Source organism: Eucalyptus grandis, chromosome 7 (assembly GCF_016545825.1).
Source record: "Eucalyptus grandis isolate ANBG69807.140 chromosome 7, ASM1654582v1, whole genome shotgun sequence".
In the NCBI taxonomy this organism is placed as follows: domain Eukaryota; kingdom Viridiplantae; phylum Streptophyta; class Magnoliopsida; order Myrtales; family Myrtaceae; genus Eucalyptus; species Eucalyptus grandis.
Window position 1 is genome coordinate 46,729,310 of NC_052618.1, and position 72,089 is coordinate 46,801,398.

General features: G+C 43.2%; 3 protein-coding genes, 1 long non-coding RNA gene and 2 pseudogenes across 4 annotated transcripts in view; 5 read left to right on the top strand and 1 right to left on the bottom strand.

Moving 5' to 3' along the window:
- LOC104453830 (protein CROWDED NUCLEI 2) overlaps window positions 1–79 on the top strand; it is an 8,818-nt gene extending 8,739 nt beyond the window's left edge. Inside the window, exon 8 of the mRNA XM_010068457.3 lies at window positions 1–79. This exon is cut by the window's left edge and continues 467 nt beyond it. The gene's annotated coding sequence lies outside the window, so the exon portion shown is untranslated.
- Window positions 80–4,707: 4,628 nt separating this feature from the next.
- LOC104453831 (piriformospora indica-insensitive protein 2) lies at window positions 4,708–6,828 on the top strand. The gene is made up of 2 exons (XM_010068458.3): window positions 4,708–5,103; window positions 5,558–6,828. The coding sequence occupies exons 1-2, from the start codon at window positions 4,906–4,908 to the stop codon at window positions 6,788–6,790; spliced, it is 1,431 nt and encodes a 476-aa protein (XP_010066760.1). The 5' UTR covers window positions 4,708–4,905; the 3' UTR covers window positions 6,791–6,828.
- Window positions 6,829–20,130: 13,302 nt separating this feature from the next.
- Window positions 20,131–22,398, bottom strand: LOC120296371. The gene is made up of 3 exons (XR_005553306.1): window positions 21,301–22,398; window positions 20,298–20,634; window positions 20,131–20,171 (listed from the first exon to the last, which is right to left on the bottom strand). It is a non-coding gene; the product is annotated as an uncharacterized LOC120296371 (long non-coding RNA).
- A 6,289-nt stretch (window positions 22,399–28,687) lies between these two features.
- Window positions 28,688–30,100, top strand: LOC104455714 (piriformospora indica-insensitive protein 2-like). Its single transcript, XM_039317863.1, has 2 exons — window positions 28,688–28,692; window positions 29,356–30,100. The coding sequence occupies exons 1-2, from the start codon at window positions 28,688–28,690 to the stop codon at window positions 30,098–30,100; spliced, it is 750 nt and encodes a 249-aa protein (XP_039173797.1).
- Window positions 30,101–55,371: 25,271 nt separating this feature from the next.
- Window positions 55,372–56,547, top strand: LOC104455716 (annotated as a pseudogene).
- A 9,763-nt stretch (window positions 56,548–66,310) lies between these two features.
- Window positions 66,311–68,173, top strand: LOC104455717 (annotated as a pseudogene).
- Window positions 68,174–72,089: the final 3,916 nt, after the last annotated feature.

Below are 72,089 nucleotides of genomic sequence, written 5' to 3' on the forward strand. Positions count from 1 at the left end.
ATGAGTTGATTGATGGCAAATAACTCAAATTTGTGTAGTGACGAAGTTGTGGCATGATTTGAAGATTCGTTTGCAGCTCTGTTGTGTGAAAACAGTTGCTTTGAAACCTTTTGAAAACTCATTTAGCAGGTCACAAAGATCGGATGAAAGCAAAGTGGCGTCTCTGAAAAAGCTTAGCTGTTTCATGTTTTCCTCAGATTTAAAGTCTCAAATGCATGCTCTCGTGCCCTTCACCGGGCAAGGGTCGAGAACAGGTTTGTGTTTTCTTAATTTTGGCCTCATCTACTCTTATAGTCCTACAGTTAGAACTCCCACTCCACCATTTAACTTTGGTTAGTAAAATCAGCAGCTTTACGTTCACATATGTATTGGTAAATTCATAATGACGACAAATGTGCCCTTACTTAGTATGCACTAATGAGGAATGGCACTATTTGCGTGATAAAAATGATTTGGAATTTCGCGTATCATTTTTAAGCAATCTGTCAATCGATATAAGTGAACATTTTAGATAGCCTCTGCATTATTAACATCGCAATAACTCTTTGCGTGTTCCTTTTCTCGTCCTTTTCCACTTGCCATCTATACATATTTTCCAGTGTCTTTGCTTATTGTTTTTCTCCTCTCTTTTTTTCGGCTTGATTTCTTCATTTCGGAACCATTACTTGGCTCATGATTTTAGAGGTCAATTTGGTCCTTAAATCTCACCTTTGAAAGGAGAGGTGAAGATGACGTACCATTCCATTCCATCTTATATCCGGAGGCATTCTCAGGGACGGGAGAGGCGAGCATTCAAAGGGCGTCACAAAAGAGTGATTTTGCTCGTGCTGTTCTATACGAATTGATTAGAAGTAGAAGCGACATGAAGAGATGAATTCGGAGACGGGCAAACTGACTTGCTTTGATCTGATCCTGCCACTTCGAGTAAAAATATACTCTCTATACCGTCCCAATCGAAGGTTGACGATATCTATCAAATTATGGACCTGTCTTTCCCGGTAACGAAAAGTGTAAAAGAGAGGGAGAGAAAAAGAAATGGAGGCCGGTCCCAGGAGCTAAAAAGTGGATTGCTTTCCGGATTTTTTCTGGGGTGAAAAGAGCACAAATTTTAAATTCAATAATTGATTTTGTTATGGAATCAAATGAGGCAGCCATTAAATGTCGGCTGGGCTGTCTGAGACGGGAAAAGAGCAAGGCAGAAAGCGACTTGTCAGTCCATAATCAGGGCCTGGCTCCATAAAAATGAAGAAAGGTGAATAGTGTGGGGGCTATTCCCTGTTCGCTACCGCCGTCTCTCTCCCTCCCTCCCCCTCCCTGTAGATTATGGTTTTCTCTGGGTTTTCCTGAGCGATGCCCACTGGTCCAGAGTCCAATTTCCCATGGTTCTTACTCCCTAGTTGGCCAAAGAAAAGGTTCTGATTGTCTCAACCTGCTTAGTGTTTCTTCCTGCCCAAATCGACCGTAAAGAAGATACATAGATATCCACACAGAACACGGTGTATACCCCAGCAGACAACATGCGTTTCTGTAGTTGAGAACTACGATATTTCCATATTACCAGCAACGGAATGAGAGACTATTCCACAAAGATAGTCCTGTCAGAGAGGTGATGGCTAGCGTATAATGGGAAAAGACTCTCTAACTATCACAGGACTCACTGGAACCGTTGCTTACTTTGAGATTGAGATGCACTTCCTACTCCGTTTTGCCAAAGGGCCTAACCCAATCGATTATGATTTGGTATAGTTGCTGAAATGAAAGAGATTTACAAATCCTGTCGGCATGCTCTCCGCCGGTGCATGTTTCTATCGACACCAGAATATGGGATGATAGTTAGCAATATCCTGAACCCCGACCGGCATGTTTCTATCGACACCAGAATATGGGATGATAGTTAGCAATATCCTGAACCCCGACAATTTTAGTGAGTTCTGCTCGGACTAGATTGTTTCGTGAGTGTATTGATCATGGTGGTTTGATGGAATATAAGTTTTGTTGGACCTGTATTCAGTTGGACCGATTCCCATGACTCTCATACGTTTATTCAGGAGCATTCAGATAGAGCCCTTTGCAATCATAGTTGGCGAATGTCCATCCTGGAGGCCACTCTGTTTCACCTCCCTCGTCTGCATTTTGCGCGGTGTGCCTATTATCTTGGATATCTGGCGTGAGAAAGGCCCCAGAAGAGATTGCCCTCGCTGCTTTGAGCCTATGTTGCGTGCGGCACCATGACTTCCCTAGAGTTGCTGAGCAGGCTCGGGTTAAGGTGAATCATATTTTCTGTTTAGCCATCCAGCGTCTCATTACTGATGTTTCGAGGGCCAGAATAAGTTCGCTTTTGGTAACGTGTTTAGGAAACAGAGGAAACTCCATGATAGATGTAATGGTTGCTCAGGAAGCTCTTCATCTAGTTGTCCTAATGAGTGGTCTGCATAAGCAAGTACCTCTGGTTGTCATACATGCATGTGGTGTTTTAGTTGTTTAATATTTGTCATAGTTTTGATTCTTGTTTCGTCATCTGTCCATATGCAAATTTACTATCCTTCAACGGTTAATGATTACGCGATCTCATTATGCTTCTATCTCCTCATCTTGTAGACTGATCTTAATATATCTAACACTGCTCATTTTGACTGCCTAACCTTTTCTCTGGCATTGAGATATTGAATTGAATAAATTAAAGTACAAATACAAGAAATTGATATGGAAACAATAGTAACCAAACTGGTGACACAATGATTGTAATCCTTTTATTTGACAACTCCTCTTCCGTGTTTGATTGGATAAATCAAACCCTAAATCTCATATGCTTTATCTAGCCATCTTGTAAACTGATCTTTATATATCAAATGTTGCTCTTGTCAACTATACAACTTTTTCTTTAGCATGAAGATATTGAATTGAATCATCTAAAATATGAATAAAAGAAATTGATACTAGAAAAAAATAATAAGCAAACCTATCACACTCTATTAGACAATGGTTGTGATCCTTCCATTTTGAGTTACTCTTCTTATGTGTTTGGTCAGGTAAATCAAACCCTAGAAGTCAATTAGAATCGTGTCATTTTGGGTTTAGCCAGCTTAAATTTCGATCCCATTACACACATGGAAGGAAGCAAGGAAAAGGGGAGACAACGCACAAGTACAGATACCTATATGCTTGCATAATTTTACTTTCGGCCTTCTGCAAAATAAATGTACACGGCTTCCGAAAATATAACCACGACAAAGAAAAGGGTCACTCTTTACATACTCAGTTCATGAACTTAGCTGCCTTCATGTGCTATTTTGTTGGTTAGCTTAGAAAGAAGGCAGCAATCCTTTGCATCTCCTGTCCACTTCTACCTTGAAAGGTTATATGGTACTTGTGGTGTGTCACTTATTGAACTTGATGCAATTTGCCAATGTTGTTCAAGACGTTAGAAGTCCCCCCTATGGTAGATCATCTCGAAACCAACTTAATTATCAAACTCTTTTATACCTTCTCTAAGATGCAAACAAAAAAGTAATAATAATATTGATAACTTTGAATTTGTCACGAGCAAACAATTCTACATAAGACAAATTCAAGTCTTATACAAATGAGACGACACATTTTCACATATCTAGGAATGATCTTCAAGATGTTGAGCTGCTGACTAAGATGCAACCTATTTTCCATAGTACCGCAATAATTTTTATGGTTTTGAAGGTAAACAAGAAGATGTCTTGGCAGTCGAACATCTTTTGTGGAACCCCTCCTTGAAATGGAAGCGGGAAATTACAAAGCCAGAAGGAGACAAAGCCACAACTTGGCCCACTTCAAGCCAATCTGCGCGCCCCACTCCTCAGTGGCTCTTTTTTGTCCTTTTGCTGATTGATCAGATTTCACTGCTCAAATAAACCAGCAGCCCAAAAAGTAAAGAGCCAGAGTAGCCCTCAGTCGCAGGCACTCAAAAGCCCGGATTTTTGTCCCTGCCCCGCCCCCCCCCTCTGTCTCTGTCTCTGTGCACTTCTCGTCCATTCTGTCACACCCACTAAGAACCATTATGTAAAGGGGATTAGGATCAAGCCAAGTAACTCATATTAAGGAGATATTAAACAAACGAGCGAAACTCAACCCTCAGTAACAGTTCACTACATCGCTTTGCAAGTTACAACAGATGAATTTTTCAATTCAACCACTACCTTTTCCTTTGTTATAAATGCATCTCTCTCTCTCTCTCTGGTCCCCCTCGTCCCACCTCGAAACCCTCACAAACTGGTCCTGACCCAGCTGGTATAACTAACCGAGTCCCACATAACCTTCCCTTCTAACAGGAAGATCATCAACCAATCCATTAAAAGCTTCGGCCTTTTCCCTCCCTCCCTCCCTCCCTCCCTCTCTCTCTTTACGGTTGTGTTCTTTTAGAAATCCCTTTAGACATAATTATTATAGCCTATATACTAGATGCCTGTGTAAAAAAACATCGAACAGCCATCATGAGTGTCTGATGAGAGACATTCACAACGCAGAAAAGAGAAGCAGAAGCTGCTCCTACGTACTTCCTCCCGCTGTCCCTAATTCATTTCACCAACCACTCTCCCCCCTCTCCTTTTCTTCAATATTTACTGGGGGCAATTTACAGTTTCTCTGCTTCCAGAGGCGCTTTTTGGAGTGTTCTTCTTATTCCTAATGCCACGCCTTTCCTTGCCGTTTCTATATAAATATCGAACCCTGTGCTCACGGTTTGAGCTTGCCCTCTCTGCTCTCTCTCGAGGTTTACAAATACTTCTCATCGCAGGAACTTCCATTCTGGAAGAATATCAGCTAATTCTCTTGAGGGACCCATATCGGTCCTTTTCTTGTCCATCAAACTTCTGAGTTCTCATTTCCTTGCCCTCTTTCTCTTTCTCTCTCGATACACTTACGCACACGGTAACTATGAAGAACTTTGGTTGGCTCATCATTTTGGGGGTGTGTTTGGCCGCTGCTTGGCATGGAGAAGCAGGAGACACAGACGAAGCTCCAATGGCGGAAACAGAGAGGCAGTCTCTGTACTCTGCAATACAGGGGTTTGTGGGCAGCTGGTGGAACGGGTCGGATCTTTACCCAGACCCTTGTGGATGGACTCCCATACAGGTATCTACAGTACCATCACATTTTTGTTGTGGATTGCAAATCTTCACTGTGACATTGGCAAATCTGTACCGTACTGTACTGTGCTATTGAAGCATTACAAGATACAGAGCACGAGTTTTGGACCGCCAAAGAAAAACTTTAACTGACTTTTCACCCAACGGGTGAAAAAAAAGAACCTTGCAGTTGCAATTACCAATCTTGAATACAATGTTTTAAATTGTAGTGCTGTTTAGTTTAGATTGAGTTGAGGCCGTTGCACTCATTTTACTGTCGTAGCCTTAATCGCTTACATGAAGGTCTCACAAATAAACCCTCCATCAATATGATAATATTAACGTGCACTGCAAGCTCTTAGCCATTTTGTTAGGTGATTATCATGCAGTCGATTTCGTTGCTCTGAAAGCTTCGGCTTTGTCATGAGAAATGACCTCTGCTTTGCTTTCTTTTTTAACAGGGAGTGTCCTGTGATCTATTTGATGGGGTCTGGTATGTCACCACCCTGAACGTCGGACCAGTTCATGAGAATTCCCTTGTTTGCTCGGCCAACCCTGTCTTCACACCACATGTCTTCAAGCTCACTCACCTGAAATCCCTCTCCTTCTTCGGTTGTTTCGTCTCGCCCCGCCAAAATCCCGTCATGGTGCCTCCCGAAAGCTGGGGAAATCTGGCGGACAGCTTGGAGTCGTTGGAGTTCCGGTCGAACCCGGGGCTCGTCGGGCAAATACCGTCTTGCTTTGGCCAGCTCGTTAACCTCCAATCACTGGTGATCCTAGAGAATGGTTTGAGTGGCAATGTGCCTCCGAACATCGGTAGCTTACCGAACTTGAAGCGGCTAGTCCTCGGGGGGAACTCACTCACGGGCTGGATCCCGGACAGCTTCGGCGGATTGTCCAAGCTATTAATCCTTGATTTGAGCAGCAATTCTCTGTCCGGGCCTTTGACTTCGGCTCTTGGGGGTTTGACTTCACTCCTGAAGCTGGACCTGAGCAACAATCTATTAGAAGGGAAGCTGCCGATGGAACTGGGGAAGCTCAAGAATTTGACCCTCTTGGACATGAGGAACAACAAGCTCTCTGGTGGGTTGACTCGGTCACTCGAATCAATGTGCTCACTGCAAGAGCTGATCTTGGCCAACAACCCGATAGGAGGGGACCTGAGAATCCTAGAGTGGGAAAAATTGCAGGGCCTGGTCACTTTGGACCTTTCACAGACGGGTTTAACTGGGGACTTTCCAGAGTCGATCTCTAAGCTGAAAAACCTCAGGTTTCTGGGTCTTAGCAACAACCACCTCGGTGGTCACATCTCACCAGAATTGGCAACATTGCCCAGCATCAATGCTCTGTACCTAAACGGCAACAACTTCACCGGGGAGCTCGAATTCTCTAAATGGTTCTATGGAAAGATGGAGAGGCGCTTCGGGGCCTGGGACAACCCTGGCCTGTGTTACCGGACTGAGTCGCTATCCACAAGCCACAAGCCATTTGGGGTCAAGCCCTGTCAGGAACAGGGCATTGTGGTTGATAAGCCCACCTCAGAGGCCAAGTTGGGTGGTAGCGGAGTGGGGCAAAATGTCCATTTCATGGCATCTTTGGGATGTTCAAGGCATGGTGGTGGTTATTACGGGTTCTGGTGTCCTTTTCTGTTGGAGGTAGCAATGTTGCTGCTTATTGTTCTGAAGAGTTGCTAGACGATGATGGGTTTGAATTTATGATCTTCATTTCCTCAGTGGACGGAATAGTTATTGAGTATATACTATAGGGTAGGCCTCTATCTACTACTACTCGTAGCAACAAGGGATAGATGAAGAAGAAGCCTTGAAGGCATAGAAAAAAAATGTCAGAATATCTTTCTAATACAACTAACCATTAATTTACCCGTAAGCTCGTATGCGAATAGCGTTTCTTTTTGCTGGCATGCATTCAGGTTTAATTTCCTGATTTGGGGTATCCATGATTATGCATCTTTGTTCAAGATTTTGGCTTTTCCTTAGGGTTAATATCTGTCAACAAAGTACTTCTCTTCTGCTGGAGTACAATGTCACGGTGAGCGAATACAGTCATCAAAACCCAATGTGCCTGTTCCAAGGACTAATACTCTAATGATAATCATGGAAACCCCTCAATATCCTGTAGGCCGGAGATCATCAGAATGAGAAAAAAGCAACTTTTATGAGGGTAGCATGAGTTTCTAGCGAGTTAAATGCAGAAACTTTAGCGGTAGTGTCGGACTTGAATGCGACTGGTTTTTGTTAGCGGTCATATACCCAAAGATCACATTTCTTCTCTCTCAAATTTATGAAATTTGTTGATGCTGGAATTGGTAGCTACTACCGGAAACATTTATCATTCACTTCGCTCCTCCGAGGAATGCCCAGCCAACCAACCTGACCTTTTTCTCTCCGGTACATGCCTAGGGAAAAAGAAAAGAGGCTCAATGCTTGGGGGGAATATCTGCCTAGTGAGAGAAAGTGAAAGGGGCCTCGAAGAAATTTCCCTGGTGGTTCTCAGAACTGTGGTACCTCCAGAGAGAGAGAGAGAGAGAGAGAGAGAGAGAGAGACCAAGCAGTTAATGGGGGTATATTAAATGCAATGAAAGTGAAGTGCGGGGAGGGAAGGACTTTGCAGTATGAAACGCAGCCCAACCTACACTCTCTCTCTCTCTCTCTCTGTACTTTGTTCCTAACGGCCTGTGAAGTTTGTACGCAGAAAGGCTTGTGTACTGCTGTGGACCTCTCTTTCTTTAAATTCAAGGATGATGACAAGTGCGTGCTCAGCAATTCCTGTGCTACGTACCATCTTTCTGCTCGAGCATGGGGACCGGATCCTCCTATTGCTCTTGGGATGTTAGAGGAGTGCTGAATGGATGTCCCGCATATCATTTCCTGTACGTTTGATTTCACCCTTTCTGCAGGATTCCTTTGTCTCTCTCCTAGGGACGATTCTCATTATTTTGTGAGACAAATGATTAACATCCTATTAGATCCGACGAATGGGTATTAGTTTATTTAACTCGTTTTGATCCATTTTTATGTAATATTAATTGAGTGTCTTACATTCAACTCATCCGTCCTCAACCTAGATTTGGTTTAATATATATTGCCAAAATACTTTTATATTTAATTCAATTTAGAAAAACCCACACTCAAATTAAGATGAGAGCAAGAAATGTGTGACAACAAGATCAAATGAAAGTGAGAGGGAGTGAAGAGAGAGTTATAAAGATGAGGTAGATGTAAAAAAGTTATGAGCCCATCTAAATTCATCTATGATCCATTTACTAAAAATTATTAAATCATATAACAATTCGACTTATCAAATATGGTTTAGGACATGGCGTGGCTCATTTTGATAGGCCTAGATCCGATTAACTTTTGGTTAAGTATTATTTGGAGTGAGTTTCTTCATGATGCTAATGACATGAAAACTTTCAAGTTTTCCACACTCATGGTTTTGGGAATGAGATGCTTTAGGTTCATTTGGCTTTGCATTTCCTCGAGTATCTTGAATGAATGGGCATTTGGTGAAGGCAAAAGTATTTGGATTCTCATTTTGGTGTATATTTTGTAAAACAACTTTGAGGTGAAAAGAAAAAGGAAAAACAGGGAAAACAGAGGAGGAGATGCAGATGTGTTGGAGAGGGCAAAATAATGGGTGATGTAAATCGTTGCGGAAGGATCGTTCTACAAAGGCCCAGATGGTGCGAATTGCAAACCTCGACCTCCAATCAAACCTGTGATTGGCAACCTTGGTATGAACGTGACCGTTGACGAACACGTGTCAACCAACCAACGTTATAGACGCCACGAGCGAAAGAATTCGCTATCTCGCTTGATAAGTCGAATTGACCGCCACAAGAGAATCTTGATTAGGTCAAGTCCTCAAAAGAACAGTAAAAAGAGAACCTCTCAATTATTTTCCTAAAAAATAAAATATATTTGTCCTCAAAGAAATTTGGCAAATCCTTTATGTAGGCTGCCACACAAACCCTAAAAACCAACCCTAAAAAATCTAATGCGTTATATTCTAAAATATTCCTATTTTAGAATATTCTTAAACAAGAATATATATAAATTGACTTGGTCAATTATTTGGTGACAAGATAATTAAATTGCACCAAGATTTCCAAGATTTTTCAAGATTTGATCCAAGGTCATCTTCACGCCAAAGATCACGAACCATGATACCAACAGCTTACCTGAATTGTTTAGCCCGCGCTCGAGTAATCGAACCAGTAGGAATAGACAATGGGTCCCTAGCACCTCTTCCTCGATATGACTCGATGTCCACATCATTCCCTCCCCCGTGCAAAGGATTTGTCCTCAAATCATCACTGACATAAAAAGAGTCAAGTCGAAACATTAAATGTGGCACTAACGTCATACTTACTGGAAGATCAAGCTTGTAAGCATTATTGTTAACTCTTTCCAAAACCATGAATGGTCCATCCCCTCGCGGTAATAACTTAGAATGTCGCTGCTCAGAAATTTCTCTTTGGGCATATGAACCCAAACCCAATCGCCAGTTCAAACACCACTTCCTTGCGCCCTTTGTTAGCTTGCCTTGCATATTGCTCAGTCTTGCGCTCAATATTTGTGCGCGTCTTCTCATGCAACGCCTTGACAAATTCAGCTTTCTTTGCTCCATCTAAATCCACACGCTTATCAACAGGTAAATGGGTTAAATCTAACGGAGTTAATGGATTAAAACCATAGACAACCTCAAATGGTGTAAATTTAGTAGCATAATGCATGCTCCTATTATATGCAAATTCAACATGTGGCAGACAATCTTCCCAAGATTTTATGTTCTTTTTAATAATAGCACGCAACAATACCCCTAAAGTTCTATTAACTACCTCGGTTTGACCATGGTATGTGGATGACAAGTAGTAGAAAATAATAACCGTGTTCCTAGTTTTTTCCACAATGTTTTCCAAAAGTAGCTAAGAAATTTAGAATCTCGATCTGAAACAATCGATCTAGGCATGCCATGCAAACGTACAACCTCCTTAAAAAACAAATTAGCAATATGAGATGCATCATCAGTTTTGTGACTAGTAGGAGGCGCAATGGTGAAAGACCGATAGAGACGTGGGATGAGATGAAAGCGGTGATGATGAGGCATTTTGTGCCAAGTCATTACCATCGAGATTTGTTTTAAAAGTTACAAAACCTCACACAAGGTAATAAGAGCGTGGAAGAGTATCACAAGGAGATGGAGATTGCCATGATCCGTGCTAATGTGATGGAGGATCATGAGGCCACAATGTCAAGATTTTTGAGTGGTTTGAGCTGAGACATAGCAAGGGTGGTAGAGCTGCAACACTATGTTGAATTGGAAGAATTGGTGGACAAAGCCATCAAAGTTGAGCGGCAATTAAAGTTGGACCGAAATCATAAGAGTGGAGGAGGTTCAAATCAGAATTGGAGATCCAATTGGAAGAGAGATGAGAAGCCAAATTGGAGAGGAAACAACACCAAAACCGAAACTTCAAAGGAGAAGGAGAGGGACGGTAAAGTTGGAACGAATCCGGTTTCAGGTAAAACTAAAAATCTTAACACTAGAACTCATGAAATTAAATGTTTTAAGTGTTTGGGCAGGGGTCATATGGCGAATCAATGCCCTAATAGGAGGGTGATGATCATGACTGGACATGGTGTAATTGAGTCCGAAAGTGAAAGGGAAGAAGATGATGATGAGATGCCACCATTGGAGGATTGTAGTGATGGAGAAGTGGCTATAAAATGAGACTTATTGGTGGTTAGGCGTTCTCTGAGTGTGCAAGTAAAGGAGGAGGAGCATCACCAACAAAGAGATAATTTGTTTCATACAAGGTGTGTGGTGAATGGTAAGATCTTTAGTATGATAATTGATGGAGGTAGTTGTGCGAATGTGGCAAGTTGTATTATGGTGGATAAGTTGGGCTTGAAGACGACAAAGCACCCTAAGCCTTATAGACTTCAATGGTTAAATGATAGTGGTGAGGTGAAAGTATCGAAGCAAGTTCGAATTCCATTTGAGATAGGGAGATACAAAGACGAGGTAGAGTGTGATGTTGTACCTATGCAAGCAGGTCATATCTTACTTGGAAGACCATGGCAATATGATTGAAAGGTACATCATGATTGGTATACTAATTGTTATTCATTGATGATGAATCAAAAGACTTATACCTTGGTACCAATGACACCTAGTGAGGTGTATCAAGATCAACTAAAGTTACAACGAGAAGCCGAGAGAGAGAGAAAATGTGAGAAATCCGAGGGCTTGCGTGGTGTGTCTGAGACGCAAGGAAAAGGAGAGGCTGAGAGAAAGATTGTGGTAAAAACCGAGGGAAAAGAAGAGAGGAAAGAAAAGAGGCAAAATAATTTTTATGCAAAACCAAGTGAAGTGAGGAGAGCTTTAGTTCTAGATCGACCAATGCTTGTACTTGTGTACAAGGAGGTTTTATTTTCTACTAACGATCTTGACCCAAGTTTGCCTAGTCTGTTGTATCTTTATTGCAGGAATTTGAAGATGTCTTTCCCGATGAACTTCCGGAGGGATACCACCGATTCGAGGCATGGAACATCAAATTGACTTGATTCCTGGTGCGCCATTACCTAATCGACCCGCATATCGAAGCAATCCCGAGGAGACAAAAGAACTTCAGCGGCAAGTTAGCGAACTATTGGAACGGGGTATGTGAGAGAGAGTCTTAGCCCGTGCGCTATCCCTGTTTTGTTAGTGCCAAAGAAGGATGGAACTTGGCGAATGTGTGTCGATTGCCGAGCAATCAATAATATTACGGTAAAGTATCGACATCCTATTCCTAGGTTAGATGACATGTTGGATGAGTTGCATGGTTCTTGCGTTTTCACTAAGATCGATTTGAAAAGTGGCTATCATCAAATTAGGATGAAAGAAGGTGATGAATGGAAAACTGCATTTAAGACCAAGTATGGATTATATGAGTGGTTAGTAATGCCATTTGGATTAACTAATGCACCGAGCATGTTTATGCGACTTATGAATCATGTTTTGCGTGCTTTTATTGGTCGATTTGTGGTTGTCTATTTCGATGACATCTTAATTTATAGCCGAAGTCTTGATGACCATATTGAGCATGTGCGAGTTGTCTTGGGTTTTAAGGGCCGAGCAATTATACGCTAATCTAAAGAAGTGCTCTTTTGTTACCAACAAATTAGTATTTCTAGGATTTGTTGTTAGTGCTAATGGTATACAAAAGTTGATGAAGAAAATGTTAAAGCAATCCGTGAATGGCCAACGCCTAAGACCATAGGAGAGGTGCGTAGCTTTCATGGATTGGCGAGTTTTTATCGACGATTTGTGAGAAATTTTAGCACTATTGCCGCACCATTAACTGAGGTAATCAAGAAGCACGTGCGTTTCATGTAGGGAGAAGAGCAAGAGAAAGCATTTAATCTGCTAAAAGATAAGTTAACTGATGCTCCTTTATTATCTTTGCCGAATTTCAGTGCTACTTTTGAGATAGAGTGTGATGCTTCTGGTACATGAATTGGAGCTGTGATCCGATTGCTTTTGTGCTTCCATACGTAGTTGTTTGCTGTTAGTTTTAAATTTTCTTTTCTAGCATCTTAAATTGTATCTGAGTTCGTCAAAAAAAAAAAGAAAAAAAAAGAAGAGAAAGAAAACGCATAAAAAAAAAGTGTGCAAGAAAAAAAAATTCGGCAAAAAAAAAAATGAGCCGAACAAAAAAAAAAAAATCAAGAAGGCGACTCATTTGTTGGTAGACCAAATTGAAACAAAATCAGTAGTGATTTGCGTTTCAATTGGAATTTCGAAAGTTGTACTTGTTGGTTTGTTGGTTTGAAATTATTACTTGCTAAAACAAAATCAATAGTGATCTAATCTTGTTTGATTAGTTTGATTGATTGTCGTGAGGGGGTTGAGAGACAGGTTGAGTCCAATAAAGAGCTTGTAAAAAGAGAATCTCTCAATTATTTTCCTCAAAAATAAAATATATCTGTCCTCAAAGAAATTTGGCAAATCCGTTATATAGGCTGCCACACAAATCCTAAAAACCAACCCTAAAAAATCTAATGCGTTATATTCTAAAATATTCATATTTTAGAATATTCTTAAACAAGAATATATATAAATTGACTTGGTCAATTATTTGGTGACAAGATAATTAAATTGCACCAAGATTTCCAAGATTTTTCAAGGTTTGATCCAAGGTCATCTTCACGCCAAAGATCACGAACCATGACGCCAACAGCTTGCCTGAATTGTTTGGCCCGCGCTCGAGTAATCGAACCAGTAGGAATAGACAATGGGTTCCTAACACCTCCTCCTCGATATGACTCGATGTCCACATCAATGGGGGAGATGACTCGATCTGCTAGTGGTGGTGGTGGTGGGGAGGCAATGTCACCTGAGGTCATGAGGTCGTGCGACCTTAGGCAAGCATGACCTCAAGTGAGGTTTCTCAACGGGTCGATTTGGCTACAAGTGATTGAGCTCCATCGACTGAGCTTCGTTGATTGACCAACAACTCCAAGGAAGAAGACAATGAATGGTATTTTTTTTTAAATGGCAAAAGAGGAAAATATGATTATCAATGTGGACAATATTGGAAAGAAAAAAGTCATTAAACCCTTACAATAGCATTTCATAAATGCTGAAAGCCCAAAATAGATAGGGATCTATTTTGAGCTTTTAGCATTCTAAATGTTAGCATTTGGCAAATTAAGTATCATAAAACCGAACCAAATGCCTTATATTTTTCTCGAGGAGTTTTGGGCATTAGGAAGTCTCTTGAAAGAGTCGAACTAAACGAGACCTTAGAATCAAATCATTTGTACTTCATGTGCTTCCTTTAGACAGTTATGTTCAAACTTTGGGCTCGAATAATCTTTGCAGACGAAAGCAAACTAGCCGGTTCGCGTGCAAACAAAAATTGGACCGGACTTTGCAATTCGAAGTAACTTCAAGACAGACAATATTTTAATCCTTCGGTGCTCGTTCTCGAGATTGCTTCGTGGACAGGCTGCTTGCAACGTGGCCCAATAAAACTGAAAACCGCATTATCGTCCGAAGCCCAACAGAGGTGATTGGTCGGAGACATGAAGAAGGAAGAATAAAGAAGGAAGCGCGGACCCAGAAAACAAGGAAAATGCCTTCGTTCTTCCCTTCCCTGTTGTCACCGAAAATCTTGCTCGTGCTCCGATCGAGGGGGGATCAAGTGACCTAAGCCGTGACTTCTTTAATAGGTATCACGCGGGTCTTACGTATTTAATCGTTCAGATCATTTCGGTTTATTATAAACTCAGCACGGAGTAGGAGTTTCATCGAAACTCAAAAATGGGTACGACGAGCACGAGAGTTAAAAATAGCTAGAGGCTCAAAACCCCGAATCGGGTCCGACCCCGACTTTTCCTTTCGGGTCTGGGCCTAAACGTGTCCCTGGCTTTCCCGGGGGGGGACCAATTAGTTTCTGTTTCGAGCTCGGACCGGTGCCGAGATTGGCTTGAACGTGGCTTCGAGGTAATCTAAAGACCTAAGAAGTATGGAATAAATTCATCAAACTGGAGGAAAAACGATGTGGTGTGATGGATTGAATCGGAACGATATGAGTTGAATTCGCATCCGGCTTCACCGGCAGAAGATTCTGGGTGACGATGATGTTTCACCGGATGAGAGGGCGGTTTCAGTAGAATCAATGAGCCAAATCGTCAACTCAACGCCCATCCCTTTCGTTCATTCGCGAGACGTCAATGTCCTTTTATTTTAATTCCATGCCTTCATAATTTTCTAGTATTTTTCTTCCCCCATTTTTTATAAATTTTTTTTGGATGATCACGAAGATAAGCCAGTCTTGATTGGCACAAATATAGAATACACGAGTAGAGGTTTGTTAACACAGAAAATTGGATTCGGAAAAAGTTCCTATTATTATATTCCCAGACCATAATTCTTGAATTTTATCTTCCTACAGTTGGAATTAAACATTATCCCTAATTAAGAAAGATCTAAAAAGGGAAATGAGTATACAAAATAGGGTTCTAAACCCACTAAAAAAAGATAGATGCTGCAACCGAAAATAAATTCTAGTGACAATATAGTACTTCGAAAAACTTTTTTGAGTGACACGGATACATAATTTCTCCAATCTCATTTATTGAAAGCATGCGACCTAGACCCATCCTTAAATTTCATCAGCTTGTTTGAACTCTCCAGAGAAACCTTTTGCAACCATATATGTAGGCATCGCCGTCTGTGTCTAGAGTGGGGCATCCACGAGAAATTACTTTGTGTTATGATTTGATCTCGTAATATAAAAACACGTACGAAAGTATATGAAATTGGAGATTTAGAACTCGACGTTTCGCCCCACCGATTTTACCAGTAGATCCTTCTGTTTTTCTTTTTTAAAACCCTAGTCTCAAACATCATCGTCAATGAAATTTATCAGTGGTGCCAATAAAATGAAATAAAAAAAAATTGACAACTAGCGGTGGGGCCCACGGAGAAGAGGTTTAGGACTTCTTAAAAGAGCTTCTCACGAAAAAGATTTCATTTTTAGCGACTTGTTCGTGTGGTCGAATTATGCCCACTTCATTTCCACCGTCCTCACTTCACTGATGTAACCAATAAATTTGAAGCCAAGATTGCAAAATATAAAAATAAAAAATACTGCGATACATTTAAATCGATTTTAATTTTCCAGACTCGTTCACGTCGCACCTAAAAAGCACACCGGAAGAAAAATCGCATTTGAGCGAAAGGAAATTGTCAAATCATGTGCATTCGATTCATGAACCGAAGATGCCTAGAAAGATTGGCAAGAAGCCATGGAGAATTAACAAGGAAAATGAGCATGAGGAGGATCAATAATTTTGGTCGACATTTCATGCTTCTTATCGGATCCTTAGAGAAGCATCGGATTGTACCACACGCGACTTGTTTATACATATTTAGAGCTTTGACTGAAAATATTGTGTGTCCAGCTTTAGTGGTCCCGGAAATATATTTCTAGCTACATATCAAGAATTTCGCATTTAGGGGAACCCAAAAAGAATCGGAAATGTGGGGACCCATAAGTCAAGAGCTCGAGTCGATCCAAGAAAAGACGACCGTGGCTTGCTAAACTACAGAAGGGTCGCATCGCATGGCATCGCATCATCGCTGACTTTGGAAGATGGGGAGTAGGTAGGGGGGAGGAGGTCAACCGGCCCCGTCCCAACGCAATCACCGGAAACGCGGAAGACGTAAGCCGGTCAAATCACGGCCAGTCTTTACACAAGTCTGGCTTGGGCGGCACGCCTCGACGGGAAATGGGTGTTCGATCCCAAACGAGAGGCAATTTCCCAGAAAAATAAAAGCGTTCCCCTCCCTGATCCTTTCCTTAACATTTCAAGAGGTCATAACCAGTTTGAATAGCGATCGCGAAATCGGCTTTTTGAAGAAAAAAACAAAGCAATCGGATTACCATGTATACATGTAATTTGTCCACCTTTTTTTCTGCTAATTTTTGGCCTCCCGGCGTTGATATTGGGGGAAAATTTCGGGACGTCGGGTGAAATTCATTTCATTTTCCCCAACATTTCCTTCCGGCTTCTTCGACACGTCTCCAGTTCAGCTCGAATGCGTATTATAAAGCTCCTCCTTTCCCTCCCCCACTCTCCCTATCTCCCACATTCGAAAAAGAAGAACCCTACCAACTTCCGAACCCATCTCTCTCTCTCTCTCTCATCGCCTCTTCCTCCGTCCCTTCGTCGTCGCCGGATCACCCCAACCGATGGACCGGGTACGCAAAGCCCTTTCCGCCTTCGCGCTCCTCCTCCTCCTCCTCGCTGGCGCATGCACCGCCGCTCGGCCCGGTCCGACCGCGACCACGACGACGACCACGACGACGCTGCCCCTCCCGGTTCCTCCTCACGGCCCACGCCATCATCCCCACAAGACCGCCTTCCGCCACCGCGGCAGCATCTTCAGCTACCTCCCCAAGAACTCGCCCGTGCAGCCTTCCGGCCCGTCCCCGAGGCACAACTCCGAGCTCAACTCCACGCCGGGGAACTGAACGGGTTGAATCTTCGGGAAGACCATACATTTCTCCGGAATCCTCGCCGAAGGCCTGGTTCTTTCATTCTGCTTCGCGGTATCTGATAAGATGTTGTATACGAATACATTTATTTATTTATTTATTTTTTGGCCGGAGAGCTTAGTCTATGTATACGTTTGGTCCAGCTCGACGGCTCGTCGCCGATTAGGGACTGTATAATAGCGTCGACGGGAGTTGTTGGATTAGCATGTGTTTAAGCATTCTTTCATGACTTTTTACGGTGAAGGCTGTTATACGATATTACATGATATACCCGTTTGATTGTTTGCATAAGGATTGTCCGTGTATCATCTCGCTTTGCTCTCTCTCTCTCTCTCTCTCCCCGCGCCTTGTTGGCTTTTGACTTTGACAATGGCGAAAGGCAGGCGACTTGGAATGGGAACCCTGAAAGTCGTTCCACGAGCCAAATGGCCAGCCCCATTTACTTGGACTAGATTTGCGTGCGTTCTCCTCTCTATTAGATCTAATTCCCATTCGACACGGGTCAACTTACCCTTGGCAAATGCGCGACTAACATGCGATTTAGTCGCGTTTCATCAGAGACGCGACCGGACAAGACTGTCCGACCCCGCCCGCCTACCCGCCAACGCAGATGCGGATGGAAGCTTGCGTTCGACCAATCCGACGTTTGACTGACGCGCAGTGCGGCGTCCTGTTACCGCCCTTCGTGTCGAGGTCTTGGACAGCAAGTTTCAAATCTTACCGGGTCAAACCTAGGCGTCACGTGCCGCTGCACTGAATTCGTGCGCCAGTGCGCGCACAGCTCATTCACCGACAGCGAACCGAGTAAAAGGGCTCGAACATGGATTGAACCCTGCGTTTCTGCAGGAAAATCTTGAACTGGTCAAACCGCACCAGGTGATGTTCTTCGTAGTAGATAGCGTTATCGGTCCCTTACGTGTATTTTTCCTCATTGGAAAGTAACTCCTAAAGTTGGAGATCTAGGCGTTGAAGTCATTGCGATATTCATTCATTCCTCATCGGTGCCTTAGCGTCAATTAGGTAAATGTACACCGTGTTTGAGGAAAATTTTGACCTGGCTTCTTTTTAGGATAAGCAAGTGATATGACCCTATGTGGAAACAACGCCATAGCTTGATCTAGTCAGCACTTACAAACCCGGAAATTTACTTAATATTAGAATAATGATCATAGTAAATGATTCACACATTTGAAAAAATACCACCGCCGGTCAAATGTTGCAAACGACGGATCAAAGAGCTAGTGATTCCAGCTTATTGAATTTCGACAATTTTCGTTGACATGACATAGTACTATGACATCGTATTCTTGATATTTAGGCTTCTTATCGGATCCTTAGAGAAGCATTAGACTGTACTCCTTACGACTTGCTCATACAGAGAAAGAGCTTCGATCAAAAGTATTGTGTTTCTAACATTAGTCGTCCCAAAAATATATTTTTAGCTACATATCGAGAATTTCACTTTTTAAGTGTACTTGGTCGCACCTATTGTTGATGGGCAAGGTTCCCAATTCAGTAAGCATGCCGGCCTCGCATGAGCTAAATTTATTAGATCAAGCTAATTGCATTTTAAGATTTTATGAAATCCATATTGAATCTAGCTAAAAAAACAGAAGTTGCTGTATGGTTTTTATGTTCGCGACTGATTCTATACACCACATTTTTTTATAGATTTAATAAAAGATGTACGTTGGGGTCGATCCCCTTCTTCCTTATGAAAAGGAAAGCACACAAATTACGTGGAAAGCAGGGCCATTAGCGAGAATTTAAAGCATGCCACGACATTCATGCGTATCTAACTCTGGGTTTTCCTGAGCGATGCTCACTGGTCCAGAGTCCAATTTCTCACGGTTCTTACTCCCTAGTTGGCCAAAGAAAAGGTACTCGTTGAGAACTACGATATTTCCATATTACCAGCAACGGAATAAGAGACTATTCCACAAAGATAGTCCTGTCAGAGAGGTGATGGCTAGCATTTAATGGGGAAAGACTCTAACTATCACAGGACTCACTGGAACCGTTGCTTACTTTGAGATTGAGATGCACTTCCTACTCCGTTTTGCCAAAGGGCCCAACCTGATCGATTATGATTTGGTATGGTTGCTGGAATGAAAGAGATTTATAAATCCTGTTGGCATGTTCTCCGCTGGTGCAAGTTTCTATTAACACCAGAATACAGGACAATAGTTACCAAGATCCCGAACCCGACAATTTTAGTGAGTTCTGTTCGGACTAGATTGTTTCGTGAGTGTATTGATCATGGTGGTTTGATGGACCTATATTCAGTTGGACCGATTCCCATGAATCTGATACGTTTATTCAGGAGCATTCACATAGGGCCCTTTGCAATCATAGTTGGCGGAGGCCACTCTTTTTCACCTCCCTCGTCTGCATTTTGCCCAGTGCGCCTATTATCTTGGATCTCTGGCGTGAGAAAGGCCCCAGAAGAGATTGCCCTCGCTGCTTTGAGCCTATGTTGCGTGCGGCACCATGACTTCCCTAGAGTTGCTGAGCAGCTTTGGGTTAAGGAGAATCATCTTTTCTGTATAGCCATCCAGCGTCTCATTAATGATGTTTCCAGGACCGGAATAAGTTCGCTTTTGGTAACGTGTTTAGGAAACAGAGGGAACTCCATGATGGATGTAATGGTTGCTCAGAAAGCTCTTCATCTAGTTGTCCTGTCATGCCCCGGACCCCGAGCGCGTGCCCATCTCTATCTGATCGATAATAATTTGCGACTTCCCAAGACGAGTCGCCGACTCTTTCCATTTTATTGCACATGCGGAAGCGAAAAGAAATCCCCTGACAGTAATCATCTCGGGATAGAAAAGCAGGATAATAGATTCACAAACAAACATGCTTTTACATATACACTAAGTCACGTACACAGGTCTATGGCCAAAAGACTACAAAAGACTGGCCTTCCAAAAAGAAGCGGTCCTAACTGACTTACGCTTCCGATCACCTCCTCTCAGCTCCAGGTCCTTCACTCGACGACCCTGAAAATGTTGTCCCACAACGGAGTGAGATATCATCTCAACAAGTCTAACCTCTAAACCCCAATTAGGAGGGAAATACGCCCAGAAGTGTCCTAATCACACAAGCACACAATCAATGAGACTTACCTCGTCTCAGATCCACCCTGTAGGTCAGTACAATTTATCTCGATAATTGAAACGCCACACTCGATTAATCATGCGTTCCTAGATTTGATCTCGGCATATAGCACGGCCTACTCTCAGTTCGGCGGTCTTCTGGCATTGCCAGGCATCGTCTCACCCCATTGAGCACGTCACGTCTCTTTATCAGACGGCTTTCCCGAAGGAGCATAGGGTCCAGAATCAACTGCGACCGGCTTCCCGTTGTCTAGGGGGTATCCCAAATAAGGATAGCGTCCAGCTCAACAGTCCGTGACGATTTCTCTTAACCATTACACGATCACTCAAATATGGCCCAGGGCACCTTGCATTGCACTCAAATGCTTCAATTAAAATGGTGAGCCTGACCTTTTTCTTCGTATTAGAAATTCACATGGAATTACTCGTGTGTGGGTACACGGTCAACTTGATCCAGGAAAATTGATATTCATCCTTTTTGAAATCACACTATTTCATATAGTACTAAAAACCATTTTCGGTGTCAAAACCCGACACCTGAGATTTTCTAAATAAATATTGGAAATTCACAATTTTTTGGAATTAAATACCAAAAATCCAATTAGCACTCAATTTGCATAATTTAACACTCAATTGCAGAAATTAACCACACCATTGCAATCAGCACGAAATTCTGGTCACCGGCTATCTCGGCCTAAATTCCGGAAAAATAATTAATAAATAATTAATTTCGAAAATTAATTAATTAATTCAATTTAATTTCTAAAAATACTAACCTTGGCCAAAATTATTAAATTAAATACCAATACGGACCCGGAAAATTTCCGAACCCTTCTAGATAAATAGTACAATTTATTTAGGCCTTAGCTAAACCATACTAACCACCTAACATGCTCAATTAAATAATTCAATTTCTAATTTAATCTAACTAACCACCTAATTCCTAATAAAATAAATCTAACACCCCTTAAACGTTATTAGCCTACTAAGCGAGTTTAGAGTATAAACTCACCGGTGTATCGCGAAAACCGGTTCACCGCGACGACGACGCGACGGCGGCCGAAATCTTAATTTTCGGCAGTGTCGGCGAACTCTCAGATTGGGCTTTAAACGGGCCCAACAAATCTCAGCCCAAATCTGAGATTTGCTTTTGAAATTGGACTGGGCTTAAGTTGCTTCGCGGGCTTCAATTAACGCGGGCTTGGAAAGGCTGAGTTGGGCTTGAATTCAAGTGGGCCTTAAGCTTGCAATGGAATTGGGCCTGAGCTTGAATCACTTGGGCTTTGCTGGGTTGAACAAAATGGGCTGATTTCTTGTGGGCCTGACTTCGTTTGGGCTTCAAATGGAAATGTGAAACTCGCTGGCTTGCGGCAGAATTCACGTGGGCTTGGACTTGAAGACACGATGGGCTGCGGCTTCACGCGTTGCTTGATTCTACGTGGCCCAATGGAAATTGAAGCAACTTCGGTCTTCACCTCGGTCGTTGGTGTTGAGTCGCGGACGAAGGAAGCAGCAAGAGCTGCTGCAGGGGAAGACCACGCGGACGTGAGAGGTGGCAGCTGAGACGTTGCTGGCGCGAGCGAGCTGACCGTTGCTCGATGAAGACACACGGCAGTAGGGTCAACAAAGCAGGAGCTCAGCTGACTTCGGTGGGCTTTGGAGATGGCAGCGCGGCAAGACCGAAACTGTTTCGGTGGATGGGTAAAGGACGTGTGGCAACGGGATGGGCTGTAGGCTGCAGCTTGTTCGGTGGCTTGGCAGTCAACACTTGCTGAGGTAATCGCCGAGTTGACCGAGAGCTGGCGTCGAAGAACTCGGGCGAAGCAGGAATTGCTCGGTGGAACTGGGCTGGCATGAGGATGGGTCAACAAAATGGAAAGTGGAGAAGTATGGTTGACTGAGGGAGACAAGAAGAACTGGAGCAAGGACGTTTATGAGGCTGAGTGATTTTGGGTGGGGCTTCGTTCGCGGAGAATGGATGAAGATGAAGATGCAGGGAAAACATGAAAATGAAATTGAGGTAGGAGCAGAAGCGTAGCACGAACGGGGAGAGAGACAGAGGCGGTGAAGTTTGTCCGAGAAGGCTTGAAGAGAGAGAGACCAAAAGTCTAAAATCTTAGCCAATGTCTTAAATGCTTGGTCCCTTGTCTCCTCATACTTATCCCCTTTATCCAATAATACTTTCCAACAAATATAAGTCCAAAATAAATCCATTTTGATGCAAATAATGCACCCCTTATCATAGGTTCCGAATTTTCAATTTTCGGACTTCGATATCTTCGACAAATTCCCCATATTTGATGTCCAATTTCCTCGGAGAAAAAGCTCATAGAATTTCTACAAGTGCCTTTCGCCATAAAGCTCGGTTTGCAAGTCCCAATTTCCATCAATTTAGCCCATATGAATTTTCGCTAATTTTCCGCAACGTCCGTATCGATTTTCCGCAAAAATCCCGGAATCTCTAAAAATTCTTCGGAGAATGAGTCGGCGTTCCTCAAATAGCTCGTGACACCACAGAACTTTCAATTTTTGAAATCGGGTTCAAATTCACGGTTATTTTCAATCCGACGCGCTTTTAGCGTGACCTAGTCTATCGAGTAGCTTTTAGGAATTTTTAGTACAATTGACCCGTGATCGATTTATCTCGAGTCACAATGTACATCTTCGACACATTGATGACTCTCGATTGTCGTGAAAATCTCAAGATTTCAAATACGAACACAGGGTACCAAAAATGATAGAAAATCAATTTAGTGTCAATTGATGAGAATTTTGCAATCAGGTGGAATCACCCGCATTTTGATCACTCATCTCAATCGAATTGACCTATCAGTGATCTCTGATCGATTTTTAATTGTGCCGTAATGACCATTGCAAATTAGCACGGTCGAGCAGTCGATTTCTGGTCGAATTCTCAAGTCTTTTGCGTTAAAATCCCTTAATAATTTTCCCAGATAGTCTAGTTATCTCTTGAGTGATCGGTTTAGAGAATAGCACTATAGATGCGTCGACGAAAGGCCCGATTTATTCAATTGAAATCACATTTGAAAAAATTAGGATGTCACATGTCCTAATGAGTGGTCTGCATGAGCAAGTAACTCTGGTTGTCATACATGCATGTGATGTTTTAGTTGTTTAATATTTGTCATAGTTTTGATTCTTGTTTCATCATCTGTCCATATACAAATTTACCATCCTTCAACGGTTAATGATACGCGAACTCATTATACCTCTATCTCCTCATCTTGTAGACTGATCTTAATATATCTAACGATGCCCATTTCAACTACCCAACATTTTCTCTTACATTGAGATATTGAATTGAATCAATTAAAGTACGAATAGAAGAAACTGATATGGAAACAATAGTAACGAAACTAGTTACACTTTATTAGACAATGGTCGTGATCCTTCCATTTGACAGCTCCTCTTCCGTGTTTGGTTGGATAAATCAAACCCTAAATCTCATTATGCTTTATTTAGCCAGCTTGTAAACTGATCTTAATATATCAAATGTTACTCATTTCAACCATACAACCTTTTCTTTAGCATGAAGGTATTGAATCAAATCATCTAAAGTATGAATAGAAGAATTGATACTAGAAAAAAATAACAAGCAAACCTATCACACTCCATTAGACAATGGTTATGATCCTTCCATTTTGAGTTACTCTTCTCATGTGTTTGGTCAGGTAAATCAAACCTTGGAAGTCGATTAGAATCGTGTCATTTTGGGTTTAGCCAACTTAAATTTCGCATCCCATTGCACAAATGGAAGGAAGCAAGGAAAAGGGGAGACAACGATCAAGTACAGATACCAACATGCTTGCATAATTTTACTTTTGGCCTTCCACAAAATAAATGTACACGGCTTCCGAAAATATAACCACAACAAACAAAAGGGTCACTCTTTACATATTCAGTTCATGAACTTAGCTGCCTACGTGTGCTATTTTGTTGGTTAGCTTAGAACGAAGGCTGCAATTCTTTGCATCTCATGTCCACCTCTAGCTCAGAATGGGGAAAATTACCAAAAAAGTCATAAACCTATTGTGCCAATTTAGTCATAATTTTTTTTTTGATCAATTGAGTCCTAAATCTTTTATAATTATTCCCAATCAGTCCATCTGGCCAAAATTGGCCGGCCGGCATGAGCAAGCTTTTTTTTTAATAATATTTTATTTTTGAAATATTTTATTAATTTTTTTTTTAAATCTTTTTTCCTTTTTCCTCTTCTTTTTCCCCCTCTCCCTCTTCCTCCCTCCTCCTTCCTCGTTCCTTTGGCTCCGGTGACCGACCAGCGAGCCCCTATCGGATCTGGCGAGGGATCGCCTCGCGGTTGTCGGCGAGGCAAGCCCTCGCTAGATCCGCGCGAGGAGGCCTTGCCAAACGCGACGGTGAGCCCCCCTGGTCAGTTTTGGCAAGGGCTCGCCTCGCCCGACAGGGGGCGCGAACTTGCCTCGAGGTCGCTGGTGAGGCGAGCCCTCGCCAGATCTGGCGAGGGGGGCTCATCGTCGTGTCTGGCGAGGCCTCCTCGCTGGATCTAGCGAGGGCTTGCCTCACGGTCGTTGGGTGAGGCGAGCCCTCGCTAGATCCGGTGGGGGCTCACCCCCTGTCGATAGTCGCGAGCTCGCCGACTAGCGAGGTGAGCTCATTTGGATCGCCTTAGTCCCCGATCGGCCGGCTGGCCGGTCGTTGGAGCCAAAGGAAGGAGGAGGGAGGAAGAGGGAGAAGGGACTGATCGAGAACAATTGTAAAAGGTTTATGACTCAATTGGTCAAAAAAAAAAGTTTAGGACTAAATTGTCACAATTACAATAGATTTATGACTTTTTTTTTTGTAATTTTCCCCACAGAATGTTATATGGTACTTGTGGTGTGTGTAGTGTGTCATTCATTGAACTTGATGCAAATTCCCAGTGTTGTTCAAGATGTTAAATGTTCTGACCTGTGAGAGATAATCTCGAAACCAACTTATTTGTAGAACTCTTTTATAGACAAAAAAAAAGAAAAAAAATGATAATATTGATAACTTTAGATTTGTCACGAGCGCACAATTCGACATCATATGAATATTAGAATCACAAGATTCGACTCTTGTACGGATGAGATAACGTGTTCACGGCATTGAGCTGCTGACTAAGATACAACCTACTTTCCATAGTACCACAATAATTGTTGACAGCTAAATTTTTCTAATTTTTTAGAATTTTACTTGAAAACTAAATGGCATTAAATGTTAGGAATTAGTAAAAAAAAAAGTAAAAAAAAAAAAACGATCGAAAATGGTCGGGTTAGGCGGATTCAGCTTTGGCCCGACCCACCCTTCTCTTTTCTCCTCCTCCCACGTGCTGGGCCGGCCCAAGCATCCTTTCTCCTTCGGCTCGACCCGCGTTCATTTTTCCTCACTTCAGCCAGTCTTCGATGCAGGACTTGTGAGGAAGAACATAAAACATATCAACAGTAGAGAGCAGAAGGAGCAGTGATGGAGTAGCAGGGAGATCGGGATGGCAGCATGATTCGCGGGTTGGGAATGCTTGGCCGGCAACTGGCACGACCGTGGTCTTTGTGCGAGGTCCTGCAGAAGAAAAAGAGAGCAAAAAAGGGAAAGAAATGGGGGGAAGAAAAAGGAAGAGGCGAAGACCAGCAGGGGGTTTCTTTCGGCTGGTTCTAAGAGGGAGAGTAGCTCACAAGAGAGAGAGAGAGAGAGAGAGAGAGAGAGAGAGAGAGAGAGAGAGAGAGAGAGAGCTCGGGGGGGAGAGGAGGACGGTGGCCGAGGAGTGAGGAGGCCTCGTCACCTCAATCCGACGTCGTCTCGGCCGCCGCCCTCCTGCCCTACGCCCATCCTTCGCGCCGTTTCTATCGAAGCGCCAGACATCTGTCGTCATCGTCGCGCCTCACCTCGAAGCCAGAAGCCGCCGCTCCTGCGCCTCTGCCCGTGACGACCCACCGCTTGCAACCCAACGCCAGCAGCCGAGCCACTGAGCCTCACCATCGCTTCGTGCCCTCGAAATCGCGACGCCACCTTTCTGCTGGTCCCGCTCTGCCTCTGCTTTGCCTGCGACCCATAGTAGCGAGCCCTTGACGGAGTCGCCAAGCTATCGCAACCTACCATTGGGGGGAGGGAACATGTTTAGGGGTATTGCCTAAGGATGGGCTTAAGGCTCGTGATTAGGCATAGGCTCTTCCAAGCCCATACCCTGCGTGACATTTGGATATTTCCTAGGAATTTTGCACAAAAAGAGTCACCACTAGCCTATTGGGGTCGGCTAGAAACCAAGTGAGGCATGAGAGTGTACCTCACTTCCTACGCAACCAGAGAATCTAGGATCGGAGACTTGATTACACTAATTGGCTAATTAGTGCCATTTCGGTACCTAATCTTGTTCATTTCAAAATAAATGATTTTTGTCAGGAAGCTTGAATTGATTTTATACTTATCCACTAACATGCAAGGTGATCATGCGGGTGCGGAATCATTAAAATAATAATCATAGCTATCAATGTCTTAATTACAGTAAAATTAAACACATGCAATTAAACATAATTAGATACATAAATAAAACATGCAACATAATTAATATACGAGCAAATAAAGGTCTAATTACACTAAAATAGCAATACATGGCAAGTCCTAATCAAATCCCATCACTTTTGGATTTTCAAAATGTTTTAATTTTTTAATTAATTTTTTAATTAATTTTTTAATTAATTTTTTAATTAATTTTTAATTTTAAAATTTTTAATTTTCTTTAATTTTTTATTTTTAATTTTTTAATTTTTTTTTAAAATTTTTAAATTTTATTTTTTTTTTTGGAAAAAATATTCTTTTCGAAAAAATAAAATATAAATATTACTTTTTAAATAAAGCGGCGGAGATGTGGCTAGGAGCGGCAATGCGTGGCGAGGGTCGGTGTGGGGCTCGCTTGGCGGTGACTAGCGAGGCAGCTCGGAGCGTGTCGGGTTGAGGGCGGTGGTGGGTGAGCGATGGCACAGCTGCAGCGAGGGGGTTTGGATGACGACTAGAGCGGGCGGCGGCGGCGGCGGCCCGGTGGTGTAGCGGAGTTCGATCTACTCCTAGATCGGTTCGTCTCCGGCTGGTTCGGCGTCGGGGAGCGGCCGCGAGTACGTCGGTTCGCTAGCGAGCGCGGTAGGTCGTCCCGGCGGAGGTGTCGGTCGTCGTGGCTACAACGGTGCGGGAGCGACGGCTTCTGGCGTTGAGGTGGGGCGCGTCAGTGGCGCAAGTGTGACGACGCGACGGAGAGGTGAGTGCGGTCGTCGGGCATTGGGCGCATTCGAAGGGGCTGCGTGAGGAGGCGTCGCTAGAGGGGGCCGAGTCGAGGAGCGGCGGGGTTGGCATCGTCGAGCGCCGCCTGGCTGGCGGCGGCGGTGGCGGCAATGCCACCGCTTCACCTCGACTCTCTCTCTCTCCTCCCTTCTCTCTCTCCCTTAGGTTTTTCTCTGTGTTTTTTTTTTTTCGTGTGTTACGCCTCCTTTTTTTTTTTTTTTTTTTTTTTTTTTTCTGTTCTTACCTTCTAGGGTTTCATGGATGAAGATGGAGGAAGGAGAAGGTGGCATGGGCCGGGCCAAGGCGAGATCCGGCCCGGCCCCTTCCATGTCTTCATTTTTCTATTTTTTTTGTTGTTTTTGTTTTCTTTTTTTGTTTGTTTTGTTGTTTTGTTGTTTTTGTTGTTTTTGTTGTTGTTTTTTTAAATGACTAATTCCTAATTTCGTACACAATTAAATCCTAAATGAAAATGAGAAAATTTAGGTGTCAACAGCTGTCCCTCTTTGAATGGGAGCTCGAAGAGGTTCCTTTCAAAAATAAAAGACACATAAATTATTTTGACGATAAACCCATGTGCATAGGCACGTATTAGGTCGATGGAAAGAACTCATAACTATGGAAGCGCGTCTTGTCAATAAGAGGAAAAAAGACTCCGGGCTACAAAGCTCTTTGGGCTACAAAAGCTCTCCGGGCTACAAAGCACACCGTGTCATAGGAAGAAGGACTCCGGGCTACAAAGCTCTCCGGGCTACAAAAGCTCTCCGGGCTACAAAGCTCACCGTGTCATAAGAAGGACTCTGGGCTACAAAGCTTTCCGGGTTACAAAAGCTCTCAGGGCTACAAAGCTTACCGTGTCATAGGAAGAATGACTCCGGGCTACAAAGCTCTCTGAGCTACAAAAGCTCTCAGGGCTACAAAGCTCACCGTGTCATAAGAAGAAGAACTCCGGGCTACAAAGCTTTCCAAGCTACAAAAGCTCTTTGGGCTACAAAGCTCACCGTGTCATAGGAAGAACTTCGGGCTACAAAAGCTCTCCAGGCTACAAAGCTCACCGTGTCATAGGAAGGACTCCGGGCTACAAAGCTCACCGTATCATAAAAAGAAAGAGAGGAATGAGGTCTCACTGTGTAACAATGTGTTTTGACCGGGTTGAAAATGCATGATTTGAGGAAAACCAATGAACCTTTGTAGATAACATGGTTTAAGGTTGACCATGAACCTTTTGAAAAATTGCAGTTTAGAAAAAAAACTCATGAACATTTTAAAAGCGGGGTTTAAGGATGACCCACGACCCTTGTGGTTTAAGGATGACCCACGAACCTTGTGGTTTAGACTGTAAAAAAAAGGTCTCATCGTGTAAAAACGGGTTTTGACTGGATGTGATGGTCTCACTGTGTAAAAAACGGGTTTTGACTTGATGTGATGGTCTCACCGTGTAAAAATGGGTTTTGACTTGATGTGATAGTTTTTGACTGGATATGATAGTCTCACTATGTATAAACGAGTTTCGATTGGGAGGAATGTCTCACTGTGTAAAAATGGGTTTCGATCAGATGATAGTCTTACCGTGTAAAAACGGGTTTTGACTGGGAAGAAGGTCTCACCGTGTACAAACGGGTTTCGACCGGATGATAGTCTCACTGTGTACAAACGGGTTTTGACCGAATGATAGTCTCACCGTGTAAAAACGTGTTTCGACTGGGAGGAAGGTCTCACCGTGTACAAACGAGTTTTGACCGAATGATAGTCTCACCGTGTAAAAACGGGTTTTGACTGGGAGGAAGGTCTCATTGTGTACAAATGGGTTTCGGAAGCTGGACCTGAGCAACAATTTATTAGAAGGGAAGCTGCCAATGGAACTGGGGAAGCTCAAGAATTTGACCCTCTTGGACATGAGGAACAACAAGCTCTCTGGTGGGTTGACTCGGTCACTCGAATCAATGTGCTCACTGCAAGAGCTGATCTTGGCCAACAACCCGATAGGAGGGGACCTGAGAATCCTAGAGTGGGAAAAATTGCAGGGCCTGGTCGCTTTGGACCTTTCACAGACGGGTTTAACAGGGGACTTTCCAGAGTCGATCTCTAAGCTGAAAAACCTCAGGTTTCTGGGTCTTAGCAACAACCACCTCGGTGGTCACATCTCACCAGAATTGGCAACATTGCCCAGCATCAATGCTCTGTACCTAAACGGCAACAACTTCACCGGGGAGCTCGAATTCTCTAAATGGTTCTATGGAAAGATGGAGAGGCGCTTCGGGGCCTGGGACAAACCTGGCCTGTGTTACCGGACTGAGTCGCTATCCACAAGCCACAAGCCATTTGGGGTCAAGCCCTGTCAGGAACAGGGCATTGGGGTTGATAAGCCCACCTCAGAGGCCAAGTTGGGTGGTAGCCGAGTGGGGCAAAATGTCCATTTCATGGCATCTTTGGGATGTTCAAGGCATGGTGGTGGTTATTACGGGTTCTGGGGTCCTTTTCTGTTGGAGGTAGCAATGTTGCTGCTTATTGTTGTGAAGAGTTGCTAGATGATGATGGGTTTGAATTTATGATCTTCATTTCCTCAGTGGACGGAATAGTTATTGAGTATATACTATAGGGTAGGCCTCTATCTACTGCTACTCGTAGCAACCAAGGGATAGATGAAGAAGAAGCCTTGGAGGCATAGAAAAAAAATGTCAGAATATCTTTCTAATACAACTAACCATTAATTTACCCGTAAGCTCGTATGCGAATAGCGTTTCTTTTTGCTGGCATGCAATCAAGTTTAATTTCCTGATTCAGGGTATCCGTGATTATGCATCTTTGTTCAAGATTTTGGCTTTTCCTTAGGGTTAATATCTGTCAACAAAGTACTTCTATTCTGCTGGAGTACAATGTCACGGTGAGCGAATACAGTCATCAAAACCCAATGTGCCTGTTCTAAGGACTAATACTCTAATGATAATCATGGAAACCCCTCAATATCCTGTAAGCCGGAGATCATCAGAATGAGAAAAAAGCAACTTTTATGAGGGTAGCATGAGTTTCTAGCGAGTTAAATGCAGAAACTTTAGCGGTAGTGTCAGACTTGAACGCGACTGGTCATATACCCAAAGATCACATTTCTTCTCTCTCAAATTTATGAAATTTGTTGATGCTGGAATTGGTAGCTACTACCGGAAACATCCATCATTCACTTCGCTCCTCCGAGGAATGCCCAACGAACCAACCTGACCTTTTTCTCTCCGGTACAAGCCTATGGAAAAAGAAAAGAGGCTCAATGCTTGGGGAGAATATCTGCCTAGTGAGAGAAAGTGAAAGGGGCCTCGAAGAAATTTCCCTGGTGGTTCTCAGAACTGTGGTATTCTCTCTCTCTCTCTCTCTCTCTCTCTGTACTTTGTTCCTAACAGCCTGTGAAGTTTGTACGCAGAAAGGCTTGTGTACTGCTGTGGACCTCTCTTTCTTTAAATTCAAGGATGATGACAAGTGCGTGCTCAGCAATTCCTGTGCTACGTACCATCTTTCTGCTCGAGCATGGGGACCGGATCCTCCTATTGCTCTTGGGATGTTAGAGGAGTGCTGAATGGATGTCCCGCGTATCATTTCCTGTACGTTTGATTTCACCCTTTCTGCAGGACTCCTTTGTCTCTCTCCTAGGGACGGTTTTTCATTATTTTGTGAGATAAATGATTAACATCCTATTAGATCCGTCGAATGGGTATTAGTTTATTTAACTCGTTTTGATCCATTTTCATGTAATATAAATTTAGTGTCTCACATCCAACTCATCCGTCCTCAACCCAGATCTGACTTAATATATATTGCCAAAATACTTTTTATATTTAATTCAATTTAGAAAAATCCATAATCAAATTAAGATGAGAGTAAGAAATGTGTGACAACGAGATCAAATAAGAGTGAGAGGGAGTGAAGAGAGAGTTATAAAAATGAGGTGGATGTAAAAAAGTTGTGAACCCATCTAAATTCATCTATGACCCATTTACTAAAAATGATTAAATCATATAATAATTCGACTTATTAAATATGGGTTTGGAGTGAGTTTCTTCATGATGCTAATGACGTGAAAACTTTCAAGTTTTCCACACTCATGATTTTGGGAATGAGATGCTTTAGGCCCATTTGGCTTTGCATTTTCTTGAGTATCTTGAATGAATGGGCATTTGGTGAAGGCAAAAGTATTTGGATTCTCATTTTGGTGTATATTTTGTAAAACAACTTTGAGGTGAAAAGAAAAAGGAAAAACAGGGAAAACAGAGGAGGAGATGCAGATGTGTCGGAGAGGAAGAAATAATGAGGGAGACAACTCGATCTGTTGCTGGTGGTGCTGGTGGTGGTGGTGGTGGTGGGGAGGCAACGTCACCTGAGGTCAATGAGGTTGCGTGACCTTAGGCAAGCATGACCTCAAGTGAGGTTTCTCGACGAGTCGATTTGGCTACAAGCGATTGAGCTCCGTCGACTGAGCTTCGTCGATTGACCAACTACTCCAAGGAAGAAGACAATGAATGGTATTTTTTTTAAGGGCAAAAGAAGAAAATACGATTATCAATGTGGACAATATTGGAAAGAAAAAAAAGTCATTAAACCCTTTCAATAGCATTTCAAAAATGCTGAAAGCTCAAAATAGATAGGGATCTACTTTGACCTTTTAGCATTCCAAATGTTAGCATTTGGCAAATTAGGTATCATAAAACCGAACTGAATACCTTATATTTTCTCGAGGAGTTTTGGGCATTGAGAAGTCTTTTGAAAAAGCCGAACCAAACAAGATCTTAGAATCAAATCAAATCATTTGTACTTCACGTGCTTCCTTTAGACAGATCCGTTAAAACTTTGGGCTCGAATAATGTTCGCAGACGAAAGCAAACTAGCCGGTTTGCGTGCAAACAAAAATTGGACCGGACTTTGCAATTCGAAGTAACTTCAAGACAGACAATATTTTAATCCTTCGGTGCTCGTTCTCGAGATTGCTTCGTGGACAGGCTGCTTGCAACGTGGCCCAATAAAACGGAAAACCGCATTATCGTCCGAAGCCCAACAGAGGTGATTGGTCGGAGACATGAAGAAGAAAGAAAAAAGAAGGAAGCGCAGACCCAGAAAACAAGGAAAATGTCTTCGTTCTTCCCTTCTTTGTTGTCGTGATGGGCGAGAATATCTGCCAGCCCGTCGTGGAAAAAAAGGGCTGCCCGTCGCTAACGAACCTTTACCGAAAATCTTGCTCGTGCTCCGATCGAGGGGGGATCAAGTGACCTAAGCCGTGACTCCTTTAATAGGTATCACGCGGGTCTTACATATTTAATCGTTCAGATCATTTCGGTTTATGATAAACTCAGCATGGAGTGCTGAAGTAGGAGTTTCATCGAAACTCAAAAATGGGTACGAGGAGCACGAGAGTTAAAATAGCTGGAGGCTCGAAATCTCGAATTGGGTCTGACCCCGACTTTCCTTTTTGGGTCTGGGCCTAAACCTATCCCTGGCTTTCCCGGGGGTATCGATTAGGTTTCTGTTTCGAGCTCGGACCGGCACCGAGATTGGCTCGAACGTGGCTTCGAGGTAATCTAAAGATCTAAGACGTAGGGAATAAATTCACCAAATTGGAAGAAAAACCACGTCGTGTGATGGATCGAATCGGGATGATGCGACTTGAATTCGCATTCGGCTTCACTGGCAGAAGTTCTTGTTGACGATAATGTTTCAACGGATGAGAGGGCAGTTTCAGCAGAATCAATGAGCCAAATATTCAACTCAGCGCCCATCCCTTTCCTTCATTCGCGTGACGTCAGATGTCCTTTTATTTTAATTCCATGCCTTCATAATTTTTTAGTATTTTTCTTCCCCCTTTTTATAATTTTTTTTGGATGATCACGAAGATAAGCCAGTCTTGATTGGCACAGATATAGAATACACGAGTAGAAGTTTGTTAATACAGAAAATTGGATCCGGAAAAAGTTCCTATTATTATATCCCCATATCATAATTCCCGAATTTTATCTTCCTACAGTTGGAACTTAACGTTACCCCTAATTAAGAGACATCTAAAAAGGGAAACGAGTATATAAAATAGGGTTCTAAACCCACTAAAAAAAGATAGATGCTGCAGCCCAAAATAAATTCTAGTGACAATATAGTGCTTCGAACGACATTTTCTGGAGTGACACGGATACATAATTTCTTCCATCTCATTTATTAAAAGCATGCGACCTAGACCCGTCCTTAAATTTCATCAACTTGTTTGAACTCTAAAAAAAAAATCTTTTGCAACCATATATGTAGGCATTGCTGTCTGTGTTCGGACTAGGGCATCCGCGACAAATTATTTTGTATTACGATCTGATCTCAAAATTTAAAAACAGCTATGAAAGTACATGAAATTAAAGATATAAAGCCCGACGTTTCCTCAGGCGAAATGTGCCCCACCGATTTCACCAATAAATTTTTCCTCTGTTTTTATTTTTTAAAACGCTCGATTTAAACATCATCGCCAATGAAATTCATTAGTGGTTCCAATAAAATAAAATAAAATAAAATAAATTACAACCAGTGGTGGAGCCCCCGGAGAAGAGGTTTAAGGTTTCTTACGAGAGCTTCTCACGCAAAAGATTTCATTTTTAGCGACTTGTTCGTGGGGTCGAATTATGTCCACTTGATTTCCACTGCAAACGCACCCCGAATCCTCACTTTGCCGATGCAACCAATAATTTTGAAGCCAAGATCGAAAAAATAAATAAATGCCATGATACGTTTTAATCGATTTTGTTCATCTCGACTCTTTCATGTTGGACCGGAAATGAGAAGTGACAGAAAAATCCACTTCAGTAGAAGGAAATTTTAAAATCACGTTGCTGTCATATCATGAACCGAGCCCACCGAAAAAGGGTTGTGATGAGATGCCAAAAAGAATTAGAGATTAATGGGGACCCATCAGTCGAAGATCTTGGGTCACCTAATTTTACATAGCCAAGAACCCTTAATTGAACTATGAATGCTCGAAAACTCGATCATTCAATCTCGAATCTCATCATGCGAAAGCTTCGACAATTACCCATTGGAATGTGCTACCTCTCGTCGAGTCGAAGCACTTCGCTCCGACTCTTAATCAACATGAGAAAAAGACGGCACTTTGGACCCTGGATCTATTTTCGCCTCCGCCCCTTATTTCCCGTGAACTTGATCCATCTTTCATAGACGGACCATTTGAATTTTCTCGGCGTGATTTGTATCGTGCCTAATCGCGCGGCCTTGCGAAACCACCGACGGGCGGTATCGCTGACTTCGGAATAGGGGAAGGGAGAGGAGGTCAACCGTCATTTCCCCATCAGCCACCCAAAACGCGGGACGACCAGGCTTAGGGGCGTCGTATCGGCCCCTATCCATATCCATACGAGTCTTGCTCCTCACGCCTCTTCAAGAGGGGAAAGCGTGTTTTATCTCCGAACGAATGGCAATTTCCCAAATCCTTTCCTCGCCCATTTTTTGGATAACGATCGCCAAAAGTCAGCTTCTAAAAAGCGGAACAATCGAATTACCCCATATCCTATATGTATGCATCCATATAATTTGCCCCATTTTCTTATCTTTTTGATCTTTTTTCCCCTCTAATGTTTGCCCTCCCCTGCGTTGAGAATGGGGAGCGTGGCGGTTCACTGCATTTTCTCTAGCACTTCCATTCGGCTTCTGGACACATTTCCCCTTCATCTCCATTTCGCGCTTCGCGAGTGCATATAAAAACCCTCTACCTCTCGTCCTCCCTGCCCACATACCGCGTTCGAAAAAAGAAAACCCCAACTTCTAAACCCATTTCTCTCTCTCTCCCTCTCTCTTTCTCATCGCCTCTTCCTCGTCCCTTCCTCGTCTCCGGATCAGCCCCGCCGATGGATCTCCCACGCCAAGCCCTGTGCGCCTTCGCGCTCCTCCTCATCCCTCCTCGCCGGCACATGCACCGCTGCTCGGCCCGGCCCGACCACCATGACGACGACGACGACGATGCTGCCCCTCCCGGTTCCTCCCCACGGCCCGCGGCATCATCCCCATAAGACCGCCTTCCGCCACCGCGGCAGCATCTTCAGCTACCTCCCCAAGGGCTCGACCGTGCCACCTAGCGGCCCATCCCCGAGGGGCAACTCCGAGCTCAACTCCACGCCGGGGAACTGAACGGGTTGGATCTTCGGAAAGCCCATACATTTCTCCGGAATCATCGCCGAAGGCCTGGTTCTTTCATTCTGCTTCGTGGTATCTGATAAGATGTTGTATACGAATACATTTATTTATTTATTTTTTGGCCGGAGAGCTTAGTCTATGTATACGTTTGGTCCAGCTCGACGGCTCGTCGCCGATTAGGGACTGTATAATAGCGTCGACGGGAGTTGTTGGATTAGCATGTGTTTAAGCATTCTTTCATGACTTTTTAGGGTGAAGGCTGTTATACGATGTTACATATTACATGATATACACATTTGATTGTTTGCATAAGGATTTGTCCGTGTATCATCTCGCTTTGCTGTCTCTCTCTCTCTCCCCGCGCCTTGTTGGCTTTTGACTTTGACAATGGCGAAAGGCAGGCGACTTGGAATGAGAACCCGGAGAGTCGTTCACGAGCCGCTTGGAATGGGAACCCGGAGAGTCGTTCAACGAGCCAAATGGCCAGCCCCATTACTTGGACTAGATTTGCGTTTGTTCTTCTCCTCGCTATTAGGTCTAATTCGCATTCGACATGGGTCAACTTACCCTTGGCAAATGCACGACTAACATGCGATTTAGTCGCGTTTCATCAGAGACGCGACGGTCGTCGGACAAGACTGTTCGAACCCGCCCGCCTGATGAGGATGGAAACCTGCGTTCGACCAATCCGACGTTTGACTTGTTAAGAAAAGTCAGCAGAAGAACAAAAGCGAGGGAAAAGAGATACCAGGAAGAACAGAGGAAGCTAAGAACAGAGGAAGCAAGACATATACGAGTGTTAAAGAGAAAACATATGTAGAAGAAGAAGAAGAAGATGTACATGCTGCCGAGAAGAATGAGAAGAAAACTGGTTATGAAAAGTCTGCATAAAGCTGTTAGTCTTGATTTGTCTCGGCTAGTTAATCTAGAATAGTTCGGTACTGGAAGTTAGTCAAAGTTTGCTTCAGTTAGTTACTTCTTCTTCAACTGATTTCATATCTGTAAAACAGAATTTCAGAGTTAGTCCTTGTATATAAAAGGCTAAGCTCTCATTTGTACGATATCAAGGAAAATAGAATAAAGAAGAAGTTCTTCATCTCAAGATCTCTCTACAGATTCTTCATTTCGTTTTCCTCTTTGCGCATAAACTTCTTCATGGTATCAGAGCTACCGCATCCTGAAGAAATCATCTTGATGCTGAATAAATAGAGAAGATCTGCACCATATCAAAGTTAGATTCAAAGCTTCTTTGATCTCTGAAGATATCCGAAGTTGTCCAACAAAGTTACGTAAGTCGGTATTCTTCATCCACATATAAATCAGCGAGATTCTCATTTGCATCTTCTTGCAAACCGTAGAGTTGTGTCTGCAACTAGAGTTGATCTAAGATCGGGAAGAATAGAATGGCAGCAAGAAGTTTGAGATATCCATTTCCTATTCATGTAAATATCTCGAATTTCGTTACCATCAAATTGCTTGAGGACAATTTCCTCCTATGGCAAGCTCAATTCTACGGGTTCTTGAGAAGCCAAGATCTATTCGGTTTTGTGAATGGGGAAATTTCACCACCTGCAAAGACAATACAGGTTGAAGAAGGAGGTCAAGTTTCTGAGATCTCTAATCCTGATTATAATGATTGGATAAAAACCGATCAACTGGTATCCTCTTGGATTAGTGGTGCAGTATCAGAAAATATACTCAGCTTGATAATAGGGTTAAACACTTTGCTTATGAAGTTTGGCAAGTTACATTAAACCGGTTCACACAAAATCGGTAGCTAAGGAGTTTGAGCTAAGAGGAAAATTGCGGAAGCTTGTCGAAACGTGAACAAACATTATCAGCATATCTTAGGGAATACAAGACAATATGTGATCAATTGAATGCCATAGGGAAACCAGTGGATGAAATCACAAAGTTATTTGGATGAAGGCTTGGGACGAGTACGAAAGTTTTAAAACCACAATCTACTTTGTTTGAAGCCCCAACCAGAATATGATGAAGTAATCTCACACTTAGAAAGATTCAAAGCCAGGTTCTGGACTTATTCTTTAAATCGGTTCGGACCTAACCTAGCTTACTATGGACAAAGGAAAGCGAAGCCATACAAAGCGAAGAGGCGACGGAGAATATATACAATCAAATGTTATTCCTAGAGGATCAAGAATAAGTAATCATGGAGGAAGAGGTTATGGAAGAGGAAGAACATATAATACTAGGTATAGAAACTTTGGTTATCCTGGAAGAAATATGAGTTACAGGAATAGTAACTCGAACTATGAACAAGAAAATCAGCAGTTCAAACAAATCGGTACCTCCTCCTACGCTCGGGTTCTGCTCAAAGGGTTTAGACCATACAATGTATCGGCACAAAGGTATTACGATATCGGGTCATATCCTACACCAAATTCAAAGATACAATTAGAGAAACCAGCAGAACAAAAGCGACTTGAGTGTCAAATGCAATAAAAGGCCTGGTCATGATGCTTTACATTGTTGGTATCGGTTTGATAACTCCTACCAAGGCGAGGATATACTAACGGCTCTAGTGCACTACATATCGAAGAGACAGCGATCAAGAATGGTATCCGAATCTTTGGAGCAACGGCTCATATCACTTCCAATCTTTGGTATACTTCACAGTCTTTCTAAAAATGACAATGCTGAAACAGTTATGATAGGCAATGGTCTATGTTTACTGTCAAATATATTGGTAATGCAATATTAAATGCTGCAATTTGCTTGCCTCTAAATGATGTCTTTGATAGTTCTGAGATTAAGAAAAATCTTTTATCAGTATCAAAATTCACTGATGATTACCCATGTTCCTTTATTTTTGACAAAACTGGTGTGTATCTCAAGGACAGCACAACCAACAAAACCATGAAGCTAGGAAGGAAGGTTAGAGGGTTATACAGAGTAGACCCTCATGCTGCAGAAGCTTATTTCACACAAAGACAGAGGATTGTTGCAGAAAGTATCTGGCATCAACGTCTGGCTCACACAAATCAGAGTATCTTGAAGCAATTGAAGGCTCAAAATTTGATTCAGTATAACAAAGAATCACACTCTGTATGTAGGAGTTGCCAAATAGCTAAAAGTACTGCTCTACCTTTTCCATTGTCGAATTTCTGACCACAAAACCTCTACAACGAGATCCCTTTGTGACATCAGGGTCCTTCTCCGATTAAATCTTTCCGAGTTTCAAGTACTATGTCATTTTTGTTGACAATTTCTCTCGGTTGAGTTGGATATACCCTTTAAAGCGAAGTCGAGTTCTATAGTATTTTCCTCATGTTTCAAAAATTAGTAGAAAATCAGCATAAGCGTAAGATCCAGACCTTTCGGTGTGATGGTGGAGGAGAGTTTATTAGCCAAAAATTCAGAACTCACTTATTGAATTGTGGCATTCAACAGCATATATCTTGTCCATATACACACGAACGAATGGGATATCTGAAAGGAAGCATCGGCATATAGTCGAACTTGGTCTCGCTATGCTGTACCATGCGAAAATTCCACTAAAATTTTGGGTAGATGCATTTGTAACTGCAAATTATATTGTTAACATTCTCCCTACTCAAAAACTACGGATGGAGTCTCCCTTGACAAGTTATATCAGCATAATCCAAGATATGATCATCTCAGAACTTTTTTGGCTGTGCTTGCTATCCGTGTCTTCGACCATATGCCGAGAATAAGCTTGATCCACGGTCTCTAACTTTGTGTCTTTCTTGATTGGTGATCACTATAAGGGATATCGATGCCTTCTCCCTACTACTGGTCATGTTTACATTAGTCGACATGTAGTATTTGATGAGAATTTTTTCCCATTCTCTCAAAAATTAGCTTGATCTATCCATCCTATACACACTTATACAAGCTGTGGATAGAAGAAGAGCAGTTCTTAGCTTCCTCGACTACAAATCACACCACTCCTTCAACTTCTCAGTATACAGATTGGGAAAAAGAAGCCACAATGAATCACACAAATGGAGGGATCTCACCTGAATATACAGAACAAGCAGTTTCTATATCACCAGCTGAAACTACTGTGGAACGAGTATCCATCACTGCTCAAGATAGCTCTCAACAAATTGAAGTACCTAGTTCCATAAGCGAGATATCGGATGAATCAAATCGGGAACAAAACACCTCAAATAATCGAACCACTGACTTCTCAAGGTACATTACCTACTCACCCTATGAAGACTAGGTCTAAGTGCGGTATTGTTAGGTCAATCCTCGGTATGCATGTCTTGCTACATATGAAGTACCTCTGAGCCAAAAACAATTAAAACAGCATTAGCACATAAAAGGCTGGTACAAAGCAAATGAGAAGAAATGGATGCACTTCATCAGAATCGAACTTGGGAATTAATCCCTCGAACTAATCAAATGAATATAATCGGCTGCAAGTGGGTATTTAAAACGAAGCTCACAGCTGATGGTAGTCTTGATAGACTCAAAGCTCGGCTAGTTGCTAAGGGATTTCATCAAGAAGAAGGCATTGACTTTACAGAAACTTTTAGTCCAGTCATTAAGCATGCAACAATTCGCATAGTTCATCGGTAGCCATGATGAAACCTTGGACAATTCATCAACTAGATGTCAAAAATGCATTCTTACATGGTACTTTGAATGAGGTAGTCTACATGGAGCGGCCTCCGGATTTCAAGATCCCGAGAAACCTCACCATGTATGCCTTCTCGGGAAGTCTCTCTATGGACTTCGACAAGCCCCTCGAGCACAGTTCGACAAGTTCAGCAACTTTCTTGAATATGGGTTCTTTTGCGGCTCAAGCGACCCATGAAAGATCTTGGACCATTACACTACTTTCTTGGCATTGAAGCCGCGTCCTGTTACCGCCCAATCACCACTTGTGTCGATAAATGGTACTTGGACAGCAAGTTTCAAATCTTGCCAGGTCAAACCTAGGCGTTACGTGCCGGTGCGCTGAATCCGTGCGCCGGTGCGCGCACAGCTCATTCACCGACAGCGGACCGAGTAAAAGGGCTCGAACATGGACTGAACCCTGCGTTTCTGCAGGAAAATCTTGAACTGGTCAAGTCGCACCAGGTGATGTTCTTCGTAGCAAGATAGCGTTATCGGTCTCTTACATGTATTCCCTTACGTGTATTTTTCCTCGTTGGAAATTAATTCCTAAAGTTCGAGATCTAGGTGTTAAAGTCATTGCGATATTCATTCATTCCTCATCGGTCCCTTTATGAGCAAAAGAAGACAATGACCAGCAACTCCGTCGACTGAGCTTCATCGATTGACCAACGACTACAAAAGACGATAAATGGTATTTTTCTTAAGGGCAAAAAGGAAAACACGATTATTAGTGAGGAAAATATTGAGAAAAAAAAGTCATTAAACCCTCGCAATAACATTTCAAAAATGCTAAAAGCCCAATATAGATAGGGACCTACTCTGGGCTTTCAGTCTTAATTGTGCGTTGACAGATTATATTCACCGTTGATTACGCAGCCCATGTGCCTTGAGCACCACTTGATCGTCCATCCCTAAAGAATCAACTAACTACATTTTAATTTTGCTAACTAATTTACTGACTTAGATTTGTACAATATCCATAAATGTAAAATTTATCTTCATTTCATTATGATCCACGGTTTTAGACCTGAATAGGTCCTTAAAAGGCTCAAGAAGGAAATATGCAAGAGATCCACCATGGGGTGGGAAACCCCGTGCTATCCTCTGTATTCTTTCTCTGTCGGGAAGACAAAAATAGACAAGGAATTTGAGAGCCTCATGGTGGAAAATGTGGACTCCATGTCGATGCTTACTTGGCTACTACTAGGTAGACTGATATAGTAGCCACCTACGCCTAGGATGAATGAGAGTGAGTGAAATGCCTACTATAGAACTAGCACGCCTTACGGCATTGCATGAAACCGTAGGCTAGCTTTGTACCCCCGGTTCCGTGAGGTATTATAAAACTGAATCAAACACCTTATATTTTTCTCGAGGAGCTTTGGGCCTCGAGAAGTCTCTTGAAAAAGCTAAACCAAACGAGATCTAAAAATTGAATCATTTGCACTCCACGTGCTTTCTTTAGACAACTACATTCAAACTTTGGGCTCGAATAATATTCGCAGATGAAAGCAAACTAGCCGGTTTGTGAGCTGACAGCAAAAATCATTGTGTTCTCAAGCAGCAGATGATCGCTAGAAAAGGAGCTGACATAGGTGGGCTCACCGTCTAGGCTCTTTCGCCGACAAGCAAGCTTTCGAAGGTTAAGACTTCTGGTGCAGAGAATGCAGTGAACGTCGTGAAGGAATGTGAGCCCGTACAGGGGAGTGCGACTCAGCTATTGCTCTTGCTGGTGTTCTGCTTCTCCCGGTGGCTCAAGCTAATCATTTTGGCTAAGATTTGGTGGTGAGGGTCGTCTGACCCCCCTCCACCTTCTCACCAAAGGGATTTGGCTATCTCCTCCTCTGTTGCGAGATCTGGTGAACCCTAGGCATAGTGCTGGTGCTCTATTCGTCTGCCTCCTGGTCGAGCTATTTTGTGGCTTCTTCGTGGGGCTTGTGCTGAAGAGGTTAGCCTCGGCTGTTCCTCTATTCACTCCATTGAAGCCTTTCCCTAGTAGGCCTTCTTTTCTTGCAATGTCCTCCTTGTAGTTGGGTTGGCGGGTTGTGGTAGGGCTGTTGGTGCGGTATGACCTCTATTTATGCTACGGTAGTTGTTGTAGTTAATGAGGCCCAGTCTAGTACTGCTAATGAGAGGGGAAAGAGCCTTGTTTCTCCGAATTTATTAGCTCACCCTTCTGTGCTCTTGAGCAAAGCCCTTGCTGCTGCGTCGCGGGATTACCGAGCCCCCTCTAAGGCTCCAAGCCGTGTGGGTCGGTCCAGGGGATGTAGTCGAAGGAGGTTGGCCTCCAAAAGACCTCAGGACTTGTAATAACAGCGTAGATCGATGCCTCCTCCAGCCCGTTCTTGGGCGAACGTCGCTTGCTTGGCTGCAAAAGGTTATGAATTGTCGTATGTGCCTCATTCGTTCGAGGATGATGTCTCGGTTGTCAACCTCGTTGAAGAAGTCCTTGAGGTTGTGGATTCCAAGTGGCATGAATGCCTCGTCAGGTATTATGTAGGGAGAAGGCTTCCCTTTAAGCTCATGGAGCATTCTTTGAAGCGCACTTAGGGACCGAAGCTCGTGGAGGTCTTCGCCAACGATCAGGGTTTTTTTTTTTTTTTTTTTTTTCTTCCGTATCCCTGATCCAATATTTCGAAGGAAGATATTGGAGGAAGGTCCCCTTATGATAGCAAGGGTTCCACTAATCTTGCAACAATGGAAGCCTCTTCTTGAGTTGAAGAAAGAAAAGCAATCCACAATCTCGGTGTGGATTAAATTGAAGAACCTCCCTTTTGATCTATGGTCGGCTCCGGCGATAAGTGCCATTGCAAGCGTCGTTGGCAAACCCCTCTATGTGGATTAACACACGGAGCAAATGCGTATGATTTTTTTTTTTTTTTTTTTTTTTGCTAGGGTTTGTGTTGAAATCTAAGCCAACCAACCAAGGATCTCTTCGGTGAAAGTGAAATTGAATGGGGTGGTGCGCACTATTGCTATTGAAATTGAGTGGAAACTGGTAGAATGTTTGAAGTGTGGTACGTTTGGTTACGATTGTGCCGATTCTCCAGCCACCTTAAAGCTAGTGGTCTCCTCGCCTCAAGGTTGAACCAACTCCTCCCCACCCGCTATTCCCCGGTTGCACGAACCTAATCTGGTTGGGGTGAATGGCCCTGGTGACTCCGACCTAGCTTGGAAACCAGTCAAGGGGAAGAAGAAGAAGCCTCTCCCTTCTAAGGAGATAGGCTTCGCCTTACCTATCGTCTCGAACGATGAGGGGTGCTCCCTCAAGCTGAAGCCTGCTGCTCTGGAGTGGAGTTTGCCTTCTACATCAACTCGTAAGGCCCATAGAGAGTTGCGGATCCTCACAAAGTCGGAGGCCTCCTCTTTCACCGTTGAGGATGACTCCATCAACCTTGCGGAAGACTCCACATGAGTGTCGCCTAGCCTTGGTGACGACCTTGATGATTCGGCCACCCATATAGGTAGTTCAAATGATGACCTACTCTCCCATTACTCATCGCTGAAGGCCCCTTCGACTAGCACAAAGATTGAGACCATTCAGGACAAGCTAATGGCTCTAGCTCCAGCCCAACTCCTCCTCCATCCCGCGTGGCACTGCCTTGTCCTCGGCGCAAGCCCACGAAGTGGAGGTAGCCCTTGGTCCTTTTTTTTTAATTGTTATGTACATAGGGTGTTGGAATGTTAGGGGCCTTGTTGACCCTACTAGACAGGCGGAGATCTGTAGTCTTGTTTTTTCAAATCATTTGTGGTTGATTGGTTTATTGTAAACAAATGTGCCACATACACTCTTTAATTCCATTTCTAGGAGACTATTGAGGGACTAGTGTTGGCTTGCCAACTATGAGTTCTCCCCTAAGGGTAGGATTTGGGTTGGTTGGGACCCTCGTGGGTTAGCTTTGAAGTTTTCGCAATTTCTACTCAGGCGGCTCATGGGATTCTTAAGTTGTTGGACTTGGGAATAGCTTGCTCTATTTCAATTGCTTATGAGGAGCACACTTTTACTCTCCCAAGATAGCTTTGGGGGGATATTATCTCTAGAAGTAGTGCCTTGCAGAATTCACCCTAGATAGTGATGGAGGATTTCAATGCTATAAAGGACCCTTCTGACAGGGTTGGGGGTTCTAATGCTTGGACTCCATGCTTCGATGATTTCGATTAATTTTTGGTGCAATTGGAACTAGAGGACCTTAGGTATGTTGGTTTTATGTACACATGGACAACTTCCTTAGGTTCTTCTAAGAAGGCTAGGAAGATTGATAGAGTCCTTGTGCACTCTAGGTGGTGCTTGAATTTCTCTTAATCTGAGGCCTCCTTTCTAGCGCTAAGTATTTTGGATCACATACCGATGGTGGTTAAAGTGTTGAACCCAATTTTTCGGAGGAAACCGTTCAAGTTCTTTGATTTTTAGATGAAGCATCTACAATTCAATGCAATTGTTACTTAATTTTGGGAGGACCTAGGGGAAGGGGTTCCTATGTTTAGGCTTGTGTGCAAACTTAAGGAGCTCAAATGTCGTCTCAAACAGCTTAATAGGGGATCATTCTCTAATATCTTTGCTAAGACGTCATAAGCAAGGGTCGCTTTAGAGAGCACGCAAGCCGACCTTTAGCGGGATCCCTTCTCGATTGATCTTGCTGTGTTAGGACCGGTTGTGGCACCCTGGATCTCAAATCATGTTACATGACTTGCTCTATAAATCAGGGAAGATAATAATTTCAGATCATAAAATAAATTTTATTCTAAGCTGAGTCATAAGAAACTGAACTGCACTTTACTATATTTACAAAAAAAACTTTGTGTCCATACATTGGGGAGATGAGGCTAAGGAGGGGGATTTCTACAAAAAAAAAAAAAAAACACTAGGAGCCACAAATACTAAATATCTCGCCTCCTGTTAAGTATGTACATACTGTCAAAAAAAAAACAAAAAAAAAAAAACAAAACTCTCGTATACGTCGAGCGCTCCTTGGTCACCTTCTAATATGAAGAAAAGATACAATAAACAAGTGTGAGTTTTTAAAATAAAAACTTAGCAAGTGGACGGTTAGTCTTAACTTGAAGTTGGCCAATAGCAAGACAAATAGATAAACAAATTATTAATTTGCAGAATCTATGGAAGTCTAGTTGCAACAATCACCCAGGAGAAGATGACACTCCACCCTGTACCGCTCGCACCCAACTTGGCGTCACAAGGTCTATAATCACCTAGGGGAAGACGACACTCCACCGATAGTAACTCCACAGATTAAGCCACGTACCGGCCTAAAACCTATCAGATCTCGCGCGAGCATTTCCAACACGAGCGCACGCTGATCACCCTAAGAAAAGACCGGTAGAAAGCAAGTTCAGAAGCCCTAATTCCACGACGCCAAGCGCAAAACCACATACACAGTACAATGCAAAGGAAGAGGGGGCGAGAGAATACACATGAAAAATGCTCACAATCCAGCTCCAAATCGAGTTGTGATTCTTTGATTTTCATATCCAACCCCAAAATCCACCCCAATATTCACATGCCTAGTAAAATAAAGCCAACCCATGCACCCAAAACCTTAATTACAGCTCCACTTGCTTGGATTTTTCATCGGCGAAAGAAGAAGAAGGCGCTGGACGAGCTGGGGCTTCACGGCCTATGGCGGTAGCTCCGAACGGGACCATACAACGACGATTTTACTGCTAGACAGAGGCGCCGGCGGTAAGAGGTTGAGATGGGGTTGGGCTTGGTGGAGATGAACGGAAGTGGGAGGAAAGGAAAGTGGTGTGTCTCAGCTGAGAAAGAAAGAAAAGAACGCAGTTGAAGGGAAATAGTTGTTGCAGCTCCGCCGTTTTCTTTCTTTGTTTTTTTTTTTTTTTTTTGAGAGAGCAGAAGAGGGAAAAGATAAAAGAAAATTTGAGGTGTCACACCAGCGATGTATCTTTGCTGACTTTCGGGCTAGTGAGGAGTCATTCTTCAGATAAAAATCAAGAATCAGGTGGCTCAAGAAAGGAGATCGCAACACCAAGTTCTTCCATCAGTATGTAAATAAGAGATAACTTCGGAATAGAGTTCTTTCTGTTTTGGATTCCTCTGGTAACCAAATTACCGAACCGCAGTTGGTTCAGCAACGCTTTGTGGAGCATTTCTAGTACCCCCTAGCGCACATGTGGAGCAGGAAGGCCATCGATTGGGGAGATTCGGGAGACTATCAATTATCCTTTTACGGAAGACCATGTTAGTTTTCTTGCTCGACCGGTCACCGAGTTGAAGATCCAGGATACCTTCTTCTCTCTAGCTAGGGGTAAGGCCCTTGGCCCGGATGGTTTCACGGTTGAATTCTTTAAGGAGAACTAAAAGATGGTTGGACATTTGGTCACAGCAACAGTGAAGGATTTTTTGTCACGGGGAAGCTCTTGAGGGAGATAAATAACACCATTCTGGTGCTAGCGTCTAAAGTCCCCAATGCGACTTATGTTGATGATTATAGGCCAATTGTCTGCTGCAACACTACATATAAGTGTATCACAAAGGTGCTGGCTAATTGAGTTGTGGTTGTTTTAAAGAATGTTGTGAGTTCGTTTCACAATGCTTTTATGAAGGACAGACGGATCAGAGACAATATCTTGATGGCTTAGGAACTCTTTTCTAGTTTCACTTTGAACCATACATTCCTAAGTGTGTGGTTAAAGTTGATTTCAAGAAAGCTTACGACATAGTCGATTGGGGTTTTCTTGGGAGAGTTCTCCTTACTTTTGGCTTTTCCGACTTTGTGACTAGGCTTATTATGACATGTGTGCGCACACCCATGTTTTCCATTGCCTTAAATGGGGAACTTCATGATTACTTTGCAAGTGGACGCGCCCTTCGTCAATGTGATTCTATTTCTCCATATCTTTTTACTTTGGTTATGGAGGTCTTATTTGGAATTCTGTTGAGGTGCTTTTCCTAGCTAGAGTTTAAGTTCTTCTAGAGATGCAAGGCAACGAATTTCTCGCATCTTTTCTTTGCGGACGATGTTTTCCTGTTTTGTGGCGGACCTGACTTTGGTGAGTCTCCTCAAAGAGGGCCTCCAACTCTTCTCGGCTTGGAGTGGATTGTGCCCAAACCCTTCCAAGAGCGAAATCTTTTTGACTGGAGGATCGCCTACTTTAAAGAGTTAGATCCTCCTCAACCTCGGCTTCCAAGAAGGCAGTCTACTGGTGCAATACCTGGGGGTTCCTATTATTACCTCCGGGCTTAGTAAGACAGCTTGTTGCATTCTTGTCAACCGTATTATTGCAAGGGTACAAGCTTGGACTCATCGTTTTCTCTCTTTTGCTAGTCGGTTTCAGCTTATCATGTCAGTCCTTCATGCTATTCAAGCCTACTGGGCGAGCGTTTTTATTTTACCTATAGCTGTGTTGGATCAGATTGAGAAAGTCCTTAGGCAATTCCTCTAGAAAGGCCCGAAACTGGGTAGATGGGGTGCTAAGGTTGCCTGGGATGATGTGTGCCTTCCAAAAGAGGAAGGAGGGTTTGGCATCCGAAGGCTCGGGATTGCAACAAGGCTGTTATGCTGAAGCATATCTGACTCTTATTTTCAGACAAGGAAGCCTTGTGGTGCAAGTGGATTCATTCCACATTTTTAAAATCAAAGAATTTTTGGGTTGCCAAAAAACCCACCCACTATTCTTGGGCTTGGAAAAAAATCCTATCATTTAGAAGCAAGGTCCGAAATTCCTTCTATTGGAGGATTGGGGACGGCCTTTCTACCTCCTTATGGTTTGACAACTGGCACCCTAAGAGCTCCCCGAACTTATTCTCTTTGGATTTGATCATCTACATTTCAGGGCTTTCTAGGCAGGCAACAATGGCTGATATTTTCTCTGATGCTGGGCAGCCTCTTAGGTTGGTGCTTGAGTCGTGGGATCATCACCTCCCAAGCCTCTCGAAGAATTCGGATGGCTTTTGCTGGAGGGAGAATTCGTCAGGACGTTTCACTATTGCGACGGCTTGGGAGACCTTCAGGCGGAAGAGGGCTCGAGTCCTTTGGCATGTGTTCTTATGGGACAACGCAATTACACCACGGTATCAAGTAAACCTTTGGCTTATGGCCAAGCGCAGGCTTCCCACCTAGGCGCTTTTATTGTCTCATGGCAGAATAGATAGTGGTGCTTGTGCCTTCTGCAACGATGTGCTGGATTCTATTGTCCATCGATTTTTTGGTTGTAGTGTCATGGCTGGGGTTGCTTTCTATTGGGCGGCCAGATGCAATCTGCCTTGGCATAACAGGTCATGGGAGGATAATCTCCGTTGGACCACCACCATGTTGATGGGAAAGGAATTTTATAAGTACATAGCTTGTTTCTCCTTTGAAGTGTTGTGTTATATTATTTGGAATAACATGAATAGTATTCTCTTCAGAGAACAACCTCTTTCTATTCCAGCTATGAAGAACCATCTCTTTAAAATAGTCAGAGATAAGACGATCACTTTTAGGAATGTCGAAGATAACTTCATGAATAGAAGGTTGTATCGGAGCTGGGGCATTGACCCGGTCATCTTTTCTGGGGATCGTTAGCTGCCTTCCTTTCAGTTGTTGCGTCTTGATTAAGGCCTTCGTGCAGTAGCTTTTGCTGCTTGCTGAGAATGTTCTTCTCCCTACTCGAGGGCGTTTTGTATTTATTCGCCAGTTGTTCATGCCGTGCTTTTCCTTTGTGTTTGTTTTTGGGTTGCTACGACTGTGGCTTTTATATCCCGGCACCCTTCCACTCATTATAATCTGTTAATTTTGAGTGTGAGTTTTGATGCCGTGATCTTTTGTACAGTTGGTCCTTGCTCAATATATTTACTACCTTTCACCAAAAAAAAAAAAAAAAAAAAACTAGCCGGTTCACGTGCAAACAAAAATTGGACCGAATTTTGCAATTTGAAGTTACTTCAACACAGACGATATTTTAATCCTTCGGAGCTCGATTCTGCTCGTTCTCAAGATTGCTTCGCGGACAGGCTGCTTGCAACGTGGTTCAATAAAACGGAAAACCGCATTATCGTCCGAAGCCCAACAGAGGTGATTGGTCGGAGACATGAAGAAGAAAGAAAAAAGAAGGAACCGCGGACCCAGAAAACAAGGAAAATGTCTTCGTTCTTTCCTTCTTTGTTGTCGTGATGGGTGAGAATATCTGCCAGCCCGTCGCTAACGAACCTTTACCGAAAATCTTGCTCGTGCTCCGATCGAGGGGGAATCAAGTGACCTAAGCCGTGACTTCTTTAATAGGTATCACGCGGGTCTTACATATTTAATCGTTCAGATCATTTCGGTTTATGATAAACTCAGCACGGAGTAGGAGTTTCATCGAAACTCAAAAATGGGTACGACGAGCACGAGAGTTAAAAATAGCTGGAAGCTCGAAACCTCGAATTGGGTCCGACCCCGACTTTTCTTTTCGGGTCTGGGCCTAAACCTATCCCTGGCTTTCCCGGGGGTACCAATTAGGTTTCTGTTTCGAGCTCAGACCGGTGCCGAGATTGGCTCGAACGTGGCTTTGAGGTAAACTAAAGACCTAAGAAGTACGGAATAAATTCATCAAACTGGAGGTAAAACGACGTGGTGTGATGGATTGAATTGGAATGATGCGAGTTGAATTCGCATCCGGCTTCACCGGCAGAAGATTCTAGCTGACGATGATGTTTCAATGGATGAGAGGGCAGTTCTGGCATAATCAATGAGCCAAATTGTCAACTCAACGTCCATCCCTTTCCTTCATTCGCATGACGTCAGATGTCCTTTTATTTTAATTCCATGCCTTCATAATTTTCTAGTATTTTTCCCCCATTTTTATAATTTTTTTGGATGATCACGAAGATAAGCCAGTCATGATTGGCACAAATATATAATACACGAGTAGAAGTTTGTTAACACAGAAAATTGGATCCGGAAAAAGTTCCTACTATTATATCCCCAGACCAAAATTCTTGAGTTTTATCTTTCTGCAGTTGGAACTTAACGTTACCCCTAATTAAGAGAGATCTAAAAAGGGAAACAGGTATATAAAATAGGGTCCCATCTAATTTATTGAAAGCATGTGACCTAGACCCATCCTTAAATTTCATCAGCTTGTTTGAACTCTCCAAAAAGACCTTTTGCAACCATATACGTAGGCATCGCCGTCTGTGTCCGGAGTAGGGCATCCATGAGAAATTACTTTGTGTTACGATCTGATCTCGTAATATAAAAACACCTACGAAAGTATATTAAATTAGAGATTTAGAACTCGACGTTTCCTTAGGCGAAATGTACCCCACTGATTTTACCAGTAGATCCTTTTGTTTTTCTTTTTTAAAACCCTAGTCTCAAACATCATCACCAATGAAATTCATCAGTGGTACCAATAAAATGAAATAAAAAAAATTTACAACTAGCGGTGGAGCCCGCGGAGAAGAGGTTTAGGGTTTCTTAAAAGAGCTTCTCACGAAAAAGATTTCATTTTTAGCAACTTGTTCGTGTGGTCGAATTATGTCCACTTCATTTCCACCAAGAACGCACCCCGAATCCTCACTTCGCTGATGTAACCAATATTTTTGAAGCCAAGATTGCAAAATATAAAAATAAAAAACACCACGATACATTTAAATCAATTTTAATTTTCCGGACTCGTTCACATCGCACCTAAAAAGCACACCAGAAGAAAAATCGCATTTGAGCGAAAGGAAATTGTCAAATCATGTGCATTTGATTCATGAACCGAACATGCCTAGAAAGATTGGCAAGAAGCCATGGAGAATTAACAAGGAAAATGAGCATGAGGAGGATCAATAATTTTGGTTGACATTTAATGCTTCTTATCGGATCCTTAGAGAAGCATCAGATTGTACCACACACACGACTCATCCATATATATCTAGAGCTTCGTCTGAAAATATTGTGTGTCCAGTTTAGTGGTCTTGAAAATGTATTTCTAGCTACATATCAAGAATTTCGCTTTTAGGGGAACCTAAAAAGAATCGGAGATGTGGGGACCCATAAGTCGAAGAGCTCGAGTCGAGCCAAGAAAAGACGACCGTGGCTTGCTAAACTACAGAAGGGTCGCATCGCATCATCGCTGACTTTGGAAGAGGGGGAGTGGGGAGTGGGGAGTGGGGAGGAGGTCAACCGGCCTGTCCCAACGCAACCACCGGAAACGCGGAAGACGGAAGGATGGAGCTGTCAGATCCCGGCCAGTCGCTACACAAGTCTGGCTTGGCCCGCACGCCTCGACGGGAAATGCGTGTTCTTATCCCAAACGAGAGGCAATTTCTCAGAAAAATAAAAGCGTTCCCCTCCCTGATCCTTTCCTTAACATTTCAAGAGGTCATAACCAATTTGAATAGCGGTCGCGAAATCGGCTTTTTTTGAAAAAAAAACAAAGCAATCGGATAACCATGTATACATGTAATTTGTCCACCTTTTTTTAAAATCTTTTTTTCGTCTAATTTTTGGCCTCCCGGCGTTGATATTGGGGGAAAATTTCGTGACGTCGCGTGAAATTCATTTCATTTTCCCCAACATTTCCTTCCGGCTTCTTCGACACGTCTCCAGTTCAATTCCCGTTTTCTCGAATGCGTATTTAAGCTCCTTTCCCTCCCCCTCTCTCCCTATCTCCCACATTCGAAAAAGAAGAACCCTACCAACTTCCGAACCCATCTCTCGCTCTCGCTCTCGCTCTCTCCCTTCATCTCTCTCTCTCTCTCTCTCTCTCTCTCTCTCTCCCTCTCATCGCCTCTTCCTCCGTACCGTCCCTTCGTCGTCGCCGGATCACCCCAACCGATGGACCGGGTACGCAAAGCCCTTTCCGCCTTCGCCCTCCTCCTCCTCCTCGCTGGCGCATGCACCGCCGCTCGGCCCGGTCCGACTGCGACCACGACGACGCTGCCCCTCCCGGTTCCTCCTCACGGCCCACGCCATCATCCCCACAAGACCGCCTTCCGCCACCGCGGCAGCATCTTCAGCTACCTCCCCAAGAACTCGCCCGTGCAGCCTTCCGGCCCGTCCCCGAGGCACAACTCCGAGCTCAACTCCACGCCGGGGAACTGAACGGGTTGAATCTTCGGGAAGCCCATACATTTCTCCGGAATCCTCGCCGAAGGCCTGGTTCTTTCATTCTGCTTCGTGGTATCTGATAAGATGTTGTATACGAATACATTTATTTATTTATTTTTTGGCCGGAGAGCTTAGTCTATGTATACGTTTGGTCCAGCTCGACGGCTCGTCGCCGATTAGGGACTGTATAATAGCGTCGACGGGAGTTGTTGGATTAGCATGTGTTTAAGCATTCTTTCATGACTTTTTAGGGTGAAGGCTGTTATACGATGTTACATATTACATGATATACACGTTTGATTGTTTGCATAAGGATTTGTCCGTGTATCATCTCGCTTTGCTGTCTCTCTCTCTCTCCCCGCGCCTTGTTGGCTTTTGACTTTGACAATGGCGAAAGGCAGGCGACTTGGAATGGGAACCCTGAAAGTCGTTCCACGAGCCAAATGGCCAGACCCATTTACTTGGACTAGATTTGCGTGCGTTCTCCTCTCTATTAGATCTAATTCCCATTCGACACGGGTCAACTTACCCTTGGCAAATGCGCGACTAACATGCGATTTAGTCGCGTTTCATCAGAGACGCGACCGGACAAGACTGTCCGACCCCGCCCGCCTACGCGCCAACGCAGATGCGGATGGAAACCTGCGTTCGACCAATCCGACGTTTGACTGACGCGCGGTGCGGCGTCCTGTTACCGCCCTTCGTGTCGAGGTCTTGGACAGCAAGTTTCAAATCTTACCGGGTCAAACCTAGGCGTCACGTGCCGCTGCACTGAATTCGTGCGCCAGTGCGCGCACAGCTCATTCACCGACAGCGAACCGAGTAAAAGGGCTCGAACATGGATTGAACCCTGCGTTTCTGCAGGAAAATCTTGAACTGGTCAAACCGCACCAGGTGATGTTCTTCGTAGTAGATAGCGTTATCGGTCCCTTACGTGTATTTTTCCTCATTGGAAAGTAACTCCTAAAGTTGGAGATCTAGGCGTTGAAGTCATTGCGATATTCATTCATTCCTCATCGGTGCCTTAGCGTCAATTAGGTAAATGTACACCGTGTTTGAGGAAAATTTTGACCTGGCTTCTTTTTAGGATAAGCAAGTGATATGACCATATGTGGAAACAACGCCGTAGCTTGATCTAGTCAGCGCTTACAAACCCGGAAATTTACTTAACATTAGAATAATGATTATAGTAAATGATTGACACATTTGAAAAAATACCACCGCCGGTCAAATGTTGCAAACGACGGATCAAAGAGCTAGTGATTCCAGCTTATTGAATTTCGATAATTTTCGTTGACATGACATAGTACTATGACATCGTATTCTTGATATTTCTTATCGGATCCTTAGAGAAGTATTAGATTGTACTCCTTATGACTCGCTCGAACATAGAAAGAGCTTTGATCGAAAGTATTGTGTTTCTAGCATTAGTCATCCCGAAAATATATTTTTAATTACATATCAAGAATTTCACTTTTTAAGTGTACTTGGTCACACCTATCGTTGATGGGCAAGGTTCCCAATTCAATAAGCATGCCGGCCTCGCTTGAGCTAAATTTATTAGATCAAGCTAATTGCATTTTAAGATCTTATGAAATCCATATTGAATCTAGCTAAAAAAACAGAAGTTTCTGTATGGTTTTTATGTTCGCGACTAATTCTATACACCACATTTTTTATAGATTAAATAAAAGATGTACGTTGGGGTCGATCCCCTTCTTCCTTATGAAAAGGAAAGCACACAAATTACGTGGAAAGCAGGGCCATTAGCGAGAATTTAAAGCATGCCACGACATTCATGCGTATCTAACTCAGGGTGAGAATTTAAAGCATGCCACGATATTCATGCGTATCTAACTCAGGGTTTTCCTGAGCGATGCTCACTGGTCCAGAGTCCAATTTCCCACGGTTCTTACTCCCTAGTTGACCAAAGAAAAGGTACTCGTTGAGAACTACGATATTTCCATATTACCAGCAACGGAATAAGAGACTATACCACAAAGATAGTCCTGTCAGAGAGGTGATGGCTAGCATTTAATGGGGAAGGACTCTCTAACTATGACAGGACTCACTGGAACCGTTGCTTACTTTGAGATTGAGATACACTTCCTACTCCGTTTGCCAAAGGGCCCAACCTGATCGATTCTGATTTGGTATGGTTGCTGGAATGAAAGAGATTTATAAATCCTGTCGGCATGTTCTCTGCCGGTGCAAGTTTCTATTGACACCAGAATACAGGACAATAGTTCAAGATCCCGAACCCGACAATTTTAGTGAGTTCTGCTCGGACTAGATTGTTTCGTGAGTGTATTGATCATGGTGGTTTGATGGAATATAAGTTTTGTTGGACCTATATTCAGTTGGATCGATTCCCATGACTCTCATACGTTTATTCAGGAGCTTTCACATAGAGTCCTTTGCAATCATAGTTGGCGGAGGCCACTCTTTTTCACCTCCCTCGTCTGCATTTGCCCAGTGCGCCTATTCTCTTGGATCTCTAGCGTGAGAAAGGCCCCAGAAGAGATTGCCCTCGCTGCTTTGAGCCTATGTTGCGTGCGGCACCATGACTTCCCTAGAGTTGCTGAGCAGCTTCGGGTTAAGGAGAATCATATTTTCTGGGTAGAAGTACTTTTCAAGTGTCAAAACTTGGCACAAAGGGACATTTAAGTGCCAAAATATGAGTAAAATGGATTACTTAAGTGCTACTTCGGCAAAAATCCGGTCAAATTGCTGACGTGGTAATTTTTCGGCGAAGTGAGTGCAAAACAGCGTCATTTTGCACGCTGACGTGGCGAGAATATGTAAAAACGACGTCGTTTTGTGTATGATATGTAAATAATTAATATAAAAAAATAAAAATAAAATTATTTAAAATATTCTAAAAAAACAAAAAGGTTAATATTTACAAACTTAAAATTAAAAAAAAAAGGGGGCCGAAAGGAGGCGGCTAAGGGCTGAGTCTTTCCCGTTGCCGCCGAGAAGGACCGACAATGGAGGGGGAGGGTCAGCCGAAGTGGTTGGTTCCTGGCTGATTGGCGGTGAGGGCCGTGACCCTTGCCCTAGATTTGGGTGAGGGCTCGCGGGCCCTCACTGCCGATTGACCGGCTCCTAGCCAAGACCCGGCGAGCCCGGCCAATGCTCGCCCCACCATCGCCGACCCTTCCCGATGACGGCGGGGAGGCAATGAGGGCTCGGGCCCTCATCTAGATCTGGGGTGAGGGCCGCGATCCTTGCCCAGATTCGGCAAGGGCTCGCGGCCCTCACCATCGATCGGCCAGGGGCCAGCTACCCCGGCTGACTTCAAGCCAATTTGTGCGCCCCACTACTTAGTGGCTCTTTTTTTTTTTTTTTTTTTGACAGGGAGTGTCCTGTGATCTATTTGATGGGCTCTGGTACGTCACCACCCTGAACGTCGGACCAGTTCATGAGAATTCCCTTGTTTGCTCGGCCAACCCTGTCTTCACACCACGTCTTCAAGCTCACTCACCTGAATCCCTCTCCTTCTTCGGTTGTTCATCTCGCCCCGCCAAAATCCCGTCATGGTGCCTCCCGAAAGCTGGGGAAATCTGGCGGACAGCTTGGAGTCGTTGGAGTTCCGGTCAAACCCGGGTCTCGTCGGGCAAGTACTGTCTTGCTTTGGCCAGCTCGTTAACCTCCAATCACTGGTGATCCTAGAGAATGGTTTGAGTGGCAATGTGCCTCCGAACATCGGTAGCTTACCGAACTTGAAGCGGCTAGTCCTTGGGGGGAACTCACTCACGGGCCGGATCCCGGACAGCTTCGGCAGATTGTCCAAGCTATTAATCCTTGATTTGAGCAGTAATTCTCTGTCCGGGCCTTTGACTTCGGCTCTTGGGGGTTTGACTTCACTCCTGAAGCTGGACCTGAGCAACAATCTATTAGAAGGGAAGCTGCCAATGGAGCTGGGGAAGCTCAAGAATTTGTCCCTTTTGGACCTGAGGAACAACAAGCTCTCTGGTGGGTTGACTCGGTCACTCGAATCAATGTGCTCACTGCAAGAGCTGATCATGGCCAACAACCCGATAGGAGGGGACCTGGGAATCCTAGAGTGGGAAATATTGCACGGCCTGGTCTCATTGGACCTTTCACAGACGGGTTTAACAGGGAACTTTCCACGTCCCGCATATCATTTCCTGTACGTTTGATTTCTCTCTTTCTGCAGGACTCCTTTGTCCCTTTTACAAGGACGATACTCATTATTTTGTGAGATAAATGATTAACATCTGATTAGATTATTCAAATGGGCATCAATTTATTTAACTCATTTTGATTCAATTTTTTATAATATAAATTTAACTTCTCACATCCAACCCAATCCTTCCTCAACCCAAATCTGACCTCATATATATTACTAAAATACTTCTATATTTAATCTAATTTAGAAAAACTCATACTCAAATTAAGATAAGAGAATGAAATGTGTGACAACAAGATCAAATGAGAGTGAGAGGGAGTGAAGAGAGGGTTATAGAGATGAGGTAGATATAAAAAAGTTGTGAAATCATTTAAATTCATCTACGATCCGTTTACTAGAAATAATTAACTCATATAACAATTCGACTCATTTAATATGAGTTAGGAAATGAGCCTATGGCCCTTCTTGATAGGCCTAGATCTGATTAAATTTTGATTAAGTATTATTTTGAGTGAGTTTCTTCATGATGCTAATGATGTGAAAACTTTTCAAGTTTTCATCACTTGTGGTTTTGGGAATGAGATGCTTTAGGGCTCGTTTGGTTCCACTTTAAGGAAATGGCTTTGCATTTTCTCAAGTATTTTGAATGAATGGGCATTTGGTAAATGTAAAAGTATTTGGATATTCATTTTGGTGTATATTTTGTAAAGCAACTTTGAGGTGAAAAGAAAAAAGAAAAACAAAAAAAGGAAAAACAGAGGAGGAGATGCAGATGCGTCGAAGAGGGTGAAATTGTGGGAGAGGTGGCTCCATCTACTAGTGGTGGGGAGGCAGCTGGTGGTGGCGATGGCGGGGAGGCAACGTCGCCTGAGGTCGCGCACATCGCTTGAGGTCGCACGACCTTAGTGACCTTAGGTGAGTGCAACCTCAGTGAGGTTTCTAGAACAGCCAAGTTGGCTACCGGTGGCTAAGCTTTGCTGGTTGATCAGCAACTCCAAGGAAGAAGACGATGAATATTTTTTTTTTAAGGGCAAAAGAGGAAAATACGATTATTAGTGAGGATAATATCGGAAAGAAAAAAAAGTTATTAAACCCTCACAAACATTCCAAAAATGCTAAAGTCTAAAATAGATAGGGACCTGATTTGGGTTTTTAGCATTCCAAATGCTAGTATTTGACAAATGATGTATCAAAAAACTGAACCAAACACTTTATATTTTTCTCGAGCAGCTTTGAACCTTAAAAAGCCTCTTGAGAAAGTGAACCGAACGAGATTTTAGAATCGAATCATTTGTACTTCGCTTGCTTTCGTTCTACGGTTACGTTCAAACTTTGGGCTCAAATGATCTTCGCAGACGAAAGCAAACTAGCCGGTTCGCGTGCAAACAAAAGTTGGATTGGACTTTGCAATTCGAAGTAACTTCAAGACAGACAATTTTTTAATCCATCACAGCTCGATTCTGCTCGTTCTCGAGAATGTTTCGTGGACAGGCTGCTCGGTACGTGGCCTAATAAGAAGGAAAACCGTTTTATCGTCCGAAGCCCAACAGAGGTGATTGGTCGGAGATATGAAGAAGAAGGGAAAAAAAAAAAGAAGAAGAAGGGAACAGCGGACCCAGAAAACAAGGAAAATGTCTTCGCTTTTCCCTTCTTTGTTGTCGTGATGGACGAGAATATCTGCCAGCCGGTCGTGGAGAAAAAGGGCTGCCGTCGCTAACGAACCTTTACCGAAAATTTTGCTCGTGCTCCGATCGAGGGGGAATCAAGTGACCTAAGCCGTGACTTCTTTAATAGGTATCACGCGGGTCTTACGTATTTAATCGTTCAGATCATTTCGGTTTATTATAAACTCAGGACGGAGTAGGAGTTTCATCGAAACTCAAAAATGGGTACGAGGAGCACGAGAGTTAAAAATAGCTAGAGGCTCAAAACCCCGAATCGGGTCCGACCCCAACTTTTCTTTTCGGGTCTGGGCCTAAACGTGTCCCTGGCTTTCCCGGGGGAGGACCAATTAGGTTTCTGTTTTGAGCTCGGACCGGCGCCGAGATTGGCTCGAACGTGGCTTGGAGGTAATCTAAAGATCTGGGAAGTACAGAATAAATTCATCAAACTGGAGGAAAAACGACGTGATGTGATGGATTGAATCGGAATGATGCGAGTTGAATTCGCATCCGGCTTCACCGGCAGAAGATTCTGGCTGACGATGATGTTTCAACGAATGAGAGGGCGGTTTCAGCAGAATCAATGAGCCAAATCGTCAACTCAACTCCCATCCCTTTCCTTCTTTCGTGTGACATCAGATGTCCTTTCATTTTAATTCCATGCCTTCATAATTTTCTTCCCTCTTTTTTATAAAAAATAAATAAATTGGATGATCACGAAGACAAGCCGGTCTTGATTGGCACAATATAGAATACACGAGTAGAAGTTTGTTAACACAGAAAATTGGATCTGGATAAAGTTCCTATTATTATATCCCAGACCATAATTCTTGAATTTTATCTTCACGTAGTTAGAACCTAACGTTATCCCTAATTAAGAGAGATCTAAAAAGGGAAACACGTATATAAAATAGGGTCCCATCTCATTTATTGAAAGCACGCAACCTAGACCTGTCCTTAAATTTCAAACCTTTGGCAACCATATACGTAGGCATCGCCGTCTATGGCCGAAATAGGGCATCCACGTGAAATTACTTTGTGTTATGATCTGATCTCGAAATTAAAAAACATCTACAAAAGTATATGAAATTAGAGATTTTGTCTAGCAAAATTTACCCCACCGATTTTACCAATAGATTCTTCTGTTTTTCTTTCTTAAAACCCCATTCTCAAATATCATCGCCAATGAAATTCATTAGTGGTTCCAATAAAATGAAAATAAAAAAATTACAACTAGTGGTGGAGCCTGCGGAGAAGAGGTTTACGGTTTCTTAAAAGAGCTTCTCACGCAAAAGATTCCATTTTTAGCGACTTGTTCGTGTGGTCGAATTATGTCCACTTGATTTCCATTGCGAACGGACCCCGAATCCTCACTTCGCTGATGTAACCAATAATTTTGAAGCCAAGATTGCAAAATATAATAATAAAAAACGCCACGATACATTTAAATCGATTTTGTTTGTCTGGACTCGTTCACATCGCCCTAAAAAGGCACACCGAAAGAAAAATCGCATTTGAGCTAAAGAAAATTGTCAAATCACGTGCATTTGATTCATGAACCGAGTGTGCTTAGAAAGATTGGTGAGAAGCCATGGAGAATTAACACGGAAAATGAGCATGAGGAGGATCAATAATTTTCGTTAACATTTCATGCATCTTATCAGATCTTTAGAGAAGCATTGGATTGTACCACACGCGATTTGTTTGTACATATCTAGAGCTTCAACTGAAAATATTATGTGTCCAGCTTTAGCGGTCCCGAATATATATTTTTAGCTACATATTAAGAATTTCGCTTTTAGGAGAACCCAAAAAGAATCGGAGATATGGGAACCCATAAATCGAAGAGTCCGAGTTGATCCAAGAAAAGACGACGGTGGCTTGTGAAACTACCGAAGGGTCGTGACGTGTCACGTCGCATCACATCGCTGACTTTGGAAGAGGAGGGAGGAGGAGGGCGGAGGAGGTCAACCGGCCCGTCCCAACGCAGACACCGCAAACGCGGAACACGGAAGGATGGAGCCGGTCAGGTCACGGCCGGTCGATATACAAGTCTGGCTTGGGCCACACGCCTCGACGGGAAATGCGTGTTCCATCCCAAAGGAGAGGCAAATTCCTAGAAAAATAAAAACGCTCCCCTCCCTGATCCTTTCCTTGACATTTCAAGAGGTCGTAACCAATTTGAATAGCGATCGCGAAATCGGCTTTTTTCTTAAAAAAAAAAAAAAAACAAAGCAATCGGATTATTATGTATACATGTAATTTGTCCACCTCTTCTTTTTTTTTTTTTAAATCATTTTTTCCTCTAATTTTTGGCCTAACGGTGTCGACTATAAATGAAAATTTCGGAATGTCGCCTGAAATTCATTTCATTTTCCTCAAAATTTCCGTCCGGCTTCTTCCACACGTCTCTCCTTCATTCCCCCGGTTCGATGCGTGTATTTAAGCTTCCATAGCTCCCCCCGCCATCCATCCCACTTTCGAAAACGAAGAACCCTACCAACTTCTCTCTCTCTCTCTCTCTCTCTCATCTCTCTTCCTCCGTAGCGTCCCTTCGTCGTCGCCGGATCACCCCAACCGATGGACCTACGCAAAGCCCTTTCCTTCTTCGCGCTCCTCATCCTCCTCCTCGCCAGCGCATGCACCGCCGCTCGGCCTGGCCCGACCGCGACCCGACGACCACGACGACGCTGCCCCTCCCGGTTCCTCCTCACGGCCCACGCCATCATCCCCACAAGACCGCCTTCCGCCACAGCGGCAGCATCTTCAGCTACCTCCCCAAGGGTCGCCCGTGCCGCCTTCTGGCGGGAACCCGATTCACAACTCCACGCCGGGGAACTGAAGGGGTTGGATCTTCGGAAAGCCCATACGCGCGTCTCCACCACCGCCGCCTGCCTCCCGGTCGTCGTCTCCCTCTGCACCTGTCGACTCGCTTCATTCATTCATTAATTCATTGGTATAGGAATACATTTCTTTATTATTATTATTATTTTGGCCGGAGCTTTGTCTATACATACGTTTCGTCAAGCTCGACTGCTGGTCGTCGATTAGGGACTGCATAATAGGGTCAACGCTCAACGGGAGTTGTTGAATTAGCATGTGTTATAAGCATTCTTTCATGACTTTTTAGGGTCAAGGCTGTTATACGATGTTACATGATATACACGTTTGATTTTTTGCATAAGGATTTGATCGTGTATCATCTCGGTTTGCTCTCTCTCTCTCTCTCTCTCTCTACACATCTCTCCGAGTTGGCGACTTTGACTTCGACAATGGCGAAAGGCAGGTGACTTGGAATGGGAACCCGGAGAATCGTTCAACGAGCCAAATGGCCAGCCCCATTACTTGGACTAGATTTGGCTTTGTTCTCCTCTCTATTGGCTCTAATTCCCAATTAACATGGGTCAACTTACCCTTTGGCAAATGCGATATTAACACGCGATTTATTCACATTTCATCGAGACGCGATGGTCGGACAAGACTGTCCGACCCTACCGGTCCGCTGACTCAGATGCGGATGAAAACCTGGCCTCGACCAATCTGACGTTTGACTGATGCGCGGTGCCAAGTCCTGTTACCGCCCTTCGTATCGAGGTACTTGGACAGCAAGTTTGAAATCTTGCCGGGTCAAACCTAGGCATCACGTGCCGCTGCGCTGAATTCGTGCGCCGGTGCACGCATAGCTCATTCACCGACAGCGGACCGAGTAAAAGGGCTTCGAACATGGACTGAACCAAACCGCAACAGGTGATGTTCTTCGTAGCAAGATAGCGTTATCGGTCCCTTACGTGTATTTTTCCTCATTGAAAAGTAACTCCTAAAGTTGGAGATCTAGGCGTTGAAGTCATTGCGATATTCATTCATTCCTCATTGGTCCCTAGCGTCAATTAGGTAAACGTACGCCGTGTTTGAATAAAATTTTGACCTGGCTTCTTTTTAGGATAAGCAAGTGATATTCATTCCTCGTACGTGGAAACAACGCCACAGCTTGATCTAGTCATTACTTACAATAATGATTATAATAAATGATTGACGCATTTGAAAAAATACCACCGCCGGTCAAATGTTGCAAACGACTGATCAAAAGCTAGTGATTCCAGCTCATTGAATTCGATAATTTTCGTTGACATAACATTGTGCAATAACATCATATTCTCGATATTTAAGGTTTTTATTGGATCCTTATAGAAGCATTATATTATACTACATACGACCTGTTCATATGTATCAAGAGATTTGACCGAAAATATTGTGTTTTTAGCATTAATCCTTTGGAAATTATATCTCTAGCTGCATATCGAGAATTTCACTTTTTAAGTGTACTTGGTCACACCTATTGTTGATGGGATGGTGCGATATTCGAGAAGCAAGCTAGCCTTGCATAAGCTAAATTTATTAGATTAAGCCAATCGCATTTTGAGATTTTATGAAACCCATGTCGAGCCTAGCTAAAAATAGACAAGTTCCTATATGATTTTTATGTTTGCACTAATTCTATCCACGGCATCACTCATAGATTAAATATATATATGATCCGTTATTTTCATACGAATAGAAAAGTACACGAGTTACGTGGAAAGCAAGGCCATTAGCGAGAATTTAAGGCATGCTACGACATACATGCGTATCTAACTCCTGCATACTTATCAATTTAATATCTTCAGCATGCTAAGTGGACCCTTTTTAGTTGACTTTGATTGTCCAGCAATTTCGCAACCCGACACACGAGGAGTTCTTGTCTCCCCCTTTGACCGTTTCTCATTACTTAGCGTAGCTAACTTGGAGCCAACCACTTTCGTTAAACACATGGTAAGCGGTGATAAATACCAAATTAGTTAAAATCTTATTTTATAGATGCCAATGCAGTTCTAAATTTTTCAATTTTGGCATTGTAATGCTAAATTTTTCGCGAAATGACAATATTACACAAAATTAAAAAGTTTATGACTGAATTAGTTTATGATCGATTTGATAATTTTTCCTAGCGTAAGTAGTGCTTGTTGGGCAGGTAAATGTTGGGACTGTGTCGGTCCATCGTTCGACTTCGGTCCAAATCGTTCGGAGAGGAGGTGGAGGAAAGCACGTCGGTGACTTGGTCTCTTGTGTTGCCAGCAACCCGAGCACTAGACTTAGCTGTCGCGGAGGTGGACGACAGATAAAATCGAATAGAAGAAAACGACTCGTAAATTCTCCGTGTGGCTGAGTTTTGTTAGTATATTATTATTGGTCAAAAAGGGATTTTGAGTTTGGCAACTTAGATTTTGTCGGTAGCCCAATTGAAAATTAGGGTTTGACGACTCTGAGGAGTTTTCACTTGCCTCATACAGCAAGTAAAAACCTTAGATTGGCCGCAATTTAAAACGTTTGATTCTGTTGTCTAAATAGGTTTGAGAGCAATTTCAAGTTAATAAGCAAAGGGAGAGAGGGACAAATCGCGAGTGAGTGGTAAGGTCTGATTTGACGAGACTTCGGTTCCCTTCAAAACCAGAGACGCAAAGGAGATGATTGGCCGCAAGATTGAGAAGAGTTTGTACACGTCCTTGTTCCCATAGACCTTTTTCAAGAAGGGAAAACAGTGAATTTTTCTCGACCGCCGGTGAAGTCGCCGGACGTTTGAAATTAAGCGTGAAGAATACTCTCGCTACCATGCATTTGATGCCAACACTATTGCAAGTCCGATGTTTGACATAGACATCGATGGTTGTTCGACTTGTTTGGATCCTTGGACATCGAATTTTCTCAAAGGTCGGATGCCTGAACCATTCATACCAAGTTAGACATCTAATTCTACTTGGACTTTGTTTTGCAACTTCTGTAGTTTCCTAAAGCCTTTGAAACTCAAGACCTGCACAACATGATTAAACCAACTCCACAAAAATAACTAGACAAATTGATTATCCAATTTAAAAAGGATTCAAGAGTCGATGTTGGCGACAAGACTCTGAAGAAATCGGCCGCTGTTGTCAATGGCCGAATAGCCACGAAATGGCCGCCATCAACGGTGGTCGGACTTGGACCCCTTGAGGCCATTGTTGGCTAATGACGGTGCGTGGTGTGTGAAATAAGGGTGAGAATTGAGGTGATTTTTGTGTGGGTATTTTTGTTAATTTCTTTTTCTTTGTTGTCCGAATCTCTGACGACCCAATTTCGGCCAACCAAAAAAAGCAAAAAATTGATCCCATATGACCAAAAAATAATTATAAAAAATAAAAAATTCGATCATCATATGCAGCATATGTGCCATTTTTCTAAGCCTAAAATTGCGAAATTCAGCGGACGCGCATCACCACGTACATCACACGTGCCTTTTTTCTAATGCCTAAATGAATGGAATAATCGTCCTCTGACCATAAAAATAAAATTAAAATCAGAAACAGAGGATAACTGTCCGACAAAAAAAAAAAAAAAAGAATGAAATGGACCGCCCATTTTCCTTTTACAGCCTGGAGTCAACGAATGAGCTCAATCCCAAGACTTTCGCGACATCTTCTCGTCGCGTAGACCGAGTACCTGTATAAGCTTTGACTGCTGCGACGTTGTTCACGTCATGGCGGCCTTCGGATATGTTTGGTCAAAGTGAAATTGCAAAATTACAATGAATGATCCCCAAGTCTTCGTGCTGTAATCATTTGTTCCTAATTTCAACCCGGTTAATTCGTTCGGCTTGTTCGCATGGGGAAGGTGGGCCGGCTCGGAAGACAATGTTCTTGCCTATATGAGGAGAGTAATCGGGCCGAGCATTATCTATAGGGGTTGAGATAAAAACGGTTTGAATTGTTAATCATATTGATCAAATTATCCTTGGCAGGTTGATTCAGTTGGAGAGTACCTTTTGGGGGAACGCAAAGCATTTTTTTGCTGTTTGATTTGGTTCTAACCCTTTTGAAAATAAAATCGAACCGTGAAATTACATTGTACATCCTATTAATATTTTAATTATTTTTTTGGTTGGTTAGCTTAGAAAGGAGGCTGCAATCTTCTGTATGGTACTTGTGGTGTGTGTGGTGCGTCACTTATTGAACTTGATGCAATTTGCCAATGTTGTTCAAGATGTTAGAAGTCCAACCTGTGGTAGATCATTTCAAAACCAACTTATTTATCAAACTCTTTTATACCTCATCTGAGACGCAAAACAAAAAAGTAATAATAATATCAATAACTTTGGATTTATCACGAGCACAATCTTACATAAGACGAATTCGAATCTTATACAGATGAGGAGACGCATTTTCACATATCTAGGAATTGATCTTCACGGCGTTGAGCTGCTGACTAATATGCAACCTATTTTTTGGGTTCTTATTCCTAAAGCCACGCCTGTCCTTGCCGTTTCTATATAAATATTGAACCCTGTGCTCAAGGTTTGAGCTTGCCCTCTCTGCTCTCGCTCGAGGTTTACAATACTTCTCATCGCTGGAACTTCCATTCTGGAAGAACATCAGCTAATTCTCTTGAGGGATCCGTATAAATCCTTTTATTTTTTCCATCAAACTTTTGAGTTCTCATTTCCTTGCCCTTTTTTGTTTGCGTCACTTATTGAACTTGATGCAATTTGCCAATGTTGTTCAAGATGTTAGAAGTCCAACCTGTGGTAGATCATTTCAAAACCAACTTATTTATCAAACTCTTTTATACCTCATCTGAGACGCAAACAAAAAAGTAATAATAATATCAATAACTTTGGATTTATCACGAGCACAATCCTACATAAGACGATTTCGAATCTTATACAGATGAGGAGACGCATTTTCACATATCTAGGAATTGATCTTCACGGCGTTGAGCTGCTGACTAATATGCAACCTATTTTTGGGTTCTTATTCCTAAAGCCACGCCTGTCCTTGCCGTTTCTATATAAATATTGAACCCTGTGCTCAAGGTTTGAGCTTGCCCTCTCTGCTCTCTCTCGAGGTTTACAATACTTCTCATCGCTGGAACTTCCATTCTGGAAGAACATCAGCTAATTCTCTTGAGGGATCCGTATAAATCCTTTTATTTTTTCCATCAAACTTTTGAGTTCTCATTTCCTTGCCCTTTCCAACCCCGCCCCCCCCACTCCTCTCTCTCTCTCTCCCTCCCTCCCTCTCTCTCTCCCTCGATACACTTGCGCACATGGTAACTATGAAGAACTTTGGTTGGCTCATCATTTTGGGGTGTGTTTGGTCGCTGCTTGGCATGGAGAAGCAGGAGACACAGACGAAGCTCCAACGGAGGAAACAGAGAGGCAGGCTCTGTACTCTGCAATACAAGGGTTTGTGGGCAGCTGGTCGAATGGGTCGGATCTTTACCCAGACCCTTGTGGATGGACTCCATACAGGTATCTACAGTACCATCACATTTTTGTTGTGGATTGCAAATCTTCACTGTGACATTGGCAAATCTGTACCGTACTGAACTGTGCTATTGGAGCAGAACAAGATACAGAGCACGAGTTTTGGACCACAAAGAAAACCTTTAACTGACTTTTCACCCAACGGGTGAAAAAAAGAACCTTGCAGTTGCAATTACCAGTCTTGAATACAATGTTTTAAATTGTGGTGCTGTTTAGTTTAGATTGAGTTGAGGCCGTTGCACTCATTTACTGTCGTAACTTTAATCGCTTACACAAAGGTCTCACAAATAAACCCTCCATCAATATGATAATGTCAACGTGCGCTGCAAGCTCCTAGCCATTTTGTTAGGAGATTATCATGCATGTCGAGTTCATTGCTCTGAAAGCTTCGTTTTTGTCATGAGAAATGACCTCTGCTTTGCTTTCTTTTTTCTTTTTTAACAGGGAGTGTCCTGTGATCTATTTGATGGGCTCTGGTACATCACCGCCCTGAACGTCGGACCAGTTCATGAGAATTCCCTTGTTTGCTCGGCCAACCCTGTCTTCACACCACATGTCTTCAAGCTCACTCACCCGAAATCCCTCTCCTTCTTCGGTTGTTTCGTCTCACCCCGCCAAAATCCCGTCATGGTGCCTCCCGAAAGTTGGGGAAATCTGGCGGACAGCTTGGAGTCGTTGGAGTTGCGGTCGAACCCGGGTCTCGTCGGGCAAGTACCGTCTTGCTTTGGCCAGCTCGTTAACCTCCAATCACTGGTGATCCAAGAGAATGGTTTGAGTGGTAATGTGCCTCCGAACATCGGTACCTTACTGAACTTGAAGCAGCTAGTCCTTGGGGGGAACTCACTCACGGGCCGGATCCCGGACAGCTTCGGCGGATTGTCCAAGCTATTAATCCTTGATTTGAGCAGTAATTCTCTGTCCGGGCCTTTGACTTCGGCTCTTGGGGGTTTGACTTCACTCCTGAAGCTGGACTTGAGCAACGATCTATTAGAAGGGAAGCTGCCAATGGAACTGGGAAACAACAAGCTCTCTGGTGGGTTGACTCGGTCACTCGAATCAATGTGCTCCCTGTAAGAGCTGATCTTGGCCAACAACCCGATAGGAGGCAACCTGAGAATCCTAGAGTGGAAAAAATTGCAGGGCCTGGCCACTTTGGACTTTCACAGACGGGTTTGACAGGGGACTTTCTAGAGTTGATCTCTAAGCTAAAAAACCTCAGGTTTCTGGGTCTTAGCAACAACCACCTTGGTGGTCACATCTCCCCAGAATTGGAAACATTGCCCAGCATCAATGCTCTGTACCTAAACGGCAACAACTTCACCAGGGAGCTCGAACTCCTTAAATGGTTCTATGGAAAGATGGAGAGGTGCTTCGGGGCCTGGGACAACCCTGGCTTGTGTTACCGGACTGAGTCACTATCGACAAGCCACAAGCCATTCGGGGTCAAGCCCGGTCGGGAACAGGGCAATGTGGTTGATGAGCCCACCTCAGAGGCCAAGTTCAGTGGTGGCCGAGTGGGGCAAAATGTCCATTTCCTGGCATCTTTGGGATGTTCAAGACACGGTGGTGGTTATTACGGGTTCTGGTGTCCTTTTCTGTTGGAGGTAGTAATGTTGCTGCTTATTGTTCTGAAGAGTTACTAGATGATGATGGGTTTGAATTTATGATCTCCATTTCCTCAGTGGGCAGAATAGTTTTGAGTATATATGTGGCATCCAAAAAAAAAAAAAAAATTCATAGCAACCTCCAGATACATTAAGGCCTATAAACAGGTGATAGAAGTACCATCAAGTTGTATTGTAGTCATTTGATCCATGATTTGCAATAAGATTTATGACCAAGCTTTTAATGGATAATTATTTGATAGGAAATAAAATTCTATTGTTGGCCATGTGTTTTATAAGTTGGAATTTATTGATTTATGATTTCAAGTTTTATGGCCAAGTGAATAAGGGAAATTAAGTATTTATATAAATGGGAAATTATGTGATGATTAAATAGGGAAAAATTAGAGAAGAGTGGGCCAAAACTCTTATACCAAGACTAGCCCACAAGACCCCACCATTCGGCCATTTAGGCCTGGCCCGCAAAGCCCAAAGAAGGAGGAGCTACTGTCGATCAAGGCAGGCCCAAGCCCAGCCGGATGAAGCCCCTCTTGCATGAAAATTGCCAAGTGTTTCCCCCTTAGAGCCAAGTAGCGCCGGCATGCAAGATCAATGATTGTTAATCATTGAAGGGAAGAAAATTAGAGAGGAAGAGGGGGCGGATTAAGCAAGGAAAGGGAGAGAAAGAGAGGGGTGTCGCACGAAGAGAAAGGGGGAAAGAGAGAGAGAGAGAGAGAGAGAGAGAGAGAGAGAAAGAGTGGGTCCGAGAGAGGGAGAGTGAGCGTGCGAGAGAAGAAGGAGGAGGAGTTCGCCGCCTAGTCACCACCGTTCGTTCACCGCCTTGCCCCGCCATCCTTGTCGCTATGTTTGTGCTCGGATTTGAGGCAAGTAGAGTCCTAAAACCTACCATTTGCTGCTGTGATACGTGTTGTGAGGGATGATAAACTTTGGTTGTAGTATAAGTGAAGAAGAGGTTGAGACACCTGGAGTGCCATAACTTGGCACGGAAGGACACTTAAGTGCCATAACTTTAAAATTGCACACTTGAGTGCCAATATCAGAGTAAAATGGGACACTTAAGTGCTACTCCGGCGAAAATCCAGCCAAATGGCTGACGTGGCCATTTTCCGGCGAGTTTGGTTCAAAACGGCGTCGTTTTGCACGCTGACGTGACGGAGAAAATGCAAAAACGACGCCGTTTCGTGTCTACTTGTAAATAATAATATAAAAATTAATTAAATTAGATTTAAAATTAATTTTATTTAAAATATCCAAAAAATTAAAAAAAATTAAGAAAAATTTAAAATTTTAAAAATTAAGAAAAATTTCAAATTTTAAAAAAAAATTAAGAAAATTTAAAAAATTTAAAAAAAAAAAGGGAGGGGGAGGTCGAAGGGCGGGCGAGGGTTGAGCCCCGCCGCCGCCTCCCTCCATCACCGAGAAGGGCCGGCGATGAAGGGGGAGGGTCGGCGGGGTCGCCGCCCCCCGGCCGACCGACGGGAGGGCTGTGGGCCCTCGTCGGATCGCGGCGAGGGCCGCGACCTCGCCCCGGCATCTGGGCAAGGGCTCGCGGGCCCGCCGGTCGGCCTAGCGGACCCTCCCCACTCGGCCGGCAGACCCTCCCACTCCGTCGCCGGCCCTTCCGGCGACGACGGGGAGGCGGCCCACGCCCGATCTAGGGGCGAGGGTTGCGGCCCTCGCCCAGATCCGGCGAGGGCTCGCGGGCCCTCGCCGCGTCCCCACCGCCGCCGGGAAGGGCCGGCGACAGAGTGGGAGCTCGCCTAGATCTGGGGCGAGGGTCGCGACCCTCGCCGCGATCCGGCGAGGGCTTGCAGCCCTCACCGTCGATCGGCCGGGCCGGCGACCCGCCGATCCTCCCCCTCCGTCGCCGGTCCTTCCCGGCAACAGCGAGGAGGCGGCGGCGGCGAGGGCTCAGCCCTCGGCCGCCCCTTCAAACTCCCCCCTTTTTCTTTTAAATTTTTAAATTTTTTAAAGTTTTTTAAATTTTCTTAATTTTTTTAAATTTTTTAAATTTTTAAATTTTTGAATATTTTAAATAAAATTAATTTTAAATCTAATTTAATTAGTTTTTATATTATTATTTACACGTAGACACGAAACGGTGTTGTTTTTGCATTTTCTCCGCCACGTCAGTGTGCAAAACGACGCCGTTTTGGACCAAACTCGCCGGAAAGTCGCCACGTCAGCTGTTTGGCCTGATTTTCGCCGGAGTGGCACTTAAGTGTCGCATTTAACTTTAAAACTGGCACTCAAGTGTATCATTTTAAAGTTATGGCACTTAAGTGTCATTCCGTGCCAAGTTATGGCACTTGAGCTGTACTTCTGCCAAGTGAAGAAATTCGAAGCTCTAGGGAGAGATATGGTAGCCTTGCATTCTGTTTTTTAGGAAGGCAGTCCAACCTTTGATGAAATTGTGAGTTGCATGCGACTTTTTAGTTGGAATCTTATTTTGACTCCTTGATGAAAGTTGTAGATAACTTCTTGGAGAGTAACATATCAAAATTTCAAAAGAAATGAACAAGTATAGACGGGTGAAACTATTTTTCTTTGGAGAAGTCAGATCTTGAATCGAAATGCTGACCTAGTATGATTCTGTGAATTTTATAAAATTCTCCGTTTGAAATTTGATCTTGTGTTTTGAATGAAAGTTAAATACGACATGTTAAGGAGTAACATAATAAAATTTTAGAGGAAATGGATGATTTTAGGTTGGTGAAATGATTTTATTTGAAATGGTCAGATCTGAGAATTTTTGCCGAGGGTTAGAGACGGCTATGGTGATTATATCTTTTAATCTATCACAAATATGATTTCAAGTTCTACATGAAATATTTACTTCTAGACCTTTTCTATAACATATAAAACTTTCAGAATTTTTGGAGCTGATTTAATATTTTTACCGAATTTGTGAATGAAACTGTGTATGGCAATATTCCGAAATTTTAAGGACTGTGATGCGTGGATTGTACTGATTTGTGTGATGTTTTTTTGATATGGTGTTCTTCATGGAATACTTTCCTATAGATCTTTTATATAACATGTCAAATTTTTAGAATTTAATAAGGCTTTTTACTAATTTTTCAAGAATTATGACCAAAGGAGCGCAATTTGTTTTTATCCGAAATTTTGCTATATTTTCAAAAATAAATGAAATTGCTCCATGTGATATAATTTTTTGAGTGGTTGGTTATGCTGCATATGTGGTGACATATGGCATGTTATATGACATCAAAAGCTGGTTGAGACTCTTGATATTGATGCATCAAATGCCATGTTGAAATTGAAATACATGTGTGAATATAAATTGAGATAATAACGAGACCGTCGGAGGTATGAGCCGACGATGCCCCAGGAGTGTTGGGATGCCCAGAGTGTGTGTGCCGAATGCCCCGGGAGTGTTGGGATGGCCAGAGGTGTGTTTCGGAAGCCCTGGAGGTATGTGCCAGGGGGATTCCTTGTGATGCTAGTTGGGGTAGAAGATGCCCGGAGTGTGTGTGCCGAATGCCCGGAGGTGTGTGCTAGAGGCTCCTTGCGATGCCAAATTGGATGCGAGCAATAAATTGTGGGACGCAAACACTAGTCCCTGGAAAGATATAAATTGAGACTGTATCATGCGCATGGATGTGTACTTATGGCATGGGATGAATCTCATGGGAATGCAAGCTTGAAGTGCATGGTGATATATGCACATTGCATGGTGATATATACATGGTTGCTTGACGATAAGCGCATGGTGGTATATGCACATTACATGGTGGTATATGCACGTTGCATGGTGGTATATGCACGTTACATGGTGATATATGCATGGCTATTCGATGATATATGTATAAGTGCATGGTGGTATATGCACGTTGTATGGTGATATATGCATGGCTGAAAGGTGAGGTATGCTTGAATTCATGAATGATATGTGTTTTATTCTTGATACCTT

Bases quoted from the DNA above. Each gene is read 5' to 3' on its own strand.
- LOC104453831 (XM_010068458.3), top strand. From the start codon at position 4,906: ATGAAGAACTTTGGTTGGCTCATCATTTTGGGGGTGTGTTTGGCCGCT. The intron at 5,104-5,557 runs GTATCTACAGTA...CTTTTTTAACAG, and splicing joins GTGGATGGACTCCCATACAG to GGAGTGTCCTGTGATCTATT.